This window comes from Saccoglossus kowalevskii, chromosome 21 (genome assembly GCF_978046115.1).
Source record: "Saccoglossus kowalevskii chromosome 21, keSacKowa6.1, whole genome shotgun sequence".
NCBI lineage: Eukaryota > Metazoa > Hemichordata > Enteropneusta > Harrimaniidae > Saccoglossus > Saccoglossus kowalevskii.
This window is the reverse complement of record NC_140661.1, coordinates 18355753-18427841: the sequence shown is the minus strand read 5'-3', so window position 1 is coordinate 18427841 and position 72089 is coordinate 18355753. Positions and strand designations below refer to the sequence as shown.

General features: G+C 39.1%; 1 protein-coding gene and 1 long non-coding RNA gene across 2 annotated transcripts; one reads left to right on the top strand and one right to left on the bottom strand.

Moving 5' to 3' along the window:
- Positions 1–22867: 22867 nt before the first annotated feature.
- Positions 22868–39410, bottom strand: en (engrailed homeobox). Its single transcript, NM_001164900.1, has 2 exons — positions 38490–39410; positions 22868–23532 (listed from the first exon to the last, which is right to left on the bottom strand). The coding sequence occupies exons 1-2, from the start codon at positions 39016–39018 to the stop codon at positions 23207–23209; spliced, it is 855 nt and encodes a 284-aa protein (NP_001158372.1). The 5' UTR covers positions 39019–39410; the 3' UTR covers positions 22868–23206.
- LOC146729687 (uncharacterized) lies at positions 31003–32008 on the top strand. The gene is made up of 2 exons (XR_014928016.1): positions 31003–31337; positions 31831–32008. It is a non-coding gene; the product is annotated as an uncharacterized LOC146729687 (long non-coding RNA).
- Positions 39411–72089: the final 32679 nt, after the last annotated feature.

Here is a 72089-nt window from a genome sequence, read left to right as displayed (position 1 = left end):
GTGTCTCTGTAGAGTTGAATATATTCTCCATTGGATGGGGTAGTCAGTGTCACTGTAGAGTTGAATATATTATCCATTGGATGGGGATAGTCAGTGTCTCTGTAGAGTTGAATATATTCTCCATTGGATGGGGTAGTCAGTGTCACTGTAGAGCTGAATATATTGTTCATTGGATGGGATAGTCAGCGTCTCTGTAGAGTTGAATATATTGTCCATTGGATGGGGGTAGTCAGTGTCTCTGTAGAGTTGAATATATTGTCCATTGGATGCGGTAGTCAGTGTCACTGTAGAGTTGAATATATTGTCCATTGAATGGGGTAGTCAGTGTCACTGTAGAGTTGAATATATTGTCCATTGGATGGGGTAGTCAGTGTCACTGTAGAGCTGAATATATTGTTCATTGGATGGGGTAGTCAGTGTCACTGTAGGGTTGAATATATTGTCCATTGGATGGGGTAGTCAGTGTCACTGTAAAGTTGAATATATTGTCCATTGGATGGGGTAGTCAGTGTCACTGTAGAGTTGAATATATTGTCCATTGGATGGGGTAGTCCGTGTCTCTGTAGAGTTGAATATATTCTCCATTGGATGGGGGTAGTCAGTGTCTCTGTAGAGTTGAATATATTCTCCATTGGATGGGGGTAGTCAGTGTCACTGTAGAGTTGAATATATTCTCCATTGGATGGGGGTAGTCAGTGTCTCTGTAGAGTTGAATATATTGTCCATTGGATGGGGTAGTCAGTGTCTCTGTAGAGTTGAATATATTGTCCATTGGATGGGGTAGTCAGTGTCTCTGTAGAGTTGAATAAATTCTCCATTGGATGGGGTAGTCAGTGTAACTGTAGAGTTGAATATATTCTCCATTGGATGGGGGTAGTCAGTGTCTCTGTAGAGTTGAATATATTGTCCATTGGATGGGTTAGTCAGTGTAACTGTAGAGTTGAATATATTCTCCATTGGATGGGGGTAGTCAGTGTCACTGTAGAGTTGAATATATTGTTCATTGGATGGGGTAGTCAGTGTCTCTGTAGAGTTGAATATATTGTCCATTGGATGGGGTAGTCAGTGTCTCTGTAGAGTTGAATATATTGTCCATTGGATGGGGTAGTCAGTGTCACCGTAGAGTTGAATATATTGTCCATTGGATGGGGGTAGTCAGTGTCACTGTAGAGTTGAATATATTGTCCATTGGATGTGGGTAGTCAGTGTCTCTGTAGAGTTGAATATATTGTCCCTTGGATGGGGGTAGTCAGTGTCTCTGTAGAGTTGAATATATTCTCCATTGGATGGGGTAGTCAGTGTCACTGTAGAGCTGAATATATTGTTCATTGGATGGGGTAGTCAGTGTCACTGTAGAGTTGAATATATTGTCCATCGGATGGGGTAGTCAGTGTCACTGTAGAGTTGAATATATTGTCCATTGGATGGGGTAGTCAGTGTCACTGTAGAGCTGAATATATTGTCCATTGGATGGGGTAGTCAGTGTCACTGTAGGGTTGAATATATTGTCCATTGGATGGGGTAGTCAGTGTCACTGTAGAGTTGAATATATTGTCCATTGGATGGGGTAGTCAGTGTCACTGAAGAGTTGAATATATTATCCATTGGATGGGGTATTCAGTGTCTCTGTAGAGTTGAATATATTGTCCATTGGATGGGTTAGTCAGTGTAACTGTAGAGTTGAATATATTCTCCATTGGATGGGATAGTCAGTGTCACTGTAGAGTTGAATATATTGTTCATTGGATGGGGTAGTCAGTGTCTCTGTAGAGTTGAATATATTGTCCATTGGATGGGGTAGTCAGTGTATCTGTAGAGGTGAATATATTGTCCATTGGATGGGGTAGTCAGTGTCACCGTAGAGTTGAATATATTGTTCATTGGATGGGGTAGTCAGTGTCTCTGTAGAGTTGAATATATTGTCCATTGGATGGGGTAGTCAGTGTCTCTGTAGATTTGAATATATTGTCCATTGGATGGGGTAGTCAGTGTCACTGTAGAGTTGAATATATTATCCATTGGATGGGGATAGTCAGTGTCACTGTAGAGTTGAATATATTGTCCATTGGATGGGTGTAGTCAGTGTCTCTGTAGAGTTGAATATATTGTCCATTGGATGGGGGTAGTCAGTGTCTCTGTAGAGTTGAATATATTCTCCATTGGATGGGGTAGTCAGTGTCACTGTAGAGCTGAATATATTGTTCATTGGATGGGGTAGTCAGTGTCACTGTAGAGTTGAATATATTGTCCATTGGATGGGGTAGTCAGTGTCACTGTAGAGTTGAATATATTGTCCATTGGATGGGGTAGTCAGTGTCACTGTAGAGCTGAATATATTGTCCATTGGATGGGGTAGTCAGTGTCACTGTAGGATTGAATATATTGTCTATTGGATGGGGTAGTCAGTGTCACTGTAGAGTTGAATATATTGTCCATTGGATGGGGTAGTCAGTGTCACTGTAGAGTTGAATATATTATCCATTGGATGGGGTATTCAGTGTCTCTGTAGAGTTGAATATATTGTCCATTGGATGGGTTAGTCAGTGTAACTGTAGAGTTGAATATATTCTCCATTGGATGGGATAGTCAGTGTCACTGTAGAGTTGAATATATTGTTCATTGGATGGGGTAGTCAGTGTCTCTGTAGAGTTGAATATATTGTCCATTGGATGGGGTAGTCAGTGTCTCTGTAGAGTTGAATATATTGTCCATTGGATGGGGTAGTCAGTGTCACCGTAGAGTTGAATATATTGTTCATTGGATGGGGTAGTCAGTGGCTCTGTAGAGTTGAATATATTCTCCATTGGATGGGGTAGTCAGTGTCACTGTAGAGCTGAATATATTGTTCATTGGATGGGGTAGTCAGTGTCACTGTAGAGTTGAATATATTGTCCATCGGATGGGGTAGTCAGTGTCACTGTAGAGTTGAATATATTGTCCATTGGATGGGGTAGTCAGTGTCACTGTAGAGCTGAATATATTGTCCATTGGATGGGGTAGTCAGTGTCACTGTAGGGTTGAATATATTGTCCATTGGATGGGGTAGTCAGTGTCACTGTAGAGTTGAATATATTGTCCATTGGATGGGGTAGTCAGTGTCACTGAAGAGTTGAATATATTATCCATTGGATGGGGTATTCAGTGTCTCTGTAGAGTTGAATATATTGTCCATTGGATGGGTTAGTCAGTGTAACTGTAGAGTTGAATATATTCTCCATTGGATGGGATAGTCAGTGTCACTGTAGAGTTGAATATATTGTTCATTGGATGGGGTAGTCAGTGTCTCTGTAGAGTTGAATATATTGTCCATTGGATGGGGTAGTCAGTGTATCTGTAGAGGTGAATATATTGTCCATTGGATGGGGTAGTCAGTGTCACCGTAGAGTTGAATATATTGTTCATTGGATGGGGTAGTCAGTGTCTCTGTAGAGTTGAATATATTGTCCATTGGATGGGGTAGTCAGTGTCTCTGTAGATTTGAATATATTGTCCATTGGATGGGGTAGTCAGTGTCACTGTAGAGTTGAATATATTATCCATTGGATGGGGATAGTCAGTGTCACTGTAGAGTTGAATATATTGTCCATTGGATGGGTGTAGTCAGTGTCTCTGTAGAGTTGAATATATTGTCCATTGGATGGGGGTAGTCAGTGTCTCTGTAGAGTTGAATATATTCTCCATTGGATGGGGTAGTCAGTGTCACTGTAGAGCTGAATATATTGTTCATTGGATGGGGTAGTCAGTGTCACTGTAGAGTTGAATATATTGTCCATTGGATGGGGTAGTCAGTGTCACTGTAGAGTTGAATATATTGTCCATTGGATGGGGTAGTCAGTGTCACTGTAGAGCTGAATATATTGTCCATTGGATGGGGTAGTCAGTGTCACTGTAGGATTGAATATATTGTCTATTGGATGGGGTAGTCAGTGTCACTGTAGAGTTGAATATATTGTCCATTGGATGGGGTAGTCAGTGTCACTGTAGAGTTGAATATATTATCCATTGGATGGGGTATTCAGTGTCTCTGTAGAGTTGAATATATTGTCCATTGGATGGGTTAGTCAGTGTAACTGTAGAGTTGAATATATTCTCCATTGGATGGGATAGTCAGTGTCACTGTAGAGTTGAATATATTGTTCATTGGATGGGGTAGTCAGTGTCTCTGTAGAGTTGAATATATTGTCCATTGGATGGGGTAGTCAGTGTCTCTGTAGAGTTGAATATATTGTCCATTGGATGGGGTAGTCAGTGTCACCGTAGAGTTGAATATATTGTTCATTGGATGGGGTAGTCAGTGGCTCTGTAGAGTTGAATATATTCTCCATTGGATGGGGTAGTCAGTGTCACTGTAGAGTTGAATATATTATCCATTGGATGGGGATAGTCAGTGTCTCAGTAGAGTTGAATATATTCTCCATTGGATGGGGTAGTCAGTGTCACTGTAGAGCTGAATATATTGTTCATTGGATGGGATAGTCAGCGTCGCTGTAGAGTTGAATATATTGTCCATTGGATGGGGGTAGTCAGTGTCTCTGTGGAGTTGAATATATTGTCCATTGAATGGGGTAGTCAGTGTCACTGTAGAGTTGAATATATTGTCCATTGGATGGGGTAGTCAGTGTCACTGTAGAGCTGAATATATTGTCCATTGGATGGGGTAGTCAGTGTCACTGTAGGGTTGAATATATTGTCCATTGGATGGGGTAGTCAGTGTCACTGTAAAGTTGAATATATTGTCCATTGGATGGGGTAGTCAGTGTCACTGTAGAGTTGAATATATTGTCCATTGGATGGGGTAGTCAGTGTCTCTGTAGAGTTGAATAAATTCTCCATTGGATGGGGGTAGTCAGTGTCACTGTAGAGTTGAATATATTCTCCATTGGATGGGGGTAGTCAGTGTCTCTGTAGAGTTGAATATATTGTCCATTGGATGGGGTAGTCAGTGTCTCTGTAGAGTTGAATATATTCTCCATTGGATGGGGGTAGTCAGTGTCTCTGTAGAGTTGAATATATTCTCCATTGGATGGGGTAGTCAGTGTAACTGTAGAGTTGAATATATTCTCCATTGGATGGGGGTAGTCAGTGTCTCTGTAGAGTTGAATATATTGTCCATTGGATGGGTTAGTCAGTGTAACTGTAGAGTTGAATATATTCTCCATTGGATGGGGGTAGTCGATGTCACTGTAGAGTTGAATATATTGTTCATTGGATGGGGTAGTCAGTGTCTCTGTAGAGTTGAATATATTGTCCATTGGATGGGGTAGTCAGTGTCTCTGTAGAGTTGAATATATTGTCCATTGGATGGGGTAGTCAGTGTCACCGTAGAGTTGAATATATTGTCCATTGGATGGGGGTAGTCAGTGTCACTGTAGAGTTGAATATATTGTTCATTGGATGGGGTAGTCAGTGTCACTGTAGAGTTGAATATATTGTCCATTGGATGGGGTAGTCAGTGTCACTGTAGAGTTGAATATATTGTCCATTGGATGGGGTAGTCAGTGTCACTGTAGATCTGAATATATTGTCCATTGGATGGGGTAGTCAGTGTCACTGTAGGGTTGAATATATTGTCCATTGGATGGGGTAGTCAGTGTCACTGTAGAGTTGAATATATTGTCCATTGGATGGGGTAGTCAGTGTCACTGAAGAGTTGAATATATTATCCATTGGATGGGGTATTCAGTGTCTCTGTAGAGTTGAATACATTGTCCATTGGATGGGTTAGTCAGTGTAACTGTAGAGTTGAATATATTCTCCATTGGATGGGATAGTCAGTGTCACTGTAGAGTTGAATATATTGTTCATTGGATGGGGTAGTCAGTGTCTCTGTAGAGTTGAATATATTGTCCATTGGATGGGGTAGTCAGTGTCTCTGTAGAGTAGAATATATTGTCCATTGGATGGGGTAGTCAGTGTCACCGTAGAGTTGAATATATTGTTCATTGGATGGGGTAGTCAGTGTCTCTGTAGAGTTGAATATATTCTCCATTGGATGGGGTAGTCAGTGTCTCTGTAGATTTGAATATATTGTCCATTGGATGGGGTAGTCAGTGTCACTGTAGAGTTGAATATATTATCCATTGGATGGGGATAGTCAGTGTCACTGTAGAGTTGAATATATTGTCCATTGGATGGGGGTAGTCAGTGTCTCTGTAGAGTTGAATATATTGTCCATTGGATGGGGGTAGTCAGTGTCTCTGTAGAGTTGAATATATTCTCCATTAGATGGGGTAGTCAGTGTCACTGTAGAGCTGAATATATTGTTCATTGGATGGGGTAGTCAGTGTCTCTGTAGAGTTGAATATATTGTCCATTGGATGGGGGTAGTCAGTGTCACTGTAGAGTTGAATATATTGTCCATTGGATGCGGTAGTCAGTGTCACTGTAGAGTTGAATATATTGTCCATTGAATGGGGTAGTCAGTGTCACTGTAGAGTTGAATATATTGTCCATTGGATGGGGTAGTCAGTGTCACTGTAGAGCTGAATATATTGTCCATTGGATGGGGTAGTCAGTGTCACTGTAGGGTTGAATATATTGTCCATTGGATGGGGTAGTCAGTGTCACTGTAGAGTTGAATATATTATCCATTGGATGGGGGTAGTCAGTGTCACTGTAGAGTTGAATATATTGTCCATTGGATGGGGGTAGTCAGTGTCTCTGTAGAGTTGAATATATTGTCCATTGGATGGGGGTAGTCAGTGTCTCTGTAGAGTTGAATATATTCTCCATTGGATGGGGTAGTCAGTGTCACTGTAGAGTTGAATATATTGTCCATTGGATGCGGTAGTCAGTGTCACTGTAGAGTTGAATATATTGTCCATTGAATGGGGTAGTCAGTGTCACTGTAGAGTTGAATATATTGTCCATTGGATGGGGTAGTCAGTGTCACTGTAGAGCTGAATATATTGTTCATTGGATGGGGTAGTCAGTGTCTCTGTAGAGTTGAATATATTGTCCATTGGATGGGGGTAGTCAGTGTCACTGTAGAGTTGAATATATTGTCCATTGGATGCGGTAGTCAGTGTCACTGTAGAGTTGAATATATTGTCCATTGAATGGGGTAGTCAGTGTCACTGTAGAGTTGAATATATTGTCCATTGGATGGGGTAGTCAGTGTCACCGTAGAGTTGAATATATTATCCATTGGATGGGGGTAGTCAGTGTCTCTGTAGAGTTGAATATATTCTCCATTGGATGGGGTAGTCAGTGTCACTGTAGAGTTGAATATATTATCCATTGGATGGGGATAGTCAGTGTCACTGTAGAGTTGAATATATTGTCCATTGGATGGGGGTAGTCAGTGTCTCTGTAGAGTTGAATATATTGTCCATTGGATGGGGGGTAGTCAGTGTCTCTGTAGAGTTGAATATATTCTCCATTAGATGGGGTAGTCAGTGTCACTGTAGAGCTGAATATATTGTTCATTGGATGGGGTAGTCAGTGTCTCTGTAGAGTTGAATATATTGTCCATTGGATGGGGGTAGTCAGTGTCACTGTAGAGCTGAATATATTGTCCATTGGATGGGGTAGTCAGTGTCACTGTAGGGTTGAATATATTGTCCATTGGATGGGGTAGTCAGTGTCACTGTAGAGCTGAATATATTGTCCATTGGATGGGGTAGTCATTGTCACTGTAGGGTTGAATATATTGTCCATTGGATGGGGTAGTCAGTGTCACTGTAGAGTTGAATATAATGTCCATTGGATGGGGTAGTCAGTGTCACTGTAGAGTTGAATATATTGTCCATTGGATGGGGTAGTCAGTGTCTCTGTAGAGTTGGATATATTCTCCATTGGATGGGCGTAGTCAGTGTCTCTGTAGAGTTGAATATATTCTCCATTGGATGGGGGTAGTCAGTGTAACTGCAGAGTTGAATATATTCTCCATTGGATGGGGTAGTCAGTGTCACTGTAGAGTTGAATATATTGTTCATTGGATGGGGGTAGTCAGTGTCACTGTAGAGTTGAATATATTGTCCATTGGATGCGGTAATCAGTGTCACTGTAGAGTTGAATATATTGTCCATTGAATGGGGTAGTCAGTGTCACTGTAGAGTTGAATATATTGTCCATTGGATGGGGGTAGTCAGTGTCTCTGTAGAGTTGAATATATTCTCCATTAGATGGGGTAGTCAGTGTCTCTGTAGAGTTGAATATATTGTCCATTGGATGGGGGTAGTCAGTGTCTCTGTAGAGTTGAATATATTCTCCATTAGATGGGGTAGTCAGTGTCACTGTAGAGTTGAATATATTGTTCATTGGATGGGGTAGTCAGTGTCTCTGTAGAGTTGAATATATTGTCCATTGGATGGGGGTAGTCAGTGTCTCTGTAGAGTTGAATATATTCTCCATTAGATGGGGTAGTCAGTGTCACCGTAGAGCTGAATATATTGTTCATTGGATGGGGTAGTCAGTGTCTCTGTAGAGTTGAATATATTGTCCATTGGATGGGGGTAGTCAGTGTCACTGTAGAGTTGAATATATTGTCCATTGGATGCGGTAGTCAGTGTCACTGTAGAGTTGAATATATTGTCCATTGAATGGGGTAGTCAGTGTCACTGTAGAGTTGAATATATTGTCCATTGGATGGGGTAGTCAGTGTCACTGTAGAGCTGAATATATTGTCCATTGGATGGGGTAGTCAGTGTCACTGTAGGGTTGAATATATTGTCCATTGGATGGGGTAGTCAGTGTCACTGTAGAGTTGAATATATTGTCCATTGGATGGGGTAGTCAGTGTCACTGTAGATTTGAATATATTGTCCATTGGATGGGGTAGTCAGTGTCTCTGTAGAGTTGGATATATTCTCCATTGGATGGGGTAGTCAGTGTCACTGTAGAGTTGAATATATTGTCCATTGGATGGGGTAGTCAGTGTCACTGTAGAGTTGAATATATTATCCATTGGATGGAGTATTCAGTGTCTCTGTAGAGTTGAATATATTGTCCATTGGATGGGGTAGTCAGTGTCACTGTAGAGTTGAATATATTGTCCATTGGATGGGGTAGTCAGTGTAACTGTAGAGTTGAATATATTGTCCATTGGGTGGGGTAGTCAGTGTCACCGTAGAGTTGAATATATTATCCATTGGATGGGGGTAGTCAGTGTCTCTGTAGAGTTGAATATATTCTCCATTGGATGGGGTAGTCAGTGTCACTGTAGAGTTGAATATATTATCCATTGGATGGGGATAGTCAGTGTCACTGTAGAGTTGAATATATTGTCCATTGGATGGGGGTAGTCAGTGTCTCTGTAGAGTTGAATATATTGTCCATTGGATGGGGGGTAGTCAGTGTCTCTGTAGAGTTGAATATATTCTCCATTAGATGGGGTAGTCAGTGTCACTGTAGAGCTGAATATATTGTTCATTGGATGGGGTAGTCAGTGTCTCTGTAGAGTTGAATATATTGTCCATTGGATGGGGGTAGTCAGTGTCACTGTAGAGCTGAATATATTGTCCATTGGATGGGGTAGTCAGTGTCACTGTAGGGTTGAATATATTGTCCATTGGATGGGGTAGTCAGTGTCACTGTAGAGCTGAATATATTGTCCATTGGATGGGGTAGTCATTGTCACTGTAGGGTTGAATATATTGTCCATTGGATGGGGTAGTCAGTGTCACTGTAGAGTTGAATATAATGTCCATTGGATGGGGTAGTCAGTGTCACTGTAGAGTTGAATATATTGTCCATTGGATGGGGTAGTCAGTGTCTCTGTAGAGTTGGATATATTCTCCATTGGATGGGCGTAGTCAGTGTCTCTGTAGAGTTGAATATATTCTCCATTGGATGGGGGTAGTCAGTGTAACTGCAGAGTTGAATATATTCTCCATTGGATGGGGTAGTCAGTGTCACTGTAGAGTTGAATATATTGTTCATTGGATGGGGGTAGTCAGTGTCACTGTAGAGTTGAATATATTGTCCATTGGATGCGGTAATCAGTGTCACTGTAGAGTTGAATATATTGTCCATTGAATGGGGTAGTCAGTGTCACTGTAGAGTTGAATATATTGTCCATTGGATGGGGGTAGTCAGTGTCTCTGTAGAGTTGAATATATTCTCCATTAGATGGGGTAGTCAGTGTCTCTGTAGAGTTGAATATATTGTCCATTGGATGGGGGTAGTCAGTGTCTCTGTAGAGTTGAATATATTCTCCATTAGATGGGGTAGTCAGTGTCACTGTAGAGTTGAATATATTGTTCATTGGATGGGGTAGTCAGTGTCTCTGTAGAGTTGAATATATTGTCCATTGGATGGGGGTAGTCAGTGTCTCTGTAGAGTTGAATATATTCTCCATTAGATGGGGTAGTCAGTGTCACCGTAGAGCTGAATATATTGTTCATTGGATGGGGTAGTCAGTGTCTCTGTAGAGTTGAATATATTGTCCATTGGATGGGGGTAGTCAGTGTCACTGTAGAGTTGAATATATTGTCCATTGGATGCGGTAGTCAGTGTCACTGTAGAGTTGAATATATTGTCCATTGAATGGGGTAGTCAGTGTCACTGTAGAGTTGAATATATTGTCCATTGGATGGGGTAGTCAGTGTCACTGTAGAGCTGAATATATTGTCCATTGGATGGGGTAGTCAGTGTCACTGTAGGGTTGAATATATTGTCCATTGGATGGGGTAGTCAGTGTCACTGTAGAGTTGAATATATTGTCCATTGGATGGGGTAGTCAGTGTCACTGTAGATTTGAATATATTGTCCATTGGATGGGGTAGTCAGTGTCTCTGTAGAGTTGGATATATTCTCCATTGGATGGGGTAGTCAGTGTCACTGTAGAGTTGAATATATTGTCCATTGGATGGGGTAGTCAGTGTCACTGTAGAGTTGAATATATTATCCATTGGATGGAGTATTCAGTGTCTCTGTAGAGTTGAATATATTGTCCATTGGATGGGTTAGTCAGTGTCACTGTAGAGTTGAATATATTGTCCATTGGATGGGGTAGTCAGTGTCACTGTAGAGTTGAATATATTGTCCATTGGATGGGGTAGTCACTGTCACTGTAGAGTTGAATATATTATAAATGGAAGGGGTAGTCAGTGTCTCTGTAGAGCTGAATATATTGTCCATTGGATGGGATAGTCAGTGTCACTGTAGAGTTGAATATATTGTCCATTTGATGGGTTAGTCAGTGTCACTGTAGAGTTGAATATATTGTCCATTGGATGGGGTAGTCAGTGTTTCTGTAGAGTTGACTATATTATCCATTGGATGGGGGTAGTCAGTGTCTCTGTAGAGCTGAATATATTGTCCATTGGATGGGGTAGTCAGTGTCACTGTAGGGTTGAATATATTGTCCATTGGATGGGGTAGTCAGTGTCACTGTAGAGTTGAATATATTGTCCATTGGATGGGGTAGTCAGTGTCACTGTAGATTTGAATATATTGTCCATTGGATGGGGTAGTCAGTGTCTCTGTAGAGTTGAATATATTCTCCATTGGATGGGGTAGTCAGTGTCACTGTAGAGTTGAATATATTGTCCATTGGATGGGGTAGTCAGTGTCACTGTAGAGTTGAATATATTATCCATTGGATGGGGTATTCAGTGTCTCTGTAGAGTTGAATATATTGTCCATTGGATGGGTTAGTCAGTGTCACTGTAGAGTTGAATATATTGTCCATTGGATGGGGTAGTCAGTGTCACTGTAGAGTTGAATATATTGTCCATTGGATGGGGTAGTCACTGTCACTGTAGAGTTGAATATATTATAAATGGAAGGGGTAGTCAGTGTCTCTGTAGAGCTGAATATATTGTCCATTGGATGGGATAGTCAGTGTCACTGTAGAGTTGAATATATTGTCCATTTGATGGGTTAGTCAGTGTCACTGTAGAGTTGAATATATTGTCCATTGGATGGGGTAGTCAGTGTTTCTGTAGAGTTGACTATATTATCCATTGGATGGGGGTAGTCAGTGTCTCTGTAGAGTTGTATATATTGTCCATTGGATGGGGTAGTCAGTGTCTCTGTAGAGTTGAATATATTGTCCATCGGATGGGGTACTCAGTGTCACCGTAGTGTTGAATATATTGTCCATTGGATGGGGTAGTCAGTGTCTCTGTAGAGTTGAATATATTGTCCATTGGATGGGGGTAGTCAGTGTCTCTGTAGAGTTGAATATATTGTCCATTGGATGGGGGTAGTCAGTGTCTCTGTAGAGTTGAATATATTCTCCATTAGATGGGGTAGTCAGTGTCACTGTAGAGCTGAATATATTGTTCATTGGATGGGGTAGTCAGTGTCTCTGTAGAGTTGAATATATTGTCCATTGGATGGGGGTAGTCAGTGTCTCTGTAGAGTTGAATATATTCTCCATTAGATGGGGTAGTCAGTGTCACTGTAGAGCTGAATATATTGTTCATTGGATGGGGTAGTCAGTGTCTCTGTAGAGTTGAATATATTGTCCATTGGATGGGGGTAGTCAGTGTCACTGTAGAGTTGAATATATTGTCCATTGGATGCGGTAGTCAGTGTCACTGTAGAGTTGAATATATTGTCCATTGAATGGGGTAGTCAGTGTCACTGTAGAGTTGAATATATTGTCCATTGGATGGGGTAGTCAGTGTCACTGTAGAGCTGAATATATTGTCCATTGGATGGGGTAGTCAGTGTCACTGTAGGGTTGAATATATTGTCCATTGGATGGGGTAGTCAGTGTCACTGTAGAGTTGAATATATTGTCCATTGGATGGGGTAGTCAGTGTCACTGTAGATTTGAATATATTGTCCATTGGATGGGGTAGTCAGTGTCTCTGTAGAGTTGGATATATTCTCCATTGGATAGGGTAGTCAGTGTCACTGTAGAGTTGAATATATTGTCCATTGGATGGGGTAGTCAGTGTCACTGTAGAGTTGAATATATTATCCATTGGATGGGGTATTCAGTGTCTCTGTAGAGTTGAATATATTGTCCATTGGATGGGTTAGTCAGTGTCACTGTAGAGTTGAATATATTGTCCATTGGATGGGGTAGTCAGTGTCACTGTAGAGTTGAATATATTGTCCATTGGATGGGGTAGTCACTGTCACTGTAGAGTTGAATATATTATAAATGGAAGGGGTAGTCAGTGTCTCTGTAGAGCTGAATATATTGTCCATTGGATGGGATAGTCAGTGTCACTGTAGAGTTGAATATATTGTCCATTGGATGGGTTAGTCAGTGTCACTGTAGAGTTGAATATATTGTCCATTGGATGGGGTAGTCAGTGTTTCTGTAGAGTTGACTATATTATCCATTGGATGGGGTAGTCAGTGTCTCTGTAGAGTTGTATATATTGTCCATTGGATGGGGTAGTCAGTGTCTCTGTAGAGTTGAATATATTGTCCATCGGATGGGGTACTCAGTGTCACCGTAGTGTTGAATATATTGTCCATTGGATGGGGTAGTCAGTGTCACTGTAGAGTTGAATATATTGTCCATTGGATGGGGTAGTCAGTGTCACTGTAGAGTTGAATATATTGTCCATTGGATGGGGTAGTCAGTGTCACTGTAGAGTTGAATATATTGTTCCTTGGGTGGGGTAGTCAGTGTCACTGTAGAGTTGAATATATTGTCCATTGGATGGGGTAGTCAGTGTCTCTGTAGAGTTGAATATATTGTCCATTGGATGGTGTAGTCAGTGTCTCTGTAGAGTTGAATATATTGTCCATTGGATGGGGTAGTCAGTGTCTCTGTAGAGTTGAATATATTGTCCATTGGATGGGGCAGTCAGTGTCACTGTAGAGTTGAATATATTGTTCATTGGGTGGGGTAGTCAGTGTCTCTGTAGAGATGAATATATTGTTCATTGGATGGGGTAGTCAGTGTCACCGTAGAGTTGAATATATTGTCCATTGGATGGGGTAGTCAATGTCAATGTAAAGTTGAATATATTGTTCATTGGATGGGGTAGTCAGTGATAATGTAAAGTTGAATATATTGTCCATTGGATGGCGTAGTCAGTGTCACTGTAGAGTTGAATATATTGTCCATTGGATGGGGTAGTCAGTGTCTCTGTAGAGATGAATATATTGTCCATTGGATGGGGTAGTCAGTGTCAATGTAAAGTTGAATATATTATCCAGTTGGTGGGGACCCTGTTTCACTATAACTAGTTTCTAAATGTTACAAAGATATCGGTGATTTTCTACCACATTGTATTAGCAGTCTCTCAACATGTGCGTGCAAATTTGCACTGTGACGTATACCGGTATGGAAACTGGTGAGGGCGGTAATTAACGCACAACCGACCATGGAGCTCACAGCCTTCAGGAACTTTATATAGACGCAGGTCATCGGGGTTTTCATGTTTGAATACTTAAAACGAAAATACAATACAATAGCCAGAGCGATTGAATGAATGATACATTGGCCAGGAGCTGTGTTTTACAGCGAAAGTATAAGTTTTAAAAACTAGCCTTCCTATAAATGGTCTCATTAATACGATGTGAAAGAGCCGTCTACCTTATGAGCACAGTCACATGCCGCGAGTCGATAACGATAACCAATTTTCGTATTGCCCACCTATATAAACCCCAATTAGTTGGCGTTATATCGACGAACACGGTTTTTTTTATCCCAATTACCGCCTCATACATCGTATGTTTGGTTCTCATAAGATGTTAACGAATTCGTTAGGTCCGTAAACGAGTTGGAATATTGGAGAATGATCGACTTCATTTCTAATGGTTCGTCTGACCTTATGTTGTACCGACACCATTAATTTGGGTACGCTACATTGAGTGTGTATTAAAGGAATGAATCGCCGACAAAACACGGCAATTTACTTTGGTTATATATACACAGTGCAACACCGGGAAATCGAGTGTTCATGAGGTGATGATGGGGGTCACAGCGATATGTGATTGGCAGGTGCATTTTGTTTGTCTGAGTTCAGCCGTTTTTTTTATGGGGGGTCGTGAAAGGAATGGCGTGAAATGCAAAATTTAATTGTAAGTAAACGTGACATCGTACTTTACAATTTGTTTACAATTTGTTTTCGCTTATATTTAAATTTCTTGATCAGTGAAAATAAAGGTATAAGTCGCATGGGACCCATATCGAAACACGACACGTTGCGTCGACGTTTCATATTTGTGAAATGATACAAAAATACAAACTTGTCGGATTATATTGCCCCCAACGATGAACTAAAGTCGTGGAAATGTGCCTTGGCTCTGTATAAAACGTGTCACCTTATGAAATCATTACAGAATGTGATAAATTTAATGTACTTAAAATAAACAAGGGACCTGATAGTCGAAAGAATATAGAGGCGGATAGATAGACAATTTGTTCATAAATTTTCGTAAAAGACAAATTTGGTATTATACGGAACAACTCAAACGATGATACCGATGAATGTGCATGCCATGTATAATTGCATTCATTATAAATGTTCATATCTTCTGCACTCATGCAAAAATTTCAGAACCATGGAGCAAATTTGGTAAAACCATAGTGTCAAATATTCTAAAATAAACTTCACATGTTACGTGTTTGAGAATTTTTTGTGCGTTTTTTGCTTGCTGTGCCATTATTTTACTGCTCATTGTCCACTGTAATTGATTTATACGAAAAAGTACCGAGATATTTGCAATAGTTTCAACTTCATTTCCTTTATATAACCATTGTTCGTGTTTTGACACTCGTCTATCTCCCTTGATAATAATATTTTTTTTTCTAAGTTCACAATCATGTTCCAACGATCACGAAATATTTTCATCTTAATAAATAATCTTTCATCTTAATAGATAATCTCTGTAAATCTATAATCGATCGCAAATCTGAAATGATAACATCTGGTGTCAATTTGATACAATGTCGGTGCGGGCTTTTCAGTTCGTTGGTTATTTCATTTATGAAAAATACAAATAGAAAGGAATCCAAACATTCACCGCTGGTGGACGGCCAACCTTGCGAAGACTATATCCCAGGAATGAGACTAGTAAAAATGACCGTTTCTTCTCGGAATTTTCTCATCGTAGTTAAGTTGTGATATAACGGTCACGTCAATGCTCAGAAGAAGGGAGTTCCTCGTCCCATTCCCCTCTATTCTCCATATGTAATCCACACCTTTCTATATATCCTCTGGAGATACTTGCCTCTGAAAAATAACGACTGGCCGATTTTTTCTTACTATAATAGTAACCACAGAGCACTTAATATTTGATTAATTCATCATATTAAGAAACAAAAAACAACAAACTGACTATTTATTATAGAGGTCGCCATGCTCACATCGTCAATTTTGACCGTGCGGAACCTCTGTAGCAGCGGACAATATTAAAACTAAGGCGAGACTGTAAAGTCTGTCTGTTATTATCAATGGCATTCTAACTCCACTCAGCGACTGCAATACGAAAAGAGTTCGAAAAGTTTTCTCAAATCTTAAAAGGCGGCAGTCATCGTGTCGCGTCCTGTTCGATATTGGACTCATAGCGACGTCTACAACGCGTGTAAAATACATTGTTTATTTACATGAAATTCGAACACGCGCTGCGCGACGACCACCGCTTTAACTATGTTTTTCGAAATTAGTAAATTTCATTTTCAGCAATTAATTAAAATTGATAATTCAGAATGGAAATTTGTTTTTAATCTCCCTTTTGTTGCATGTTTGGATAGCAGACTTCAAGAATTTCAGTCTGTGGAAACTTTCGCATAACATCATCTATACAAACTGGAAATGGTATCGTATGACACCACCACGAGTACAGTCCAGTCGTTGTACCTTTTGTGGAACAGCAGAGGAAACTATTTTACATATATTTGTGAATTGTTATGTTGTTAAGTCTCTCTGGCGTGGTTTTCTAAATAAATGGGGTCATCAGCTGGGCCTCTGCCCTTACCGATAAGCAAATTTTGCTCGGCGACCAAAATCTGTCTGTGATGACCTAGACATGCAACACACACCACCAAATCGTGCTACAATATATCCTTTTATGGGTGATTCGTACGATAGTCAAGTTTCGAGTCCCGTCACAACCTTATAAAGTTGCGCGCTCTGGTGCAAACACGTTCCAATTTCGTCTAGTGGGGGGGGGGGGGGCGCCAAGTAAACGCTAGACACGCTAGAGCACCGGGCAAATAATCAGCCCCCACTCTTGCACGAAAACCGAATGATAGCGCTATTGAAATTCGTCTTTTGCTTTATTTCTACAATGCGAAAGGTGCGCGATATTCCAAATACGTTCAAGCTTTCCTGGACGGCGCCCCCATCGGCCACGTTTTAAGGCAGGCGTACTACCACGATGGTACATAACTTTTTGTACAATATAGGTGGCCATACCGTATCCTGTAGATAATCGGATGATGATGCACTCGAGACGTCCCACGCAAACAGGCCTAGGGAGTTAACTTGAACGAAAAATATGTTAGTTTGTTTTTTAAAATTTAATTATTCTGCTTTTACAGCTGACTGTATAATAATTCGACTAAAGTTAGACTAAAAGAGAAAAGCACCACTAGGATACATTTGAGTACAGTTTGCCCTGCCATCCCAAAACGCGGTAATAGGTTTGAGAGACGGGTTTTCATACGTGCACTTTCAAAAAGTCTTCCAAACCAAAAGAGACAGCAGTGACTTGTACGTCCGGAAATTTCGCCTGACACAATAATATTTTATGTAAAAAAGTGAGAAGCACGACTGTTATTCATTGTGCGTACGAGTACAATCAGTACTCTTACGCTGTTATTTTTGCCTGATTGCTAAAATTTGAAGTAGTATTAATGTATAATAGAAATTGTACTTCAAACATATAAGTTATTGGGAGCGTTGTAATTGCATCAGCATATACATGTATATAAATTGCTCATTTGGACTCAGTGAAACAAAGTAAATAAAAACACCCGACATAGATGGCGCTATTTAAAAAGGGAGTTTAAAGGGCGGTTGTCGTCGCGCCACGCATGAACAAATGAACAAAGATAACGACTTTGACTGTTGCGCAGTACAAATTGCTAGGCTAACAAGATTTAACTTGGTAAATTCTTTTAGAGATTGATAGGTATCGAAGGAGTCATCGGCGGTAATTGGTGAACGTTGTACCCTGGTCAAAAGTCGTATCCTTGATTGTCATTACAAGAGCGCATTGGACTGTGGGAAAATCAATGTTTATAAATGCAAATGTCGCACATTCAGACGTATGTGCATTGCTGGGAAAAAAATGCTAAATTTAGAAATTATTATACGTATATTTAATTCAAAGCGCAGGTCATACTGCTGTTGTTTATATCAAAACATCGTTATTATGTCACAATGCAGTTTTATATGTTACTACAGTTATTAAAATGTAATATCAAATCAATGTTTGCAAACTTCTCTAAAATTGAGTGTTTTAGCTGAGTGTGTGTCCCCCCCCCAAAAAAAAATTGTCTAGTGATCCAACGTGTTTTCATTTTCTATATTCATGTAGCTTAACTTTTGGAATGGTTCAGTGCTAGGACTATGTAAACTTGGCTGGATCATGGAGGTAAAATGAGATTTGGCTGGATATACAAAGAGACCGAACCCCTCTATCTTCAGGCTCAGCCAACATACATGAAGACAATGCGACCAAAGTATGAATGGCGCCGCCACGCAATAAAAATTGTCAGAACGGTCTGAATGTAGGTGCCCCATGTACATTTTGAACCTCATACTACTATCGAGTGGACGAATATGAATGGAGACGCCGCATACAACCACGTAAAAGGGATCGACAAGGGGTATTTACGTAAGCTGTGATCAATTGTTTTTATTTTCGTAATAATGTAATTTAAATAAATAAAAAAAAACGCAAAGATGTAAAATTTAATCAGCTATTTTATTCGTCCGTAATTTGTACAAAGATCTTATTTTTTGTAAGCGTATAACGCAATTTCCAATTTTGATTCTTAAACACAAATCATTTATCAAGTATATTAAAAAATGTAATTAGGAATTTGTTTTATGTGTAATGTGTAAAAGCTATTTGTATACGGTAAATGGAGCTTTTCTTTTTATTTCCTGTAAAAACGTAAAATGCATTATTTTTATTTCCTGTAACCTGTACTACTACTACTACCGTATAACTACCCCCTTGCCCCCCCCCCCGTAACGCACACGAACACACCAATTGCATGTTGAAGGTAGCTGCATAATGTTACATAAAGAAAGCGGGGGTCCGAAATAAACGCCTCAACCACCACATTACACACACGAACACACCAACTGTATATTGGAGCTAGTTGCCGATAGAAACCCCCACTCAACTCCAATAGACTGAAAATCTTATTTTGATGGAACGCCCTCACCGACAAATTCGCAAAAGGCGATGTAATGCATCATGGACACACGTATAGAAGTACTAGCCCGTATGAAACGCTCTTCCAAATAAACAAGAGCACGGGGTCTAGTATAATAGTATATTTATATCCTACATATGGTAGCCAGTAAGATGTTGTGTATACACTTACTAAAAGCAAACTCAAACAGCGCCAGGCGATAGAGAAATCTCCGTGGGTCAAGACGATGTCCGAGTTTGGCCTTTTGGTGAAAACCCCATGAAATATTGTCGAGTCGTTCACTGAAAAAATGAAATGTATTATTAGATTTTTTTAATTAATTGGTATGTGAGAAAACATCCTCACACAAATATTGGCATGGCAAATTCACCGGTTAGAATTTGGCGTATTTAGGTGTAAGGCATCAGAAACTCTGGGAGAGGGGGGGGGGGGGTAGAACTAAATTGGAATTAGTTTCAGTCAGTATTTCTTCATGGTTTAAAAAAAAAAATTACCATCTGTGAATGTCTAGCTGCATACTTGATAATAGGTTTCAGTAAATATATAATCAAGTTGGATGTTATTCCATGTCATCTACGTGAGATTGAAGTAAACACTGTCTCACTGTTAGGATTTGTGTTTGAACCACGTAGTTGTCCGCTCCCTGAATGTGACGTCACTTGAGTAAACCACAGGTGAAGTAGATTTTAATTAAAGCTTGAGTGATATCCGAAAATAAGACTGACTGGACCACTTGAATGGAAAATTGCCATGTATCGCTTTAGATGGGTTGCTATGGAAATTGGTGCATAGGCGCTTTGTACGCGTAAATTGTGGTATCTGGCCTTTAGTGCAATTGATCGCATTAAACTCTGTAAACACCATCAAAATACCCCATCAACCATGAATGAAGATATATCCAAATGAAACCGCGGCCACGTGACTGTCACAGCAAAATTAAAATAGTACCAGATTTTTTTGTTGATTGAAATGTTGGGATATTTTGTGTGGATGAAAATTCGAATTCGTGTCAAAAGAGTTTTCGCTGATGCAATCGAATCGAAGTATTTTCTTCGCTACCATGGCCGCGGCGGCTTCTGGCAATGCGCGAAGGTCACGTGACCGGTCTCAATTACCTGTGTCTTCCGCCCCAACGACCCTTCAGAAGTGGCTTTAATGAAGTGATATTATCGTCAGTAATGAATACGACAGCCTTGTTGACTGGTTATTCAACTTGTATCATCTATTTCCCACCTTATGTGGCCTTCTGATCCCCGTGCTGGTTAGCTGTCACGCTACTACCGTGAACGCCCGACACAGAGCTAACAGCGATGGCGGTGAGGGCGCGCGTGAGTATCAAATTTCCGGTCTCATGTGAAAACTTCTGCTGACTTCGAAGCGAAAATAAAGCTATTAGTCAAAACAGTTTCGGGGTTTGCTGTCCAGCAGTCTGACGTCTAGCTGGTATTTTATTTCTAATAGAAACATTATTTTATTAACTTTCTCCGGTTCTTTTATTCATCTATCGCCCCAACTCCACATTGTCACTCAGTATTTCAAAACATTCGATACCTCGTGATAAAAACGTTAATTGTAAAAAGGTAGTGCCAATGACGGCGTTTTCATTTGAAAGAACACTAAATAGCTTTGGGCGAATGAACGTAGTTAAGGCATCGTCAGGTAAGCGTGCGGTAATGGGAAACAGTTACTGTTTTAAGAAGACAGACATCAGAGAGTGCCGCTTCACGCACATGTCACTTAGCTTTGTAGCTGCTCAACCAGTTAGAAAATAGACTGATCCCTAACGCCGCTTTGCCTATCACAGCCGTCTATACTATCCCCTGCGCACTCAGCACAATTTAATGTAATACTTGCGTTTAGAATGGGAAACGTTTTCGAGTGGCATTAATATCGCATGCTTGCACCGAACAAGCCAGCAACTGTGGTGTGTCCAGTTAGTTGCTAATTTCTTATAAAAACAGAATACAAGTGTCGCTGTACGCTGATGCCGGTATACTGAGCCCGCCACGAACACCGACTGTCCGGTACCAGATGTCGCACTCAAGCTACACCGCCCTCGACTCTGAGTGCGCGAAGTGGGTAAGGAAAAGTCGAATTAGGAAATAGAGCAAAAATAGCTGCGAGCAAAGTACCAATAATTTGAATGCCGTAATTAGCTTGCGTCTACATTTACCCTAGTTTTACAGCCAAGTGGCGCTACGTCGATTCGCAAATGTACAAAATATGATATCAATTTCTAACAGAAACTTATAAAGTCATATATCCCCAATTAACACGCAATCAAGTATTGCCCCTAGGATGCGAATCATAGGTAATTCTCACGAAACAAAATGAACTCCCAATCTAAGTTCCTCCCACTCAAATTTCGTTACTGTCGCGCATGGGTTCACAGCCTAATAGAGTCCCGTGTTACCGGGTCTGTTTATATCGGCAATCTTACTGCAATATACTTTCATCACGCAATGTACTTCGTACAGTGTTAGTTCCGTTAAAAGCCACAGTGTTTTTCTTGGAGACGGGTAGTATATGCGGTAAGGTTGGTTATGTGACTGAAATCGGACCTTTTCGCCGTTGAAATATAAATGTAATTGTAGATACAATTGTCGATCGACGTGATAGATGTTCCGCTGATTTATACAAAAGGGGTGGGAAAATATAGTTCCCCAAATTTCGCTTTCAAGTGTCCGTAACACGACACGTGCGAATAATGAAGGTCACAAACGGGCGATCTTTTTCAAGGTTGTCGTATAACAGCGGAGTGGGGGATCTGATGAAAGTATAGACAATTAGTTCGGCGTACAGATAGGTAGCAGTTACAGCTATCAAAAGAATCGTTATACCTTAATCCATGTCCTATCTAAAGTTGAAAAGAAGGCATTGTCATTCACAATAGAGCTAGTGATTAACTTTAGATTGGAAGACATTGTGGTCGAGGTCTGGTATTCACGCCGTGTCCGTGCTTTAGAAATAAAAGATTGCAAGATTGGTGCGAACGTGCACTGGCGGGGATTTGGGACATACACTAAACAGTAAACCCCGGATAATCTTTAAATTTACTTGTTTCAGAACGCCCAAGCGAAGTACGTATAAACATTCAATATACAACCAAGGAAACATCCTTTCTCGCCAGTGCACTGACCAGAAGCCTGAGAGGGCGCTCGGAAAAACAAGCACATTTGTAGGATTAGAAATCTCCTGCATTGTTTGTTATTTTGGTTTCGGGCCCCTTTTTATAGCTATCCACGTGCCGTTGAGATTAAAACAACTATTTTAATAGTGTACGAGAGAGCATTAAATCGAACAAAACTCGGCTGTGTCGTTTAGACTGGTAGAGCGTCTCATTTTAAAAACAGGACGCCCATGGAGGGAATGAAACGTAATGGTCTTGATGTATTTGGCTACTGACAGACATGCTAATATCTAGAACTTAGACGCAAATATACATGTAAATATAAAGAAAAATAATGCAATTAATGTCGTGATTTGTTTGGCTGATTATCGCTATTTTCCGTTACGGTGGTGGATCCCCACTGAATACTAAAAGACAATATCGAATAATATTTTTCTAGATTAAATATTTAATGACAAACTATTGAATTCGTACAAAGACTGATCATGTGCTCTGGTCTAAATGAACTCCTTCACCTCATTACTACACTACGTGAAAGAATGAAGAAGAAAATACACGGGCTGCGTGAGATCACCAGCGGAGCGAGTTTACATCCGATGGGGCCCGGTAACGCCGAGTTGATCACAGCCAACCCGACAACTCACATCACGAAGTGCCAACGTTGGGGTTGCATATGTTACAATGGAATGCGTTACTTCCCTTCATATAAGAGGGTTGGGTGGATAGATGGATGGATAGTTGGTTGGTTGGTTGGGTACTGGTTTAGAGGCGATAGTATTCCAAGCGTGGGGTAGTAAGTTAATGACGTCAATTACGATTCATTCTTGCATATCGTCATCAGGCGTAGAGCTTGTGCATGTTGTTGAATGATTGTACAGACCCTGTGCCATTAATTGTAATGCCAAAGTATTCCTTGCGCCGGTGGATTTTTTAATCTTGGCACGTTTGTTCTGAAACCAGATTTTTATCTGAGATTCGTTGAGTTTCAATTCTTTGGCCAACGACTGCCTTCTTTGCTCCGTCAAGTAGCGACTATCGTCGAACTCTCTTTTCAGTCGTTCGAGCTGCTCCGCCGTGAACGCCGTACGGGGTCGTTTCTCGTCACTAGGCTTTTCTTTACTTTTCGGGCGACGTGATCTCGGACCTGGAATAGAAAATTACCAGAAAAAAAGCTCATTTAGTATTCATACATTTTATATCGACGTGGTCTGTTAAACACTGCTATATATGTGTATTTTAGTGCGCGGTGAGTCACGTGACCTTTCACACACATATTATTATTTTTTGAAATTTCAGGAATACAAATGAAGGGTGTTCTAGTACTTTGTGTGCTCGGTCAGAAATTACCAGATATTCTCACTCAAGTGATATGGATTAGTTTCTATGTGGCTTAGAACAATCTCCTTATTGAAGTCAAACAAGGGTAATAAAATCACATTGCTCAGGTACATGTGTACCAGGTGCCTTATTAGTTCAATGATACATGTATTTGGATCACTGTTGTCTGGTACATGTGTACCAGGTGCCTTATTAGTTCAATGATACATGTATTTGGATCACTGTTGTCTGGTACATGTGTACCAGGTGCCTTATTAGTTCAATGATACATGTATTTGGATCACTGTTGTCTGGTACATGTGTACCAGGTGCCTTATTAGTTCAATGATACATGTATTTGGATCACTGTTGTCTGGTATATGTGTACCAGGTGCCTCATTAGTTCAATGATACATGTATTTGGATCACTGTTGTCTGGTACATGTGTACCAGGTGCCTTATTAGTTCAATGATACATATATTTGGATCACTGTTGTCTGGTAAAACTGTATCTGGTGCCTTATTAGTTCAATGATACATGTATTTGGATCACTATTGTCTGGTAAAAGTGTATCTGGTCCCTTATTAGTTCAATGGTACATATATTTGGATCACTATTGTCTGGTAAAAGTGTATCTGGTCCCTTATTAGTTCAATGGTACATATATTTGGATCACTATTGTCTGGTAAAACTGTATCTGGTCCCTTATTAGTTCAATGATACATGTATTTGGATCACTATTGTCTGGTAAAAGTGTATCTGGTCCCTCATTAGTTCAATGATACATGTATTTGGATCACAGTTGTCTGGTACAAGTGTATCTGGTCCCTTATTAGTTCAATGGTACATATATTTGGATCACTGTTGTCTGGTACATGTGTACCAGGTGCCTTATTAGTTCAATGATACATGTATTTGGAATACTGTTGTCTGGTACATGTGTACCAGGTGCCTTATTAGTTCAATGATACATGTATTTGGATCACTGTTGTCTGGTACATGTGTACCAGGTGCCTTATTAGTCCAATGGTACATGTATTTGGATCACAGTTGTCTGGTACATGTGTACCAGGTGCCTTATTAGTTCAATGATACATATATTTGGATCACTATTGTCTGGTAAAAGTGTATCTGGTCCATTATTAGTTCAATGGTACATATATTTGGATCGCTATTGTCTGGTAAAAGTGTATCTGGTCCCTTATTAGTTCATTGGTACATATATTTGGATCACTATTATCTGGTAAAACTGTATCTGGTCCCTTATTAGTTCAATGATACATGTATTTGGATCACTGTTGTCTGGTACAAGTGTCTTTGGATTCAAATACATGTATCATTGAACTAATAAGGGATCGGATACACTTGTACCAGACAACAGTGATCCAAATATATGTACCATTTAACTAATAAGGGTCCAGATACACTTTTACCAGACAACAGTGATTCAAATACATGCATCATTGAACTAATAAGGGACCATATACACATGCACCAGACAACAGTGATCCAAATACACATACCACCAAACTAACAAGGCACCAGATACACTTGTACCAGACAACAGTGATTCAAATATATGTATATTTGAACTAGTAAGGGACCAGATAAACTTGTACCAGAGAACAGTGATCCAAATCCACTACCATTGAACTAATAAGGGACCAGATAAACTTGAATCAGACAACAGTGATCCAAATACATGTATCATTGATCTAATAAGGAACCAGATACACTTGCACCAGACAACAGTGATCCAAATAAATGTATCATTAAAATAATAAGAGACCAGATACACTTTTACCAGACAAGAGAGATCCAAATACATGTATCATTGAACTAATAAGGGACCAGATACACTTGAATCAGACAACAGTGATCCAAATACATGTATCATTGATCTAATAAGGAACCAGATACACTTGCACCAGACAACAGTGATCCAAATAAATGTATCATTAAAATAATAAGAGACCAGATACACTTTTACCAGACAAGAGAGATCCAAATACATGTATCATTGAACTAATAAGGGACCAGATACACTTGTACCAGACAACAGTGATTCAAATATATGTATCATTGAACTAATAATGGACCAGATACACTTTTACCAGACAATAGTGATCCAAATATATGTATCATTGAACTAATAAGGGACCAGACACACTTGTACCAGACAACAGTGATTCAAATATATGTATCATTGAACTAATAAGGGACCAGATACACTTGTACCAGACAACAGTGATTCAAATATATGTATCATTGAACTAATAAGGAACCAGATACACTTTTACCAGACAAGAGAGATCCAAATACACATACAATTGAACTAATAAGGGATCATATACACATGTACCAGACAACAGTGATCCAAATCCACTACCATTGAACTAATAAGGGAACAGATACACTTGTACAAGACAACAGTGATCCAAATCCACTACCATTGAACTAATAAGGGACCAGATAAACTTGTACAAGACAACTGTGATCCAAATCCACTACCATTGAACTAATAAGGGACCAGATACAATTGCATCAGACAACAGTGGTTCAAATACATGTATCATTGAACTAATAAGGGACCAGATACACTTGTACCAGACAACGGAGATCCAAATACATGTATCATTGAACTAATAAGGGACCAGATACACTTGTACCAGACAACAGTGATCCAAATCCACTACCATTGAACTAATAAGGGAACAGATACACTTGTACAAGACAACAGTGATCCAAATCCACTATCATTGAACTAATAAGGGAACAGATACACTTGTACAAGACAACAGTGATCCAAATCCACTACCATTGAAATAATAAAGGACCAGATACACTTGTACCAGACAACAGTGATCCAAATCCGCTACCATTGAACTAATAAGGGACCAGATACACTTGTACCTGACAACGGAGATCCAAATAAATGTACCATTGAATTAATAAGGGACCAGATACACTTTTACCAGACAAGAGATATCCAAATCCGCTACCATTGAACTAATAAGGAACCAATTACACTTTTACCAGACAAGAGAGATCCAAATCCGCTACCATTGAACTAATAAGGGACCAGATACACTTGTACCAGACAACGGAGATCCAAATACATGTTTCATTGAACTAATAAGGGATCAGATACACTTGTACTAGGCAACAGTGTATCTGGTCCGTTATCAGTTCAATAATTCATGTATTCGGATCACTGCTGTCTGATTGGCGACATAACATGACCCCACATTCACGATTTAACTAAAAAGTGGACTACCTAACATCTTCGTATGTATATATATAGCCTCTAGACTTGACAATGAGCCGAATGTCATCAATTTCCGCTACCCGTCTCATATTATCGGTTCGTCCCGTGAGTAATGGTAGCAGGCGGTTGCGATGACACATCTGTCGCTGGTACAGTGACGCACAGACACACGATTGCATTACGTATTCGAGTCTAGTATTTATTTATTTATCAGAGAACAGCCGTCTGTCGTTGACTAACTTCTCTCATTATATCAAACAAGTTCCGTCGAAATTGACTTACGAAGAACTCGAAAAATAAACAAACAATAACTTAACAAATAGAAACCACAACGATGCCATCTTACACCGTGCTCGCATCTAAGATGCCAATAATTTGTAAAGCGTCAAGTTCAGATAAGATCGATTTATATTCATAACTATGCTATCAGATGAGATAGATTAACAACTAATTGTGAGTGACGGCTAGTTCAATCGGAAGGGGACTATACCAACACTAGGTGTTGGCAATTCTTTCATGCCAACTGTTCGACATTCGGGCTTATCAATTGTACAGCATATTCTGTGCGTTCTGCATCCACGGCAAACAGAAATAAAATTTCCGATAACAGATAAAATGTGAGAACATATTTAAATGAAAGACAACAGGACGCATTTCTGACGAAGAACAGAGTGTCTCCTATAACAACAGTTTTAATATTGATTCAACTTTGAAGTTAATTTGTTAGTTTACCCGATTGTTGCAAGGTGTTTAGATATCAGTAGTTGTTCTGTTTATAACGTTTACTATATCACCTAGTGGATTGTTGAATTCGTAGTCTTTATAATCGATACAATTGACTAAGCAAATACTATTTATGATCGTGTGAATATCGGACATGCAGTGTCTTGATCCGAAATTGTTGTTTGTTTGCAACCGAGACGTTAGTGATGCATCCCGGCCATGCATGTTCCGGCTTTACAGTCAAAATTGATGATTGCCCGCCCGCCCGTCACAAAAACACGCATCACATCGTAAATTAAATATAATTCCCCTCTCCAAAACTAGTGTTGGTTTAATCGTAGTATTATGATGAGGGTACAAAACAATGCCCTTAAATTTCTCATATTGTATTAACGACGAAGCAAGCTACAATGATATTTATCATGTTTGTACAACCTCGCCTGTACACCGTCCACCCACCCACAGATTTACCATCATATAGTTTGACTCTGTATTTATCCACGTTTCGTCAAATTTTAAGCAGTTACGTTTTTTTTTATAATATTACAAACTAACTTACCCTGGACATAATGCAATATTAATATCACTTGACTTTAAGGTAGTATTTGTTATCTTTTTATAATTTGCCGATTATTAGTACGTATTAGACACCGATGAACACACGTGGCGTTCGATGGCTCGTCTCCTCTGTACCCCGCTATGGAACGCTGACTTCGCCCGGAGGGGATCAACACTGTCTTAATTACACTTCTACATCTTAGTACTTTCTACTCAGCGCAAGTAACGCGATACCCAATAATGTTGCTTTTATTGAAGTTATTAAAATGTGAACTAATTTGGCCCCACTACTGCTCATTCACGTCCCACACCACGCGGTGAGAAGTAACAAAGCCACTAACGACAGTTTGCGTACACAGTAAACTGCCTATGAAACGAACATGTACTTGTTTGTGAATGTTATACGTTCGGCCATAAGGTCTTCCCCCTCCATTGTTGGGGGGGGGGGGGAACAAAACAACGTTTTTAATAATTAAACGACAAAACAATAGTTTGTTTAAATGAGTTTTAATTGTTGAAAAACAACGGGATTGTAACACTAGTTTCAGACACGGCGCCTAACATAATTTAATTGGAGAATGTTCAATTACTAGTATGTTAAGTAATTCTAAGCGATGGAACGCCCTTTGAAAGAGCAGTCATGGACATGGTTTTATTTTTCATTGCACATTGCGCAAAATTGTGAAATGCAGCATTTTAGAACAATCTGCGACAGTTTTTAAACAATCTGTTCCGAACAGCTAGCGACACCGAACATCAGCGAAACAATGTTGAATATTAAACACATCAAAGCTCAAATCTCCGCCACTTCCCCGCCTTAATATCGCATATTATTAATATTGATTTTTTTGACGAACAACGGGCGAATGCCCGCCCGACCGTCACATTGGCGAGAACCGCATTCCCCGTTCATCCATACTTGACGTAGTTCGTCGCACGGTTACCGTGTACGCGTAGCATAGACCTAAATATCCCGCATATTGTTCAGTATTTTACTCGCCCGTCCAATATTTATGCCCACTCAGTATGATCTGCAGAAAAACCTCTGTAAACATCATAACGTACAGTTCATCATGAGAAATTTTAATTGAACAGAATCCTGAAATCGAAATTTGAAGGGTCTTCTAAAGTAAACTAAAGTGACCTTGAATTACATCGATTTGTTGCAAATCAACATGGTTTTATCATTTATCGTGGTGATCACAATAGTCACTGGGAGGCGTTATGCGTAAAAGACAAATTGGGAGAGCAACTTCAAAGCACGACGCGCGTTCATATTTCATGTTTTTTTTGTTTTATATATTTACGCTCGTAATATACATCGCACGGGACCCAGATAGAACATAACGTGGACTGACGAATGTGGTGCTTTAAATGTGTATATTACAAGATTTGACAAACTAAAAAAAAAACTAGCCGGAGAAAAAACAAAACTTTTTTTCATTGTTTATGAACCAGTATTTACCAGAAACGAACCGGGATTCAGCAGCGGAATATAAACGTTAATAATGTAAAAGTACAATCATGGATAAATGTGCATATTGAAATAGATTTAACAAAGTAAACATTTTACGGGCCTAATTATTATCTCCGTTTTATCGTTTACTTATCGGATAGCTAATGCGCTAATTTAAAAAAAAACAAAAAAACAACAAAAACAAGCGATCATGCAAAGTTAAATGTATTCTTTCACGAACTATTGAATTAAAAGAAAACTAGTGAAAATCCTTGTTGTATACCCCATGGAGAATATACGAAGTGAATATCCTCCCTGCCTCTTCGGAATGCAAGTTTGGGGTTGTACCGCGTTCTGTTCGATATGGGACTCATAGCGACGTATACAACGCGTGTAAAATACATTGTTTGTTCTCACGGAATTGAACCGCACGCTACATAAGCGTCCACCGGGTCCGGGCTCACAATTAATCAAATACCATGGTACATTACACAATGGGCAAATGACGAAACTGAATCGAACAATGACACGCCAAACTTCTTTCGTTTATTCTAATGTTATTTTTTTTTTGCAAGTTCAACTTAAACTCTGTGGGATTATCAAGACATTTCTTAAATTAGACTAGCTGCACTTAGATTCGTGAAATAAACCTAGTATCACATGGATCGATCGACCGGTACGACTGGCGTTTGCTGTTTCGAAATAAATCCGCTAAAAAAGTGTTCTCTTCGGAGTACAACGATGGGAAGCACTTGGATGCGGCATATCTATGCTATTGTGGCGACGTCTATCGTAGTGACATCGCTGAAGTGGAAACTATTCTCGTCTTTGTTTTCGCCCACACCGCAATAGATTCTAATACAAATTCTGCACTTGAAATGTGTCAGCAGCTTTTTTTGTTCAACCCAGGGAAGAAAATTGGCTGTACTTGATGTTTGGTCTTGTAGATGTGACGAGCAGTGGACAAAGTGGACTGGAGATTGACAATGTGATTAAAGGCAACCATACAGCCACTATGCCACGTCAATCAGTCTCGTACTCCCCCCACACAGTGTTAATGGCTATACGTTACAAGCATACTGGTGGGTGCCTCGTTTTAACTCTCCACGGGGCGAGCACTTCAAAGCGATACTTTGAAGATCGCAGAGCGATTTCAATCACCCAGCTTTTTTAGCTTGTTGCTGAACAATATAATGTGATGGGAAAACGGAGTACGCACGCAAACACACACGAGCACTCCTAATATCTTAATAGTGAGTAGGGCGCACACCTACTGCCAATCTGATTAAAATCTGATGTAGTGTACGGGCTTTAATTATTTTGGCTATAAACTTATTTTAATTTTATGTTTTATTACTTTTGTTATTAATGCCTTTTTATTTTATTATTTTACTTTGATTTTGATTTTGTGATTTTTTTAAAATTCCGCCCTACATACATCTGAGCCGATGCCTATGTAACGAGATTTCAACGAGACCCACTGTCGACGATTTTAGTCAACGAATCACAGACCTTCTTCTATAGCGCACATGATGACGTCACTGGGCAGAGTCAGGTGGCAAACACACTCAAACATAAAATGGCGGATTATACCGACGTTAGGACCGAGAAGAACACGGCTTTTCGGTAAGTTTATCATTGTCAAATGCAACGAAAGTCATTTTTTTATGTTTATATTGTGGCTCGAATGGTTCGAGTTTGGATCGTTACTTTGCGTAGTTATTCTGGGAATGACGATTTTGTTTCCACCGGCTCGACCGAACATCGGTGTCTTTTACCAGTCGCTTGCCCTGGAGACGGGTGATGTTTTGTTGACGATCGGGTCAAAACCGTCTACGGTATTGAAGCCGTAGCTGTAAATATTCATCAAAATGTATCAACATTTTGTACATTATACAATAACTCTTTATTAAAGTAATTGAGCTGATTTGGACTGGAATAAAATATTTTTTATTTGGAACACATCGCAATTGATCAGGAAATATTTGTTTGCTCCAATTGTCTGCGTCGATGCCGTGGGCCGGTGACCGTTATACAATTTACAATTTGCATTGTTTACTATAGCTGTTTAGAGTGTTCTAATCATTACGATTTACTTATTTTTTTGCTTCCGTTCTAGATAATTATGCTCAGTGTTTGATGTAAAATTGAAGCGATGACTGAATAAACGAACCTTGGCTGGCGAAGATGTATCAGGAAGTGTACACATTTGTTGGAAGTGAACAAAATATTCAATGTAATGACAAAAATTGGAAAATGCTGTGGAATTTCTTTTGAAAATAAAAATATACTAGCAATTTTCTATTAATGGTTTATTCAAGTGAGCAAAATATAATGTACAGAAAGATTGTCCGTATACACTGAAAAGTAAGCAACCGACAGCCTGTATAAAAGGGGGGCTGTGATTGGCTGTTACTTACGCGAGATTTGAACGGGACTTACATAGGCGTCGGATCAGATGTAGGTAGGGCGGAATTAAAAAAAATCAAAATCAATGTAAAATAATAAAATAAAAGGGCATTAATAACAAAAGTAATAAAAAATAAAATTAAAATAAGTTTATAGCCAAAATAATTAAAGCCCGTACACTACATCAGATTTTAATCAGATTGACCTACTGCGAAACACTATGACATTCAGGGTAATAATAATTTCCGCTGTAATATACGTTGTTATTGGATAGGCTGGTCTCTCTTTGACTCGGTACATATTATTTGGGTTCCCCTGCCGAGTGTCGTGTAATGGTTCAGTTTCGTTTACCCTGTCTCGCTAATAATGCTTCGGGTTGAATATGTATGAGATACGTTTTAAGATCTTCGTCTGAGCTCAGAACTAACACGTTGTCATAATTATTTTCTTTGCTGTATTGGTCATTTACGTGTATTGTGACCCAAAGCTGGGTTTATGCTCGGATGATAGCATGGAAGAAAATGTTGGCTCAGTTGGTGACATGCATGGGAGTAAAAGTAGAAAAATGGGCTCAGTTTATGACGTGGGAGTACATGTGGGTGAGGAGGCTCAGTTGTTGGCGTGAGGGTACGCGTAGGAAAATAGGCATGGGAGTACATACGGGGGAATAGACGAAGTTTGTGGCATGCATGGAGGTATAAACAGATACCTCCATCATGATGGTGACATGGGAGTACATGTGGGAGAATGGACTAAGTTGATGGCATGTGAGTACATATGGGGAAGAGGCCCAGTTGACGATATGGGAGTACATATGAGGGAAGAGGCTCATGTGACGATATGGAAGTACATATATGGGACGAGGCTCATGTGACGGTATGGGAGTACATATGGGGAAGAGGCCCAGTTGACGATATGGAAGTACATATATGGGACGAGGCTCATGTGACGGTATGGGAGTACATATGGGGGAAGAGGCCCAGTTGACGATATGGGAGTAAATATAAGGGGACGAGGCCCAGTTGACGATATGGGAGTACATATGGGGAAGAGGCTCGTGTGACGATATGGGAGTACATATGATGGATAAGGCTCATGTGACGATATGGGAGAATAGACTAAGTTGGTGGCATGGGAGTATATATGGGGTAGAGGCTCAGTTGATGGCGTGGAAGTACATGTGGATGAATAGGCTGAGTTGGTGGCGTGTTGGTGGCGTGTAGAAAAATAAGCTCCGTTGAGTTCTTGGGAATACATGTCGGGAAATAGGTTCCGTTGATGACTTGGGAGTACATTTCGGGAAATTATTCGTCCACATTTTTAGGATTAATCCCCTGTTAACTGTCCTTTGTCTACAATAAAAACCAAACCATTTGACGGTCATATCATGTTTGCTCCACCAGCCCGGGCAAACTCTTTTTAATTGAATATTAGAATCTTCTTTATATATTTTCTTTGTTGTGACTTCTCTCACAGACTAAGAACAATCAATGAAATTTACCAAATCCAGAACGTTTATTGCAATGTAAATCCAGGAGTTTACCAGATTATCTGTGATGTAAGCTTAAACGCCCTGGATACCACATGACTCACAACACGCACAGTATACTAGTAGCATCCACAATTTATGCGTGCAGAATGTAACCAAGAAAAAGTTCTCGCTGGACACCATTTTGTTTAGTTGCAATCACCACGTGTTTCCACGACCTAAGAATGCGTGAAATTAAAATTATATACCGGTATATATAATATTTGTGTATATACATATTTTTTAAAAAAATGCGGAAAAGAACATTACATTTCTATGGATATACATGTATATACACATATTTTAGTGTCGAAGAGGAAATATATCCTAAACGAATGAATGAATGAAAAAACAAAAAACACTGCAAAATGTTTACAGAGTGGTAAAACGTACTACCAATTTGGCAATGCATTATATATTTAATTATTTTACCCTGTCGTGTTCAGATTGCTAACGGGTGATTTCAAATCTCTCCAGTTTGTTTTACAATATTCGGTTAAATGTTAAGAGTATCTAATACAAAGGAGACGTCTTCTGTAAAATTAGGAATAGAAACATTGACTCATTTATTTCATTGCATTGTCTTCTGTAAAATTAGGAATAAAAACATTGACTCATTTATTCCATTGCATTTTGAAATAATACGAAATTGAAAACTATCTCAGTCTATCGAATTTTTTCTTAGTGGCTATATTTCAATATTCTCCCAACTTATGTTTGTTGAGTGTTACAGGATATTACCAGTGCTTTCTCGGTGCAAATACAAAAATGCTTAACATCGAATTTAAAATTCGGATTTTTCAAAACAGTGTATTTTCATGCAGTTTAAAGTAGATCGATGTGAGATTAAGCAGTTAATATGTGATATATTCTATTTCGGTATACGAAGAGGATTTGTTATTGTTCGGGGATTTGGTATAGTTGCAGGTGGTTTTCTCGTCCACCCCGCGTCCGTAGAAGCGTTCGTCGTGTCTAGTCAAGTCCTTCCATCGCATCTCAGTTTTCGCACGCATTACGTCATCATTCAGACCATCTCCAGTAAAGACCGCCAACGCGTATAATTGGCTCATCGATTAGCATTTGTTGTAATCAATCATACACGTTAATGGTTTTGTCTCGAATACACCGACACCATATTGACTCTAGTACCGGGTATTTTTGATCGGATCGTTATACTACACGTTTTGCGGCAACATCTGCACATGTCTCGGTGTTTATCTGGTTATCTCTTATATCGCAGCATGATTCTTGACGTAGTAGTTGCAATATGAAATTAATTACTCCTATTATGGTATAGGGGCGAAGCTTAGTTTTGTCACTGTGTAGTTGTACTATAAAGGTTTCCGTTGAATGCGTAAACACGATTAGGCGCAAAGCGATTTCAACTGCTTGTGAGTTTCTGTACTATATTGTTTGCACGATGAATGTTTTAAAACAGTTTATGGAAATAAAAATCGTTAAATCTTGTTTCTTTCCCACAAGATCTACGTTTTTCTGATAACATATAGTACTTGAAATAAAACAAAGGCTACGGTAGTCATAGTAAATAGCGGTTCAGTTGTTAGAATTGGCCCTAACAAGATTCCCATGCTAGGTCTGTGACAATAACGACGTGTCGGAATCACGCCACGCCAGCTCAGAGCATGACATTGATGCCTCCCTGATGCATTTCGAGCAACTGTTCCCGGGGATTTGGGGAAAGAAATTCACATTCAGTACGACGTAATTGTTTGCAATTTTCCTGAACGCATTTGAACTTCGCAGAGTCAGAATCAATAAATATTATCACTTAGACGCAGTGCCAAAGACAGTTCGGGGTTCAAACAGAGCAGATATTCGACAACAACGAAATAAATAGAAATAAAATAAGATTAAACAAGTAGATGTTGTCAGTTATGATAAGATGAAATCGTAATATGTGTTGAAAGCAATGGAACATTTCCGGACAAAAGGGCGCAGTTGTTCATGTAAAAATAAACAAAACAAAACAAACAAAAACGAAAACAACAACAAAAACACACCATAATAAAACTATAGAATTAAATTTTTTGAATAGACCATGAACTCACAAGAACATTCTGCAACTCTAATAACTATCATTACCTAGAATTAACTATTAGCAACATACAAAACGATAGCTACCAATAACTATCAGCAACTAACCTCCGACAACAACAGTATCCAGAAATTACTAAAAGGTATGAAATATGGCAGTAAAATACCAGATTCGACACGTTCTATAGCAGGGATCGGTATTATACTACCACTCGTGTAATTCAGTTCAATAGAATTGTGTTACATACATATACACAGATTACTTTAAGTCAACTTTTTTATTTATTTGGAGTGACTTTTAATAAATTATTACGAGTGTGACGGGACATAGCCAGAATCGGCTGACTGGGCAACATACCGTTTTGTTTTTTATCGTGCCATAATATGATAGAATATAGCTTATACTGTGTGGAAAACAACTAGTAATCGGTATAAAACTCATCGACGTCACATTTTGAATAAATCTAAACTCAGCTATTAATGCGTTAATTATAAAAAAAGTACAAAAATCATGAAACGTACGAAATTGTGGATTTTCAACAACTATGGAAACACCGCGATAGTATTGCGGCTGCGGCCGATTTAGCGTGGCTGTACGGCAACTTGTTGGTTTACCGTGAAATCCCTTATAGTTTTAGCATGTATTCTGTCATGTAAGGTCGGAGCGACGATCCATCAAAATGAAAGTACTATTTTACAATGGGTGATTAGACACAATGTTAAATATTTTGACATTTTGTGTACTTTACTAACGTGTACTTAAAGCAATACACTCGCTCGATCCATTCCCGGAGCGTAAATCTACTCCCAGGGGACCCTTCATCGCCAGTCCGTCTACCCCCGCAATTTTAACGGAACAAAGATATCGCGTTCTACGCCTGTGTTAAATATACGTATATATGTAATTCCAGTGTTTTAAGGTTTTCTGTTTTCAAATATATATATAGTTTTTTAATTGAGTGATTGGGCATCCCCCGGTGTGTATCGCGGTACCTGATGGGCAACCTAAACATCGCGAATACTCGGAATAAGTCTTGCAGGAATCTATTAAATTCACGTTTTGGAAAATCTGGGAAACACTGTTATTTGTTTTCTCTTAGTAGATACCCGGGCATGAGTGCACATCGCACTGCTACACTGGTTCTACGACACAAGAAGAACGCGGGCGAGAGAGGTTAACCGCATGTTACAAAAATGTTCAGCAAAGGTTTAGTCGGCAATTTTTTTGGCATTTACGAATCACTCACAATTTGTATCACTCCGTTCTAAATTATGACAGAATTTATATCTATTGATTATTGATATATTGGCAAAAATATAGTAATTCGTGAAGCAAATTTAACTAAATAAACCATAAATTCGGCCATTTTGAAATTGCGATTTTTTTTTTCAATTTTTTTGATATACTATTGAAATTTGTACAACTGATCGTAAGTACTTCTCCTGTTCGTATTGCGCGACTATGTAATATATACATCGAGCGGAAACAAACGTATTTAAGGATGGTTTTCGATTTCACCTTATCCGAACATCTTGATTTAATTGATAGGCCACGATGGGTAGAACCCAGCCGTCGCTCTGTAACTAAAACAACGAAACACTGCGGTTACATGCACATTGACACCGGCGAAGCAAACACATCGCCGCGTGGAAGACCCAGTGAACGTGCCCATGAAACACGATACCCACACCAGTGTATTGCCGAGTGCGCAAGTTTTAGGTGGTGTGCAGAACCAGGGCGATCTTTTCATTTTTCTAAAACAGACAGCACATAACCGAACAACGCACACACAACAAAGTAAAATACAAATTAAAAAAAAAAAACACTCACACAATCCCAACAAGTTAAATTTCAGTTGTTCATTCCACTCATTTCTACTATGTATTTTGATTATTTGTTGATTACACATGATTTGAAAATTTTCGGAGCATTGGCGTAGACTGGCGATCGGTTGCAAAACAACAACATTAGTTAATTACTAGCTCATGAGTGCGTTGTCCGATGTTAGACACTAGAGCGATATGCCGGCAACCGACTTTTCGGGTCGTGGGGGCAAATTAAGCTATCAAGAAACAAACACGCTAGATACACCACACCAAACGAGTTAATTTCAAGTGTAGACTAAACAGTTTATGTCGGCACCACTTGAAACAAAGATATAAGCATGACGTATAATTGGTTTTGCTAACTAGCTTGGATAACCTGGAATATATAAGGGACAATTGGAAATGGAATCCCAGTGTGTAAAACAAAAATTACAAACTTGAATGCGTCCACGGTCTACAACTCCTGTGATTGCCTGCTCTCGTCACAGATCAACAGTTTTTTTTTTCTTTAAAAAAACATACAACTTTGTTGGCCTTGTGTGTAGCACCAAATATCATGCTATGCTTAGGGTGGTTACCATGCGCGAATGTCTCTGCAGAAACAGAAACAAACGATTCACTGTTCGATCGATAAGCGATCACGATCGACAACAGCATGCGTGTTTAAAACTATACGTAAACATGTGTTAATAGAGCCTCGCAATTTTGTTGTTGATCGTTGCTGAAATTATCATCTGACTATTAAACGAATAATTCGATATTTCCGTGTTTAATATGTACACAGTTGGGTCAGGGAATAAATAAATCTTATGTAATGAAACCAACATTTCTTTCAGAACATGTACAAAGCAGTTGAACATCGATACAAATTAAATATTATAATTATTTGTGAAATAATAATTAAATTTAATATATACATATATAGAGAGAGTTGACTTTTAATTGATAAGTTCATTTACCTGATGATGGTCTGTCTGAATATCTCGTGCAATACACCCATGCAGGCCACAGTATGTCCCGTTTTTTGCCGTTTTTACTATTTTCATCCTCGCCGGATTCACTTGTCGTGTCGTCGCTCTCACGTTTCTGTTTCTCGTATGTCACAGTACGTTTGTTGTTTGCGTTCTGTTTGTTTTCACCAGACTGTTGTCTGTCTTGGTTACTAGGTTCATGAGTTTGTGAACTTCTGTTTTTCCTTCCAAAGTCGGGTCGCAGAATGGTGGCGATAGAAAAATCTGTATGTTGTTGGGCTTGTTCTTCTTCCACCTGCTCTGCGTCCATTTGTTGCTCAACGTTTCTCGAATTGTCGTCATGTTCATCCACTTTTTTCTCTTCATTTCGGTCACTTTCCATCGTCTCCTCCTCTCCTGAGTCAACCGACACCAGGTAGTCACTTTCCTCCTGGTGGGTGTCTATATCGATATTTGGCGAGGCGTTTTCGTCTTGCTGGTTAGAGTTTCGATCGCTGTGTTCCAGTTTCTCCGTCATTGTCAAGTTGGATTGGCCAGCACAGAGCGCGTTTCAGTGGTACCAATCGCCAATACAGAGTGAGCTGCCTATGTACCGCGCAACAAATGTACTAATAGAGTCTTGATCTTGGCATATAGATCAATGAGTGACTGGTCCGCAGTCGGAACTCTATGACGCCGGTTGGTGTCGTTGTCACAGGTTCTTTACCAGTTAAGATAGTCAGCTCCACTACGATTGGCACGTGTCTTCATCCAATCAAAAGAGGCGTTTAGCAACGGAATCAGGAGTCGCTGCAGGGTGGCTATAAAAACAAACCGCTGATCAGCTACAATAACCGAGCGTATTTGTTGCCGTCTTAGTAGAGTAATACTTGGCGTTGTGTAATGCAATGTTCAAGTGAAGACGGATCGCAGACAACAAGTGATGCAGCTAACCGTAACAGAAATCCATATCTACCCACAAGTGACCTCGGATGACGTCACCGGGGTACATAAACGTCACTAGTTAGTGTGTAGCCAATCATAAATAATTAGTTTTGCATAATTAACTTTGTCCCACTGATTTGGTGCTCAACATAGCCGACACTCTTTGTTACTTTGAGTACATTATCGCCCATCAATTCCCACTGAAGCAGCTAAGACGTCCCCGTTCACGCCAACAGTTTATAATTATTATTCGTATTATGTTTGTTGGTTGGTTTGTTGTTAATTTAAGTTGCATTGCTGTTTGCCTGTTTTGGGAATGCTGAAACGGCGTTTAATTGAATTGCATAGAATAACATGCCGGCTTCTGGCTGCCATCAATGCTCTATTATTCCACGTTTAATAGTAACCTGGTCAGATCTTTTAAACCTCACCGTCTAAACAATGAACTGTAGCGACTTGTTGAAGCGAAAAAAACGGACTCTTTGTCAGTGCACGATATCCGCAGTTAGACTTTATCTTGGGTCACGCCGGACAACAGTTGAAACAGAGAGTGTACGGTTAATAGGTGGCGAGTCATCCAGGGTGCACATCGCACCGAGTTAGTTGTATTCAGCTGCGAACGCTGATGCGAAAGGTGTGGCGGAGTAATACGAGAGTATTAACAAAATCGCCGTAAACAGAACTCAAAACGTTTGAATATTGAACAAATATCATCATCCAATGAACAAGTAAAAACTGGAGTGCGTCTGAACTAAAAAAAACCAAAAACATTTCCGCCCGTCGATGATTGATTTTTATGGAAGCGAATAATATCATCACGGGTATCCTGATTCTATTCCATTCACGTAAGCTATAGTATACGCAATACAACGTGACTACATGCAATAGAGTAACTGGGAGGGGCTTGTTGTATGCTTCATTCACGTGTATAAATATTGGACTCAATCAACGTATGTGTGAGATTATGCAAAACAAAATTCAAAGCCGAAAACACCCCGGAAAGTTGTTTCATGTTTGTTGTATTTTCTCTCAATTCCCCCTATCATAAAAATGGAATGGCAGTGTTGTTTTGACTCGGGCGTATCCGGGTCACTTATAGAGCGGCAAATGGTAACATTTCCGTGACCTGAAATACCAAATGTCAATTTTGAAACATTTTCACGATGTACAATACCAAATCAGACACATTTCGATGACCTGAATACCAAATGTCAAATCTGTCACATTTCCGGGATGTGCAATACCAAATCAGACACATTTCGATGACCTGAAATACCAAATGTTAAATCTGTCACATTCCCACGATGTGAAATACCAAATCAGACACATTTCGATGACCTGAAATACCAAATGTTAAATCTGTCACATTTCCACGATGTGCAATACCAAATCAGACACATTTCGATGACCTGAAATACCAAATGTTAAATCTGTCACATTTCCACAATGTACAATACCAAATCAGACACATTTCGATGGCCTGAAATACCAAATGTTAAATCTGCCACATTTCCACGATGTACAATACCAAATCAGACACATTTCGATGACCTGAAATACCAAATGTCAAATCTGTCACTGACATTGCCACGATGTGCAATACCAAATCAGACACATTTCGATGACCTGAAATACCAAATGTCAAATCAGTCACTGACATTGCCACGATGTGCAATACCAAATCAGACACATTTCGATTACCTGAACAACAAATGTCAAATCAGACACATTTCTAATGATCTGCCATACCAAATCAGACACATTTCCATTACCTGAACAACAAATGTCAAATCAGACACATTTCTAATGATCTGCCATACCAAATCAGACACATTTCCATGACCTGCTATACCAATCAGACACATCTCCAATGACCTGCCATACCAAATCAGACACATTTCCAATGACCTGCTATACCAATCAGACACATCTCCAATGACCTGCCATACCAAATCAGACACATTTCATGACCTGCCATACCAATCAGACACATTTCCACTGACCTTCCTTACCAATCAGACACATTTCTAATGACCTGCCATACAAATCAGACACATTTCCAATGACCTGACATACCAATCAGACACATTTCCAATGACCGGTCATACCAATCAGACACATTTCCGTGACCTGCAACACCAAATCAGACACATTTCCATGACCTGCCATACCAATCAGACACATTTCCAATGACCTGCCATACCAATCAGACACATTTCCGTGACCTGCTATACCAATCAGACACATTTCCATGACCTGCCATACCAATCGGACACATTTTCATGACCTTTCATACCAATCAGACACATTTCCAATGACCTGCTATACCAATCAGACACATTTCCGTGACATGCAACACCAAACCAGACACATTTCCATGACCTGCCATACCAATCAAACACGTTTCCATGACCGGCCATACCAAATCAGACACATTTCCATGACCGGCCATACCAATCAAACACATTTCCATGACCTGCCATACCAATCAGACACATTTCCATGACCAGCCATACCAATGAGACACATTTCCATGACCTGCCATACCCGAATCAGACACATTTCCATGACCTGCCATACCAATCAGACACATTGCCATGACCTGCCATACCAATCGGACACATTTCCAATGACCTGCCATACCAATCAGACACATTTCAAATGACCTGCCATACCAATCAGACACATTTACAATGACCTGCCATACCAATCAGACACATTTCATGACCTGCCATACCAATCAGAAACATTTCCATGACCTGCCATACCAATCGGACACATTTTCATGACCTTTCATACCAATCTGACACATTTCCATGACCTGCCATACGAATCAGACACATTTCCATAACCTGCCATACCAATCGGACATATTTCCATGACCTGTCATACCAATTAGACACATTTCCGTGACCTGCCATACCAATCAGACACATTTCCGTGACCTGCTATGCCAATCAGTCACGTTTCCATGACCTGCCATTCCAATCAGAAACATTTCCATGACCGGCCATACCAAATCAGACACATTTCCGGGACCTGCTATACCAATCAGACACATTTCCATGACCTGCTATACCAATCAGACACATTTCTATGACCTGCTGTACCAAATCAGACACATTTCCGTGACCTGCTATACCAATCAGACACATTTCCATGACCTGCCGTACCAAATTAGACACATTTCCATGACCTGCTATACCAATCAGACACATTTCCATGACCTGTCATACCAATCAGACACATTGCCATGACCGGCCATACCAATCAGACACATTTCCACTGACCTGCCTTACCAATCAGACACATTTCTAATGACCTGCCTTACCAATCAGACACATTTCCACTGACCTGCCTTACCAATCAGACACATTTCTAATGACCTGCCTTACCAATTAGACACATTTCCGTGACCTGCCATACCAATCAGACACATTTCCGTGACCTGCTATACCAATCAGTCACGTTTCCATGACCTGCCATACCAATCAGACACATTTCCATGACCGGCCATACCAAATCAGACACATTTCCGGGACCTGCTATACCAATCAGACACATTTCCATGACCTGCCATACCAAATTAGACACATTTCCATGACCTGCTATACCAATCAGACACATTTCTATGACCTGCCATACCAAATCAGACACATTTCCGTGACCTGCTATACCAATCAGACACATTTCCATGACCTGTCATACCAATCAGACACATTGCCATGACCGGCCATACCAATCAGACACATTTCCACTGACCTTCCTTACCAATCAGACACATTTCTAATGACCTGCCTTACCAATCAGACACATTTCCACTGACCTGCCTTACCAATCAGACACATTTCCATAACCGGCAATACCAATCAGACACATTTCCGTGACCTGCTATACCAATCAGACACATTTCCATGACCTGTCATACCAAATCAGACACATTTCCGTGACCTGCGATACCAATCAAACACATTTCCATGACCTGCCATACCAATCAGACACATTTTCATGACCGGCCATACCAATCAGACACATTTCCAATGACCTGCCATACCAATCAGACACATTTCCAATGACCTACCATACCAATCAGACACATTTGCATGACCTGCCATACCAATCAGGCACATTTCCAATGACCTGCCATACCAATCAGACACATTTCCAATGACCTACCATACCAGTCAGACACATTTCTAATGACCTGCCTTACCAATCAGACACATTTCCGTGACCTGCCATACCAATCAGACACATTTCCAATGACCTGCCATACCAGTCAGACACATTTCTAATGACCTGCCTTACCAATCAGACACATTTCCGTGACCTGCCATACTAAATGTTGAAATCTAAACCCTATCTAAACGTTATTTCCTGCATTTTGGGGGAAATTTTGCTGACACAAAGAGTTACCGTTTGATTAACGCCCCAATATTGTTTTTCGAGGGGGCGATTATCCCCCTTCTCCCGGTGCCGCTGCCTCTGCCTATACCACGTGTCAAACGCGGCATATTTCCATGATTTATAATGCACAAATCTGACATATGTCCGCGACCTGCAGTATAGCATGTTAAATACGACACATTTTCGTGACCCGCATTACCAGATACCAAATCAAATCAGACACAAAAATGTTAAAAAAAAAACATAAAACACATAAATTATTTAAACCGAAAGCAATTAAACATAAATAAACGTGTTGACTAATATTATACCACAGTTGTAACGTTACTGGCATTTACTATCCAACACGTCATATCTTGGCTCGACACAAGAGTATTTATTGTAAATATAAAAAACAAAACCCCCAAAAAACGCTGGTACCTTAAGCTGTGTGTACGCAGTGGATTAAGTACATTAAAGCCCCTCTGCGTGCGTGATAAACATATGTATTGAGTGTGGGGTAGACAGTAACGATACATTGGATTAATGCTGGGGGATATATTGTATTGTCCGACGCATAAATTCAGCAGAAGTTAGTGGTAGTAGTAGTAGTAGAAGGGAACTCGGCTTAATATAGGGTCCGGTTCCCGTCTGGACTGAAAGATGTATCTGCATTTCGTATATATCGTACTATGTGTCTGCTACGAAATAAACCACACTTTGTATTCATACCGAGCGGAGATTTACTTTATTACGACAGAAATAGTGATTAATATTAAATTGACCCTAGTATATGAAACCCATGAATCAATTAACAGGCTATTTACCACACAGTAATTTATCTTTGATCACAATCGAGTTTTCCCCCTCAGTGCTTTGCGTCAAAACACCGATATTCAAACGTTCAGCCGCTATCTTTGCTATCCACCTTTCTATGTAAGTCAATGCGGCGGCCCCTTTGTCCCACGGGTTAGCTGTTTTCCCCTGGTCATACAGGGACACGCCGTATTTATTTTGCCCTGTTCATCCAAGCGTCAAGCAATTAACTCTTTCATTGAGGGGTCAAGTTGGAGTAATTTGCATACAAATGAGGATAGGGGGCTTAGTGCATGGAGTCAGCGGTGTTGATTTCTACCACTAATTCGGTAAACACAAGTATGCAAAATGTGACTCCTGGCTTATAATATAATATTAATATAATATAATATAATATAATATAATATAATATAATATAATATAATATAATATAATATAATATAATATAATATAATATAATATAATATAATATAATATAATATAATATAATATAATATAATATAATATAAGTACTCATTCCCGTATGGTAACGTCCAGTCCCTTTCCCAGAGTTCCTTGCGGATAGAACACCGAAAGTGAGTAGAAATAGAACTGTGCCTGGGAGATTGGGTAACGTTAACCCAGCAGCACTGTTATCATTCCATTTACTCAGGCTGCAAGCTGTGGCGTCCACGCAAGCGGACGGTATGGCGAAACTGTCGGTGACTCTAGGCTGGAAGCGTTTCTGGGAATGCGGGTACAAGTATTGTCTCTCAACGTCCAATTGCCACAAGATGTGTAGGTGCTCTAGTATGTGCTTCGTTATTTTACCAAAACCTGTGCATTATGTACCTGGCACGAAATGAATAAATGAATAAATAAATAAATAAATAAATAAATAAATAAATAAATAAATAAATAAATAAATAAATAAATAAATAAATAAATGAATGAATGAATGAATGAATGAATGAATGAATGAATGAATGAATGAATGAATGAATGAATGAATGAATGAACCGAGTCGTTACCTTAGTAGTGTACTTTAGTGTGTTTATAAATTTTAATTTCACGTCTCACTTATGATAAATAGCGATGACTTGTGCACATACTTTCAAGAAGACATTGTGTTATATGCCATCAATATCCATCAAGCAATTTTCACTAATTAAAATGTAAATAACGTGGTCACTCAGGCAAAAAGATCAGAAATGAGAAGAGCTAGCAAACAAAAGGTAACGAGTAATAATCATCACCGAGTCCGTGAAACTTGATCTACTAGAGTAAGCTTACGTCGTGCCACTACCTACCCATATGGTCAATTTGAAAGTTGACATTGAGTTCACAAGCATAATTCGCGGTTCGAATAAGATTTAGATACTACACATGTAAACGAGAGTGGGTTGAGTGACAGAGAGTAATATTATGTATAGAAATAAACTTAAACATTCTACATATCATTATGATGTGGAAATTGGCTTGGTAGCTGTTCTTTTCAAGGATGAGTTGAATTGCTTTCGAATGGAATCACCGAAACTCGTTTACTAGTTGTTGTAAACCACCTAGGTCTCAAATTTCAATTAGAGGAGGTGGACGTTGGATACTTCGGAAAAGGACATGGTTTATTAAAAACTAAAACGTACACAATTAATTTCCAGGAAAAATCATAGAAAAGAAATAAATATATTTAAAGGAATACACACACTTAATAGAGATTATGAAAAAAGAAAAAATTGTCAACAAACAATTGATAGAAAAAAAAACAAATTCCCTGCAATAAAAATATTGCAGCTACCAAAATACCACAAGATGAAAAAAAAATATTTTTTTTTAAATAGTTTTTACATTAATTAAAATCTCCTCTCAGATTTATAATGGTCAGCACCATTTCTTTAAAAAATATTTGACCACTACAACATACATGCCATATTATAGCACGTGGCTAATCTTTTGTGAACTTTACTTGGCGGATCACAGCAGGCAAGACAAGTAAAAAGCAAAAGGGAGAAAAAAAAGAAAAGAATTAAACCTGTCTGAGAAATGTTTATTCAGAGTTAGATAAAGAAACTATAATTCATAATTTGGAATAATATAACTATATCTTTCTCTGGTTTCTGAAAAAAAATAATACTGAAAAGTAAAGCATACAGTAAATAACGTCGATTATATTCGTGTCGTAAACTAGGCTATTTATTAGCTCAATGTTTATCTTTTTTCTTCTGTAATGAAATATATTGTAACACGAACGTTTACTTTGACTGCTTAGAGAGTCATTTCCGAGTTTCAAGATCAAGGAGTCTTAATACTCCTGATTCTACTTCTGTTGGCAACTCTTATTGGGCGCGTTCGAGGCTCCGAAATCATAAAATGCAAATAGAAGATATCTTTTGATACTACAATCCAGGATCTAAAAATGTTTGGTTATTTCCAACGACGTTCCTGTACAAATTTAGGCTACACGGACTACAACACACAATGTCAACTAAGACACATTTACTACACAAGAATTAGTCCGAGAGTGCAAAATGGTCACTAACTTAAACAACCGGGTTATTACATCCTCGTTCCCGGCGTAAAATACTCAACAGTATATTTACATATTGGTCAAATTATATGTACATTGTACGATGTTCATCCTGCAATATCTCGTCTTATAATGAGATCGAATCGTGTTTGTGATATATCTTATTATGATATTCAATTCTGCGACATTATATCATCTTATGATGTACAAGCGTGCGATATTTCCTTTTTAATACGATACCCTCATATTGTGATATCTTCTCCCACGATATCGAATAGCTAACTGTGTAATCGACCAAAATTTGAAAATACAGCATTTTAAAAGTGTTTCCCGTCGACACGAAAACGGTAATTGCACTAACAATGTGGGATCCACGTTGCCATTGAAGGATTTCGTAAAATAGTTAAAAAAAAAAAAAATGGAAATCAAAACGAACAACTCGATCGTCATTCGATTTATAAAAAAAAACAATGCAGCTGGTGACGCATTCAGGGTTCGGTACTGAGTGGTGAACAGAGACTGTGGTTTGCGGTGTCACCCATAGGCTTTTTTGGCGCACACCTTTCGTTGTGGAATGTCACCACGAATCTAGTACACCGAGCTACGATGAATACCTCGGAGAAAACGCCTCAATATGTACAATTACCGTATCTAATGTAAAAAAAGCATAACTCAATTGCCGTTGGGTTTAAATATAAACATAGGTGATGTAGTATACGGCACAGTTGACATCTGATGGTGATGAGCAATCCTATGGGGAAACGTAGACAACATGCACTAACTACGTTGATACTTAAACTGGTATGAGGTGAATGTAACCCGGCTCGAAATTATCATGATATGTAGGTTTCGGTTTAGGTTTCTGGCTTCTGTGCTCTGCATTCGCCGTTCTTAGCCGTTCTTTGCCGTTGGTTGCCATCGAGACCAGTCCCGAATATAAGACGAATGAACATAGCAACGTAACATCATCTGTGTTTTATTTCATGACTCTGAAGCCACAAAATAGAATATTGTTATTTCCATGAACCTCTCAGCGATCAGTTATTTTATTTCTAGAAAAGACACAGTTTTCAGTATGAATTAAAAATCCTGTACAAAACGCATCAAACCAACAAATACGTGGGGAATACGAGCAGATAATTATCTCAGAGACGAATTTTTCGTCGATGTTCACTCAATTATTCAGACTTCTACAATACACAATGCGTGTGTATGAATAGTAATGTAAACTATTGTATAAGTTTTAGTTCTCAAGAAACATTGGAAAAATTGCATTGCTTCATTTATCCTTCGTTCACGTCAGTTTTCCCCTTAACAGAACTGACTTTAAGTTAAAATGGAATCCCCAAAAGTTGAGTCAATTGTTGATTGTTGGGAAGGTCGGTCTGCACAAAAACGTAAAATTGTATACTAGTAGACGACTTGAGGAAAAGTTTACTTAATTTGTTTCTAAACACAACTATAATAAGATGTTTTTTTTCAAGATCACTATATGATTTTCAGTTTCGTCAGTGATGCTTTAGTGAATTAGCTCAAATTACGTGACGTCACAGCAAATCTGCGTACGTCATTGACGCGCTGTATTGGTTCGTTACATCGGCTTAGGTTATAACATGAAATTGACAATCCCAGGTCACTGTAAATAAGCAGCGTGAATAATTAAACACAACTCGGTCGAACACAAGCACCTGCGGACCTTAACCAAGGTTCCCCCAAAGTCGCATCCGTGAGTGAATGAATCTCTGCCAGTGGAATATACCTTCCCATTGAGTCTGTGACACAATAACCCAGGGTAGGGGTTGACCCTTTAAATGTTCAGCCTAAAGTAGGGTCTACCGATCATGAGTCTGATGCGACTAACACTAGGCTACAAAGACCGGTTCCTTTATCGGCTGGTTTATGATGTTTACCTAAAACACGAGTGGCTGCAAAACTGACACAAACACTCAGTTGTAATGTGAACAGGTCTTCTGGCTGATTACTTTGTTTGATGGCCACTATATATTAGTACGAGTCATCACATTATAGGGAAATTTCTACTTATTAGTACTCAGTATCGATTTGATCAAAATGTGACAGTCCTTGTCTTCTAATAAGTGATTTCAACAAATTGCTGATCAAGATAAACAAGCAATTACAAGACGGACCAGTCTTAAAGTCGTGCGACTTCAGTCTGTCTAGCTGTAGATGTACGTACACATTCTTTTTCGTCTCATCTTTCTATTTAATGTGATTGATATAATTAGTTCCCTGTAGTGATGTCGCTGACATTTTGAGGGAATACTGCTTCGATTGTTGTGGTTAGCGAGCTTATGTGAAATCCGATTTATTTATTTATTTATTTATTTATTTATTTATTTATTTATTTATTTATTTATTTATTTATTTATTTATTTATTTATTTATTTATTTATTTATTTATTTATTTATTTATTTATTTATTTATTTATTTATTTGTTCGATGGATGTCATTTTCCGAATATCATCGAATTGTTTCGCAAGCTCAATACACGGAGCTGCGCTTGGCGATCATGATACTAGGATGCAATACAAAATGTACAAATTTGATACAAATCACTAACATTTCGGCGTCAACATGAATAATTCTGATTGCCTGGTATATAACAATAGCCCCTCAAACCTCTGCCGCCACCACCACCACCCGCACTTTGTCGCCGAGATCGACGCACATGTTCCGCGCGCACAGTAGCTTGGCAACAAGAGGATTCAGAACCCGTCGTTTTACATGAAGACGCGCTCTTGTCGGAATAAAACAACTCATATTCATCGTCAGTTGGACATCGAACAATAGCAACATTTCAACGTATGTTTTACTCCTGAATTCCGTACTTAATACTTTTGTTGCTTTTTTATATCGCTAGAAACATAATGTAGATCCATATAGAATTACGAGAGGTAAGAACGGGTTGGACATTGTAGAGGGGTTCGTCGTGCAGGGTGCCAGCTATATGTGATTGATTACTTAGCCTTAATCTTGTGAAAAAAAAACTAATATAAAGAACATAAATAAATGACTAACAAATTTAATTCCACACACACAAAGTACTTATTTAAAGTGTCCGTGGTACCCTGTGTGTTTGTAATACTCTGTCTGCACGCATGAAAAAAAATCATCGCACCGATACGTTGGAGGCACATTGACATAGTTTTCCAGGGCAAGAAGAAGCATTTGCAAGACCTAAAATACACCAGAACGAACACCCTGCCTCGAACAGCCAGATGGTTAAAATTCAATTTTGAAATGTCTGAAATATTGAAAATCACGACAGCCCAACGAGCAATAAATTAAATTGTCGGAACACGAATTTGTTATCGCATAATGCCCCACCATTACATTTGATAGTAACCGCTAGTTTATCACTCTCGCTTGTTTCTAAGTTAACGTAAGTTATGGGATTTAAACAAATTGATTGTTGACGACAATTATTTGTTTAACATGAGTGTAATATACCAGGACTACCTTAGCAGCCCACAAACCTTAAATGTACAAAGATAAATACTAGCACACCGGCTCACAACTATATAAACGTTTTAAACCACTAACATAACAATCTGAGTTCAGGAAACTGGGTTCCATCAAGATATCCACCAACACACCCAGTGACGTTTCGATGTTTAAGCCGAATTGCTATAACAAGTACTGTGCAGGGCACTGTATTATTCGTTTGACTAATTACGTTCGAATCGGCACGCTATTTACGAGTACGTAGAGGGAGTCCGTTATTGCTGTGCCCCGGGGGCGTGCCGAATCTTACCAGTAGTACTGTAATATTGTTCTACCAAAACTGACCGAAAAATAGTAATTTTAAACTGCTTCTCGTTGACGAAAACGAAAATTATCGTTAATTGTCGGTCACAAATATATAACGGTATATCACACCCTCCCACCATAACACAGTCCATCTATATATGTATATCACACACTCCCACCATAACACAGTCCATCTATATATGTATGTCACACACTCCCACCATAACACAGTCCATCTATATATGTATATCACACACTCCCACCATAACACAGTCCATCAATATCTGTATATCACACACTCCCACCATAACACAGTCCATCTATATCTGTATATCACACACTCCCACCATAACACAGTCCATCTATATCTGTATATCACACACTCCCACCATAACACAGTCCATCTATATATGTATATCACACACTCCCATCATAACACAGTCCATCTATATCTGTATATCACACTCCCACCATAACACAGTCCATCTATATCTGTATATCACACACTCCCACCATAACACAGTCCATCTATATCTGTATATCACACACTCCCACCATAACACAGTCCATCTATATATGTATATCACACACTCCCATCATAACACAGTCCATCTATATCTGTATATCACACACTCCCATCATAACACAGTCCATCTATATCTGTATATCACACACTCCCATCATAACACAGTCCATCTATATCTGTATATCACACACTCCCACCATAACACAGTCCATCAATATCTGTATATCACACACTCTCGCCATAACACAGTCCATCTATATCTGTATATCACACACTCCCATCATAACACAGTCCATCTATATCTGTATATCACACACTTTCACCATAACACAGTCCATCAATATCTGTATATCACACACTCCCACCATAACACAGTCCATCAATATCTGTATATTACACACTCCCACCATAACACAGTCCATCTATATCTGTATATCACACACTCCCACCATAACACAGTCCATCTATATCTGTATATCACACACTCCCACCATAACACAGTCCATCTATATCTGTATATCACACACTCCCACCATAACACAGTCCATCTATATCTGTATATCACACACTCCCACCATAACACAGTCCATCTATATCTGTATATCACACATTCCCACCATAACACAGTCCATCTATATCTGTATATCACACACTCCCACCATAACACAGTCCACCAATATCTGTATATCACACACTCACACCATAACACAGTCCATCTATATCTGTATATCACACACTCCCACCATAACACAGTCCATCTATATCTATATATCACACAATCCCACCATAACACAGTCCATCTATATCTGTATATCACACACTCCCACCATAACACAGTCCATCTATATCTGTATATCACACATTCCCACCATAACACAGTCCATCTATATCTGTATATCACACACTCCCTCCATAACACAGTCCATCTATATCTGTATATCATACATTCCCACCATAACACAGTCCATCTATATCTGTATATCACACACTCCCACCATAACACAGTCCATCTATATCTGTATATCATACATTCCCACCATAACACAGTCCATCTATATCTGTATATCACAGACTCCCACCATAACACAGTCCATCTATATCTGTATATCACACACTCCCACCATAACACAGTCCATCTATATCTGTATATCACACTCCCACCATAACACAGTCCATCTATATCTGTATATTACACTCACACCATAACACGGTCCATCTATATCTGTATATCACACTCCCACCATAACACAGTCCATCTATATCTGTATATCATACATTCCCACCATAACACAGACCATCTATATCTGTTTATCACACTCCCACCATAACACAGTCCATCTATATCTGTATATCACACACTCCCACCATAACACAGTCCATCTATATCTGTATATCACACACTCCCATCATAACACAGTCCATCTATATCTGTATATCACACTCCCACCATAACACAGTCCATCTATATCTGTATATCACACACTCCCACCATAACAGTCCATCTATGTCTGTATATCACACACTCCCACCATAACAGACCATCTATATCTGTATATCACACTCCCACCATAACACAGTCCATCTATATCCGTTTATCACACACTCCCACCATAACACAGTCCATCTGTATCTGTATATCACACACTCCCACCATAACAGTCCATCTATGTCTGTATATCACACACTCCCACCATAACAGTCCATCTATATCTGTATATCACACTCCAACCATAACACAGTCCATCTATATCTGTATATCACACACTCCCACCATAACACAGTCCATCTATATCTGTATATCACACTCCAACCATAACACAGTCCATCTATATCTATATATCACACACTCCCACCATAACACAGTCCATCTATATCTGTATATCACACACTCCCACCATAACAGTCCATCTATGTCTGTATATCACACACTCCCACCATAACAGTCCATCTATATCTGTATATCACACACTCCCACCATAACAGTCCATCTATAGCTGTATATCATACATTCCCACCATAACACAGTCCATCTATATCTGTATATCACACACTCCCACCATAACACAGTCCATCTATATCTGTATATCATACATTCCCACCATAACACAGTCCATCTATATATGTATGTCACACACTCCCACCATAACACAGTCCATCTATATATGTATATCACACACTCCCACCATAACACAGTCCATCAATATCTGTATATCACACACTCCCACCATAACACAGTCCATCTATATCTGTATATCACACACTCCCACCATAACACAGTCCATCTATATCTGTATATCACACACTCCCACCATAACACAGTCCATCTATATATGTATATCACACACTCCCATCATAACACAGTCCATCTATATCTGTATATCACACTCCCACCATAACACAGTCCATCTATATCTGTATATCACACACTCCCACCATAACACAGTCCATCTATATCTGTATATCACACACTCCCACCATAACACAGTCCATCTATATATGTATATCACACACTCCCATCATAACACAGTCCATCTATATCTGTATATCACACACTCCCATCATAACACAGTCCATCTATATCTGTATATCACACACTCCCATCATAACACAGTCCATCTATATCTGTATATCACACACTCCCACCATAACACAGTCCATCAATATCTGTATATCACACACTCTCGCCATAACACAGTCCATCTATATCTGTATATCACACACTCCCATCATAACACAGTCCATCTATATCTGTATATCACACACTTTCACCATAACACAGTCCATCAATATCTGTATATCACACACTCCCACCATAACACAGTCCATCAATATCTGTATATTACACACTCCCACCATAACACAGTCCATCTATATCTGTATATCACACACTCCCACCATAACACAGTCCATCTATATCTGTATATCACACACTCCCACCATAACACAGTCCATCTATATCTGTATATCACACACTCCCACCATAACACAGTCCATCTATATCTGTATATCACACACTCCCACCATAACACAGTCCATCTATATCTGTATATCACACATTCCCACCATAACACAGTCCATCTATATCTGTATATCACACACTCCCACCATAACACAGTCCACCAATATCTGTATATCACACACTCACACCATAACACAGTCCATCTATATCTGTATATCACACACTCCCACCATAACACAGTCCATCTATATCTATATATCACACAATCCCACCATAACACAGTCCATCTATATCTGTATATCACACACTCCCACCATAACACAGTCCATCTATATCTGTATATCACACATTCCCACCATAACACAGTCCATCTATATCTGTATATCACACACTCCCTCCATAACACAGTCCATCTATATCTGTATATCATACATTCCCACCATAACACAGTCCATCTATATCTGTATATCACACACTCCCACCATAACACAGTCCATCTATATCTGTATATCATACATTCCCACCATAACACAGTCCATCTATATCTGTATATCACAGACTCCCACCATAACACAGTCCATCTATATCTGTATATCACACACTCCCACCATAACACAGTCCATCTATATCTGTATATCACACTCCCACCATAACACAGTCCATCTATATCTGTATACTACACTCACACCATAACACGGTCCATCTATATCTGTATATCACACTCCCACCATAACACAGTCCATCTATATCTGTATATCATACATTCCCACCATAACACAGACCATCTATATCTGTTTATCACACTCCCACCATAACACAGTCCATCTATATCTGTATATCACACACTCCCACCATAACACAGTCCATCTATATCTGTATATCACACACTCCCATCATAACACAGTCCATCTATATCTGTATATCACACTCCCACCATAACACAGTCCATCTATATCTGTATATCACACACTCCCACCATAACAGTCCATCTATGTCTGTATATCACACACTCCCACCATAACAGTCCATCTATATCTGTATATCACACTCCCACCATAACACAGTCCATCTATATCCGTTTATCACACACTCCCACCATAACACAGTCCATCTGTATCTGTATATCACACACTCCCACCATAACAGTCCATCTATGTCTGTATATCACACACTCCCACCATAACAGTCCATCTATATCTGTATATCACACTCCAACCATAACACAGTCCATCTATATCTGTATATCACACACTCCCACCATAACACAGTCCATCTATATCTGTATATCACACTCCAACCATAACACAGTCCATCTATATCTATATATCACACACTCCCACCATAACACAGTCCATCTATATCTGTATATCACACACTCCCACCATAACAGTCCATCTATGTCTGTATATCACACACTCCCACCATAACAGTCCATCTATATCTGTATATCACACACTCCCACCATAACAGTCCATCTATAGCTGTATATCATACATTCCCACCATAACACAGTCCATCTATATCTGTATATCACACACTCCCACCATAACACAGTCCATCTATATCTGTATATCATACATTCCCACCATAACACAGTCCATCTATATCTGTATATCACAGACTCCCACCATAACACAGTCCATCTATATCTGTATATCACACACTCCCACCATAACACAGTCCATCTATATCTGTATATCACACTCCCACCATAACACAGTCCATCTATATCTGTATATTACACTTCCACCATAACACAATCCATCAATATCTGTATATCACACACTCCCACCATAACACAGTCCATCTATATCTGTATATCACACTCCCACCATAACACAGTCCATCTATATCTGTATATCACACACTCCCACCATAACACAGTCCATCTATATCTGTATATCACACACTCCCACCATAACACAGTCCATCTATATCTGTATATCACACACTCCCACCATAACACAGTCCATCTATATCTGTATATCACACACTCCCACCATAACACGGTCCATCTATATCTGTTTATCACACACTCCCACCATAACAGTCCATCTATGTCTGTATATCACACACTCCCACCATAACAGTCCATCTATATATCTATATCACACTCCAACCATAACACCGTCCCTCTATATCTATATATCACACTCCCACCATAACACAGTCCATCTATATCTGTATATCACACACTCCCACCATAACACAGTCCATCAATATCTGTATATCACACACTCTCGCCATAACACAGTCCATCTATATCTGTATATCACACACTCCCATCATAACACAGTCCATCTATATCTGTATATCACACACTTTCACCATAACACAGTCCATCAATATCTGTATATCACACACTCTCAACATAACACAGTCCATCTATATCTGTATATCACACACTCTCAACATAACACAGTCCATCTATATCTGTATATCACACACTCCCACCATAACACAGTCTATCTATATCTGTATATCACACACTCCCACCATAACACAGTCCATCTATATCTGTATATCACACACTCCCACCATAACACAGTCCATCTATATCTGTATATCACACACTCTCAACATAACACAGTCCATCTATATCTGTATATCACACACTCCCACCATAACACAGTATATCTATATCTGTATATCACACACTCCCACCATGACACAGTCCATCTATATCTGTATATCACACACTCTCAACATAACACAGTCCATCTATATCTGTATATCACACACTCCCACCATAACACAGTCTATCTATATCTGTATATCACACACTCCCACCATAACACAGTCCATTTATATCTGTATATCACACACTCTCAACATAACACAGTCCATCTATATCTGTATATCACACACTCTCAACATAACACAGTCCATCTATATCTTTATATCACACACTCCCACCATAACACAGACCATATATATCTGTATATCACACACTCCCATCATAACACAGTCCATCTATATCTGTATATCACACTCCCATCATAACACAGTCCATCTATATCTGTATATCACACACCCCTACCATAACACAGTCCATCTATATCTGTATATCACACACTCCCACCATAACACAGACCATCTATGTCTGTAAATCGCACACTCCCACCATAACACAGTCCATCTATATCTTTATGTCACACACTCCCACCATAACACAGACCATACATATCTGTAAATCACACACTCCCATCATAACACAGTCCATCTATATCTGTATATCACACTCCCATCATAACACAGTCCATCTATATCTGTATATCACACACTCCCACCATAACACAGTTCATCTATATTTGTTTATCATACTCCCACCATAACACAGTCCATCTATATCTGTATATCACACTCCCACCATAACACAGTCCATCTATATCTGTTTATCACACACTCCCACCATAACAGTCCATCTATGTCTGTATATCACACACTCCCACCATAACAGTCCATCTATATCTCCATATCACACTCCAACCATAACACAGTCCATATATATTTATATATCACACACTTCCACCATAACACAGTCCATTTATATCTGTATATCACAGACTCCCACCATAACACAGTCCATTTATATCTGTATATCACACACTCCCACCATAACACAGTCCATCTATACCTATATATCACACTCCCACCATAACACAGTCCATCTATATCTGTATATTACACTCCCACCATAACACGGTCCATCTATATCTGTATATCACACTCCCACCATAACACAGTCCATCTATATCTGTTTATCACACACTCCCACCATAACACAGTCCATCTATATCTGTATATCACACACTCCCACCATAAAACAGTCCATCTATATCTGTATATCACACACTCCCACCATAACACAGTCCATCTATATCATACATTCCCACCATAACACAGACCATCTATATCTGTTTATCACACTCCCACCATAACACAGTCCATCTATATCTGTATATCACACACTCCCACCATAACACAGATCATCTATGTCTGTAAATCACACACTCCCACCATAACACAGTCCATCTATATCTTTATGTCACACACTCCCACCATAACACAGACCATATATATCTGTAAATCACACACTCCCACCATAACACAGTTCATCTATATCTGTATATCACACACTCCCACCATAACACAGACCATCTGTGTCTGTACATCACACTCCCACCATAACACAGTCCATCTATATCTGTATATCACACACTCTCAACATAACACAGTCCATCTATATCTGTATATCACACACTCCCACCATAACACAGTCTATCTATATCTGTATATCACACACTCCCACCATAACACAGTCCATCTATATCTGTATATCACACACTCTCAACATAACACAGTCCATCTATATCTGTATATCACACACTCTCAACATAACACAGTCCATCTATATCTTTATATCACACACTCCCACCATAACACAGACCATATATATTTGTATATCACACACTCCCATCATAACACAGTCCATCTATATCTGTATATCACACTCCCATCATAACACAGTCCATCTATATCTGTATATCACACACCCCTACCATAACACAGTCCATCTATATCTGTATATCACACACTCCCACCATAACACAGACCATCTATGTCTGTAAATCACACACTCCCACCATAACACAGTCCATCTATATCTTTATGTCACACACTCCCACCATAACACAGACCATACATATCTGTAAATCACACACTCCCACCATAACACAGTTCATCTATATCTGTATATCACACACTCCCACCATAACACAGTCCATCTATATCTGTATATCACACACTCCCACCATAACACAGTCCATCTATATCTGTATATCACACTCCCACCATAACACAGTCCATCTATATCTGTATATTGTACACTGCCCCATAACACAGTCCATCTGTATCTGTATATCACACACTCCCACCATAACACAGTCCATCTATATCTGTATATCACACACACCTACCATAACACAGTCCATCTATATCTGTATATCACACACTCCCACCATAACACAGACCATCTGTGTCTGTACATCACACTCCCACCATAACACAGTCCATCTATATCTGTATATCACACACTCCCACCATAACACAGTCTATCTATATCTGTATATCACACACTCCCACCATAACACAGTCCATCTATATCTGTATATCACACACTCTCAACATAACACAGTCCATCTATATCTGTATATCACACACTCTCAACATAACACAGTCCATCTATATCTTTATATCACACACTCCCACCATAACACAGACCATATATATTTGTATATCACACACTCCCATCATAACACAGTCCATCTATATCTGTATATCACACTCCCATCATAACACAGTCCATCTATATCTGTATATCACACACCCCTACCATAACACAGTCCATCTATATCTGTATATCACACACTCCCACCATAACACAGACCATCTATGTCTGTAAATCACACACTCCCACCATAACACAGTCCATCTATATCTTTATGTCACACACTCCCACCATAACACAGACCATACATATCTGTAAATCACACACTCCCACCATAACACAGTTCATCTATATCTGTATATCACACACTCCCACCATAACACAGTCCATCTATATCTGTATATCACACACTCCCACCATAACACAGTCCATCTATATCTGTATATCACACTCCCACCATAACACAGTCCATCTATATCTGTATATTGTACACTGCCCCATAACACAGTCCATCTGTATCTGTATATCACACACTCCCACCATAACACAGTCCATCTATATCTGTATATCACACACACCTACCATAACACAGTCCATCTATATCTGTATATCACACACTCCCACCATAACACAGTCTATCTATATCTGTATATCACACACTCCCACCATAACACAGTCCATCTCTATCTGTATATCACACACTCTCAACATAACACAGTCCATCTATATCTGTATATCACACACTCTCAACATAACACAGTCCATCTATATCTGTATATCACACACTCCCACCATAACACAGTCTATCTATATCTGTATATCACACACTCCCACCATAACACAGTCCATCTATATCTGTATATCACACACTCCCACCATAACACAGTCCATCTATATCTGTATATCACACACTCTCAACATAACACAGTCCATCTATATCTGTATATCACACACTCCCACCATAACACAGTATATCTATATCTGTATATCACACACTCCCACCATGACACAGTCCATCTATATCTGTATATCACACACTCTCAACATAACACAGTCCATCTATATCTGTATATCACACACTCCCACCATAACACAGTCTATCTATATCTGTATATCACACACTCCCACCATAACACAGTCCATTTATATCTGTATATCACACACTCTCAACATAACACAGTCCATCTATATCTGTATATCACACACTCTCAACATAACACAGTCCATCTATATCTTTATATCACACACTCCCACCATAACACAGACCATATATATCTGTATATCACACACTCCCATCATAACACAGTCCATCTATATCTGTATATCACACTCCCATCATAACACAGTCCATCTATATCTGTATATCACACACCCCTACCATAACACAGTCCATCTATATCTGTATATCACACACTCCCACCATAACACAGACCATCTATGTCTGTAAATCACACACTCCCACCATAACACAGTCCATCTATATCTTTATGTCACACACTCCCACCATAACACAGACCATACATATCTGTAAATCACACACTCCCACCATAACACAGTTCATCTATATCTGTATATCACACACTCCCACCATAACACAGTCCATCTATATCTGTATATCACACACTCCCACCATAACACAGTCCATCTATATCTGTATATCACACTCCCACCATAACACAGTCCATCTATATCTGTATATCGTACACTGCCCCATAACACAGTCCATCTGTATCTGTATATCACACATTCCCACCATAACACAGTCCATCTATATCTGTATATCACACACACCTACCATAACACAGTCCATCAATATCTGTATATCACACACTCCCACCATAACACAGTCTGTCTATATCTGTATATCACACACTCCCACCATAACACTGTCCATCTCTATCTGTATATCACACACTCTCAACATAACACAGTCCATCTATATCTGTATATCACACACTCTCAACATAACACAGTCCATCTATATCTGTATATCACACACTCCCACCATAACACAGTCTATCTATATCTGTATATCACACACTCCCACCATAACACACTCCATCTATATCTGTATATCACACACTCCCACCATAACACAGTCCATCTATATCTGTATATCACACACTCTCAACATAACACAGTCCATCTATATCTGTATATCACACACTCCCACCATAACACAGTATATCTATATCTGTATATCACACACTCCCACCATAACACAGTCCATCTATATCTGTATATCACACACTCTCAACATAACACAGTCCATCTATATCTGTATATCACACACTCCCACCATAACACAGTCTATCTATATCTGTATATCACACACTCCCACCATAACACAGTCCATCTATATCTGTATATCACACACTCTCAACATAACACAGTCCATCTATATCTGTATATCACACACTCTCAACATAACACAGTCCATCTATATCTTTATATCACACACTCCCACCATAACACAGACCATATATATCTGTATATCACACACTCCCATCATAACACAGTCCATCTATATCTGTATATCACACTCCCATCATAACACAGTCCATCTATATCTGTATATCACACACCCCTACCATAACACAGTCCATCTATATCTGTATATCACACACTCCCACCATAACACAGACCATCTATGTCTGTAAATCACACACTCCCACCATAACACAGTTCATCTATATCTTTATGTCACACACTCCCACCATAACACAGACCATACATATCTGTAAATCACACACTCCCACCATAACACAGTTCATCTATATCTGTATATCACACACTCCCACCATAACACAGTCCATCTATATCTGTATATCACACACTCCCACCATAACACAGTCCATCTATATCTGTATATCACACTCCCACCATAACACAGTCCATCTATATCTGTATATCGTACACTGCCCCATAACACAGTCCATCTGTATCTGTATATCACACACTCCCACCATAACACAGTCCATCTATATCTGTATATCACACACACCTACCATAACACAGTCCATCTATATCTGTATATCACACACTCCCACCATAACACAGTCTATCTATATCTGTATATCACACACTCCCACCACAACACAGTCCATCTCTATCTGTATATCACACACTCTCAACATAACACAGTCCATCTATATCTGTATATCACACACTCTCAACATAACACAGTCCATCTATATCTGTATATCACACACTCCCACCATAACACAGTCTATCTATATCTGTATATCACACACTCCCACCATAACACACTCCATCTATATCTGTATATCACACACTCCCACCATAACACAGTCCATCTATATCTGTATATCACACACTCTCAACATAACACAGTCCATCTATACCTGTATATCACAAACTCCCACCATAACACAGTCCATCTATATCTGTATATCACACACTCTCAACATAACACAGTCCATCTATATCTGTATATCACACACTCCCACCATAACACAGTCTATCTATATCTGTATATCACACACTCCCACCATAACACAGTCCATCTATATCTGTATATCACACACTCTCAACATAACACAGTCCATCTATATCTGTATATCACACACTCTCAACATAACACAGTCCATCTATATCTTTATATCACACACTCCCACCATAACACAGACCATATATATCTGTATATCACACACTCCCATCATAACACAGTCCATCTATATCTGTATATCACACTCCCATCATAACACAGTCCATCTATATCTGTATATCACACACTCCCACCATAACACAGTTCATCTATATTTGTTTATCATACTCCCACCATAACACAGTCCATCTATATCTGTATATCACACTCCCACCATAACACAGTCCATCTATATCTGTTTATCACACACTCCCACCATAACAGTCCATCTATGTCTGTATATCACACACTCCCACCATAACAGTCCATCTATATCTCCATATCACACCCCAACCATAACACAGTCCATATATATTTATATATCACACACTTCCACCATAACACAGTCCATTTATATCTGTATATCACAGACTCCCACCATAACACAGTCCATTTATATCTGTATATCACACACTCCCACCATAACACAGTCCATCTATACCTATATATCACACTCCCACCATAACACAGTCCATCTATATCTGTATATTACACTCCCACCATAACACGGTCCATCTATATCTGTATATCACACTCCCACCATAACACAGTCCATCTATATCTGTTTATCACACACTCCCACCATAACACAGTCCATCTATATCTGTATATCACACACTCCCACCATAACACAGTCCATCTATATCTGTATATCACACACTCCCACCATAACACAGTCCATCTATATCTGTATATCACACACTCCCACCATAACACAGTCCATCTATATCTGTATATCACACACTCCCACCATAACACAGTCCATCTATATCTGTATATCACACACTCCCACCATAACACAGTTCATCTATATTTGTTTATCATACTCCCACCATAACACAGTCCATCTATATCTGTATATCACACTCCCACCATAACACAGTCCATCTATATCTGTTTATCACACACTCCCACCATAACAGTCCATCTATGTCTGTATATCACACACTCCCACCATAACAGTCCATCTATATCTCCATATCACACTCCAACCATAACACAGTCCATATATATCTATATATCACACACTTCCACCATAACACAGTCCATTTATATCTGTATATCACAGACTCCCACCATAACACAGTCCATTTATATCTGTATATCACACACTCCCACCATAACACAGTCCATCTATACCTATATATCACACTCCCACCATAACACAGTCCATCTATATCTGTATATTACACTCCCACCATAACACGGTCCATCTATATCTGTATATCACACTCCCACCATAACACAGTCCATCTATATCTGTTTATCACACACTCCCACCATAACACAGTCCATCTATATCTGTATATCACACACTCCCACCATAACACAGTCCATCTATATCTGTATATCACACACTCCCACCATAACACAGTCCATCTATATCTGTATATCACACACTCCCACCATAACACAGTCCATCTATATCTGTATATCACACACTCCCACCATAACACAGTCCATCTATATCTGTATATCACACACTCCCACCATAACACAGTCCATCTATATCTGTATATCACACACTCCCACCATAACACAGTCCATCTATATCTGTATATCACACACTCCCATCATAACACAGTCCATCTATATCTGTATATCACACTCCCACCATAACACAGTCCATCTATATCTGTTTATCACACACTCCCACCATAACACAGTCCATCTATATCTGTATATCACACACTCCCACCATAACAGTCCATCTATATCTGTATATCACACACTCCCACCATAACATTCCATCTATATCTGTATATCACACTCCAACCATAACACAGTCCATCTATATCTGTATATCACACACTCCCACCATAACACAGTCCATCTATATCTGTATATCACACACTCCCACCATAACACAGTCCATCTATATCTGTATATCACACACTCCCACCATAACACAGTCCATCTATATCTGTATATCACACACTCCCACCATAACACAGTCCATCTATATCTGTATATCACACACTCCCACCATAACAGTCCATCTATGTCTGTATATCACACACTCCCACCATAACAGTCCATCTATATCTGTATATCACACACTCCCACCATAACACAGTCCATCTATGTCTGTATATCATACATTCCCACCATAACACAGTCCATCTATATCTGTATATCACACACTTCCACCATAACACAGTCCATCAATATCTGTATATCACACACTCCCACCATAACACAGTCCATCTATATCTGTATATCACACACTCCCACCATAACACAGTCCATCTATATCTGTATATCACACACTCCCACCATAACACAGTCCATCTATATCTGTATATCACACACTCCCACCATAACACAGTCCATCTATATCATACATTCCCACCATAACACAGACCATCTATATCTGTTTATCACACTCCCACCATAACACAGTCCATCTATATCTTTACACACTCCCACCATAACACAAACCATATATATCTGTAAATCACACACTCCCACCATAACACAGTTCATCTATATCTGTATATCACACACTCCCACCATAACACAGACCATCTATGTCTGTATATCACACTCCCACCATAACACAGTCCATCTATATCTGTATATCGTACACTGCCCCATAACACAGTCCATATGTATCTGTATATCACACACTACCACCATAACACAGTCCATCTATATCTGTATATCAAACACTCCTACCATAACACAGTCCATCTATATCTGTATATCACACACTCCCACCATAACACAGTCTATCTATATCTGTATATCACACACTCCCATCATAACACAGTCCATCTCTATCTGTATATCACACACTCTCAACATAACACAGTCCATCTATATCTGTATATCACACACTCTCAACATAACACAGTCCATCTATATCTGTATATCACACACTCCCACCATAACACAGTCTATCTATATCTGTATATCACACACTCCCACCATAACACAGTCCATCTATATCTGTATATCACGCACTCCCACCATAACACAGTCCATCTATATCTGTATATCACACACTCTCAACATAACACAGTCCATCTATATCTGTATATCACACACTCCCATCATAACACAGTCTATCTATATCTGTATATCACACACTCCCACCATAACACAGTCCATCTATATCTGTATATCACACACTCTCAACATAACACAGTCCATCTATATCTGTATATCACACACTCCCACCATAACACAGTCTATCTATATCTGTTTATCACACACTCCCACCATAACACAGTCCATCTATATCTGTATATCACACACTCTCAACATAACACAGTCCATCTATATCTGTATATCACACACTCTCAACATAACACAGTCCATCTATATCTTTATATCACACACTCCCACCATAACACAGACCATATATATCTGTATATCACACACTCCCATCATAACACAGTCCATCTATATCTGTATATCACACTCCCATCATAACACAGTCCATCTATATCTGTATATCACACTCCCACCATAACACAGTCCATCTATATCTGTTTATCACACTCCCACCATAACACAGTCCATCTATATTTGTTTATCACACTCCCACCATAACACAGTCCATCTATATCTTTATATCACGCACTCCCACCATAACACATACCATATATATCTGTATATCACACACTCCCATCATAACACAGTCCATCTATATCTGTATATCACACACTCTCAACATAACACAGTCCATCTATATCTGTATATCACACACTCCCACCATAACACAGTCCATCTATATCTGTATATCACACTCCCACCATAACACAGTCCATCTATATCTGTTTATCACACACTCCCACCATAACACAGTCCATCTATATCTGTATATCACACACTCCCACCATAACACAGTCCATCTATATCTGTATATCACACACTCCCACCATAACACAGTCCATCTATATCTGTATATCACACACTCCCACCATAACACAGTCCATCTATATCTGTATATCACACACTCCCACCATAACACAGTCCATCTATATCTGTATATCACACACTCCCACCATAACACAGTCCATCTATATCTGTATATCACACACTCCCACCATAACACAGTCCATCTATATCTGTATATCACACACTCCCATCATAACACAGTCCATCTATATCTGTATATCACACTCCCACCATAACACAGTCCATCTATATCTGTTTATCACACACTCCCACCATAACACAGTCCATCTATATCTGTATATCACACACTCCCACCATAACAGTCCATCTATATCTGTATATCACACACTCCCACCATAACATTCCATCTATATCTGTATATCACACTCCAACCATAACACAGTCCATCTATATCTGTATATCACACACTCCCACCATAACACAGTCCATCTATATCTGTATATCACACACTCCCACCATAACACAGTCCATCTATATCTGTATATCACACACTCCCACCATAACACAGTCCATCTATATCTGTATATCACACACTCCCACCATAACACAGTCCATCTATATCTGTATATCACACACTCCCACCATAACAGTCCATCTATGTCTGTATATCACACACTCCCACCATAACAGTCCATCTATATCTGTATATCACACACTCCCACCATAACACAGTCCATCTATGTCTGTATATCATACATTCCCACCATAACACAGTCCATCTATATCTGTATATCACACACTTCCACCATAACACAGTCCATCAATATCTGTATATCACACACTCCCACCATAACACAGTCCATCTATATCTGTATATCACACACTCCCACCATAACACAGTCCATCTATATCTGTATATCACACACTCCCACCATAACACAGTCCATCTATATCTGTATATCACACACTCCCACCATAACACAGTCCATCTATATCATACATTCCCACCATAACACAGACCATCTATATCTGTTTATCACACTCCCACCATAACACAGTCCATCTATACCTTTACACACTCCCACCATAACACAAACCATATATATCTGTAAATCACACACTCCCACCATAACACAGTTCATCTATATCTGTATATCACACACTCCCACCATAACACAGACCATCTATGTCTGTATATCACACTCCCACCATAACACAGTCCATCTATATCTGTATATCGTACACTGCCCCATAACACAGTCCATATGTATCTGTATATCACACACTACCACCATAACACAGTCCATCTATATCTGTATATCAAACACTCCTACCATAACACAGTCCATCTATATCTGTATATCACACACTCCCACCATAACACAGTCTATCTATATCTGTATATCACACACTCCCATCATAACACAGTCCATCTCTATCTGTATATCACACACTCTCAACATAACACAGTCCATCTATATCTGTATATCACACACTCTCAACATAACACAGTCCATCTATATCTGTATATCACACACTCCCACCATAACACAGTCTATCTATATCTGTATATCACACACTCCCACCATAACACAGTCCATCTATATCTGTATATCACGCACTCCCACCATAACACAGTCCATCTATATCTGTATATCACACACTCTCAACATAACACAGTCCATCTATATCTGTATATCACACACTCCCATCATAACACAGTCTATCTATATCTGTATATCACACACTCCCACCATAACACAGTCCATCTATATCTGTATATCACACACTCTCAACATAACACAGTCCATCTATATCTGTATATCACACACTCCCACCATAACACAGTCTATCTATATCTGTTTATCACACACTCCCACCATAACACAGTCCATCTATATCTGTATATCACACACTCTCAACATAACACAGTCCATCTATATCTGTATATCACACACTCTCAACATAACACAGTCCATCTATATCTTTATATCACACACTCCCACCATAACACAGACCATATATATCTGTATATCACACACTCCCATCATAACACAGTCCATCTATATCTGTATATCACACTCCCATCATAACACAGTCCATCTATATCTGTATATCACACTCCCACCATAACACAGTCCATCTATATCTGTTTATCACACTCCCACCATAACACAGTCCATCTATATTTGTTTATCACACTCCCACCATAACACAGTCCATCTATATCTTTATATCACGCACTCCCACCATAACACATACCATATATATCTGTATATCACACACTCCCATCATAACACAGTCCATCTATATCTGTATATCACACACTCTCAACATAACACAGTCCATCTATATCTGTATATCACACACTCCCACCATAACACAGTCTATCTATATCTGTTTATCACACACTCCCACCATAACACAGACCATATATATCTGTATATCACACACTCCCATCATAACACAGTCCATCTATATCTGTATATCACACTCCCATCATAACACAGTCCATCTATATCTGTATATCACACACTCTCAACATAACACAGTCCATCTATATCTGTATATCACACACTCTCAACATAACACAGTCCATCTATATCTTTATATCACACACTCCCACCATAACACAGACCATATATATCTGTATATCACACACTCCCATCATAACACAGTCCATCTATATCTGTATATCACACTCCCATCATAACACAGTCCATCTATATCTGTATATCACACTCCCACCATAACACAGTCCATCTATATCTGTTTATCACACTCCCACCATAACACAGTCCATCTATATTTGTTTATCACACTCCCACCATAACACAGTCCATCTATATCTTTATATCACACACTCCCACCATAACACATACCATATATATCTGTATATCACACACTCCCATCATAACACAGTCCATCTATATCTGTATATCACACTCCCATCATAACACAGACCATCTATATCTGTATATCACACTCCCACCATAACACAGTCCATCTATATCTGTATATCACACACTCCCACCATAACACAGTCCATCTATATTTGTTTATCACACTCCCACCATAACACAGTCCATCTATATCTGTATATCATACACTGCCCCATATCACAGTCCATCTGTATCTGTATATCACACACTCCCACCGTAACACAGTCCATCTATATCTGTATATCACACACTCCTACCATAACACAGTCCATCTATATCTGTATATCACACACTCCCACCATAACACAGTCCATCTATATCTGTATATCACACACTCCCACCATAACACAGTCCATCTATATCTGTATATCACACTCCCACCAAAACACACTCCATCTATATCTGTATATTACACTCCCACCATAACACGGTCCATCTATATCTGTATATCATACACTCCCACCATAACATAGACTATCTATATCTGTATATCACACTCCCACCATAACACAGTCCATCTATATCTGTATATCACACACTCCCACCATAACACAGTCCATCTATATCTGTAAATCACACACTCCCACCATAACACAGTCCATCTATATCTGTATATCATACACTCCCACCATAACACAGACTATCTATATCTGTATATCACACTCCCACCATAACACAGTCCATCTATATATGTATATCACACACTCCCTCCATAACACAGACCTTCTATGTCTGTATATCACACACTCCCACCATAACACAGACCATCTATATCTGTATATCACACACTCCCACCATAACACAGTCCATCTATATCTGTATATCACACACTCCCACCGTAACACAGTCCATCTATATCTGTATATCACACACTCCCACCATAACACAGTCCATCTATATCTGTATATCACACACTCCCATCATAACACAGTCCATCTATATCTGTATATCACACTCCCATCATAACACAGTCCATCCATATCTGTATATCACACACTCCCACCATAACACAGTCCATCTATATTTGTTTATCGCACTCCCACCATAACACAGTCCATCTATATCTGTATATCACACACTCCCACCATTACACAGACCATATATATCTGTACATCACACACTCCCACCATAACACAGTTCATCTATATCTGTATATCACACACTCCCACCATAACAAAGTCCATCTATATCTGTATATCACACACTCCCACCATAACACAGACCATCTATGTCTGTATATCACACTCCCACCATAACACAGTCCATCTATATCTGTATATCACACACTCCCACCATAACACAGTCCATCTATATCTGTATATCACACACTCCTACCATAACACAGTCCATCTATATCTGTATATCACACACTCTTACTATAACACAGTCCATCTATATCTGTATATCACACACTCCCACCATAACACAGTCCATCTATATCTTTATATCACACACTCCCACCATAATACAGTCCATTTATATCTGTTTATCACACACTCCCACCATAACAGTCCATCTATGTCTGTATATCACACACTCCCACCATAACAGTCCATCTATATCTCTATATCACACTCCAACCATAACACAGTCCATCTATATCTATATATCACACACTACCACCATAACACAGTCCATTTATATCTGTATATCACAGACTCCCACCATAACACAGTCCATCTATATCTGTATATCACACACTCCCACCATAACACAGTCCATCTATACCTGTATATCACACTCCCACCATAACACAGTCCATCTATATCTGTATATCACACACTCCCACCATAACACAGTCCATCTATATCTGTATATCACACTCCAACCATAACACAGTCCATCTATATCTGTATATCACACTCCAACCATAACACAGTCCATCTATATCTGTATATCACACACTCCCACCATAACACAGTCCATCTATATCTGTATATCACACTCCAACCATAACACAGTCCATCTATATCTGTATATCACACTCCCACCATAA

Bases quoted from the DNA above. Each gene is read 5' to 3' on its own strand.
- en (NM_001164900.1), bottom strand. From the start codon at position 39,018: ATGACGGAGAAACTGGAACACAGCGATCGAAACTCTAACCAGCAAGAC. The intron at 23,533-38,489 runs GTAAATGAACTT...TTTCTATTCCAG, and splicing joins TTCAGACAGACCATCATCAG to GTCCGAGATCACGTCGCCCG.